This window comes from Hetaerina americana, unplaced genomic scaffold, assembly GCF_022747635.1.
Source record: "Hetaerina americana unplaced genomic scaffold, ioHetAmer1.1.p SCAF_415, whole genome shotgun sequence".
Taxonomy (NCBI): Eukaryota; Metazoa; Arthropoda; class Insecta; order Odonata; family Calopterygidae; genus Hetaerina; species Hetaerina americana.
In genome coordinates, this window is record NW_027287003.1 from 74,397 (window position 1) to 146,485 (window position 72,089).

The 72,089-nt window shown below is 44.1% G+C and overlaps 1 non-coding gene across 1 annotated transcript; it reads left to right on the plus strand.

Annotated features, from left to right (window-relative positions):
- The first annotated feature begins 36,071 nt into the window (after positions 1-36,071).
- LOC139692815 (U1 spliceosomal RNA) lies at positions 36,072-36,230 on the plus strand. Its single transcript, XR_011701798.1, has one exon. It is a non-coding gene; the product is annotated as a U1 spliceosomal RNA (small nuclear RNA).
- Positions 36,231-72,089: the final 35,859 nt, after the last annotated feature.

The following is a 72,089-nucleotide window of genomic DNA, read 5'->3' on the forward strand; positions in this document are numbered from 1 at the left end:
GCACAGGAAAGGGAAAAGAAAAAATTGACAAGAAAAAGTGATTATGAGGATAAAAATCGGTGACTGCTGATGCATATAAGCAGAACTATTCGATTTCACAAATAATCAATTTCTCTAAGAAACACAAATGAAGGGATAGAATCAACTTATCAACAAGATATACAGCAGATGATGGCGCACTCTCTCTGTTAGACGAAGCAGCAGTTGGTAGAAACAGCTATGTTCCTCGTCCGTATGCGAAAGAGCAATGAAGCATGTCCGCACAGGGCCATGTGATTCGAGTCACCCTGAAAAATCTGTGAATCCCGTTTTCCAGGAATACCCAAACCACCTACTGCCAGAAGCAATTTGTTTTACTCCTCTAAGGCCCGTTATTCTGCGGCTAACCCTTCCCTCCTCCCTCGACCCTTTTCTCTCCTGCAAGGGTGAAAGCGATGCATTTTCTCAAGCATAGTTAACGCTCAGCAAAAGCTTTTGCGGTATATTCGAATCGATTTCTCAAGACGTTAGCAAGGGTGCCAGAATTCCAAAAGGAACGCATAATATTAAGTTAAGTTCCGTTCATAACATATGTTCATTCTTAGTTTTCTGTACCAATGTATTTCCACGTAATGGGGATAATATGCTTTTCCAATGTCACCGTTAGTGAAGATAAATAAAAATAAGTAACCTGAGGATAGCCATTTTCCATTGCAAGTTACTACGAATTTCATGTTAACGCGCAAACAGGTTATTGACATGATATTCAGTAGCTCTATTTCCCAATATTGATGACAGAGTTTTCGTTATGGTTATCACATTTTGCAGGCTCCTCTCTCAAGTATTTCCTCATAACCCTTTCTTGGTTAAGTTAGATATGTCTTCGTCATTTGCCAGGGTTTTTGTGCTAGCGCATAGTTGTTTACCTTTTGAGGATAAAGCCACCCATTAATAGGGTAACAATTCCTTTCGGAAACTAGTGGCAAAGTGAGATATATTGTCATTTTAGAAAGAAGAGCAGACGTTGGCAAACCTAATTGGGTCTTTAGATTGACAATGCTTTTACTCATTTATAATAATGATAGGTTTCATTATACCCTGCAAGGCACCGCTAGGGTGTGGGTACCATAATGCTATACAATGCTGGTGCGACCCTTGGAAATTAAAATTAAACTTCAAAATATGCGTCATGATAAATTTTTAGAAAAATTCCAATTCCCACACGAACGACTACTGCATTGGAAACACCGACATGGGATGAGTAAATTGAATTAAATGCCTAGGCGTTACCCTGACTCACGACCTCTCGTGCACATACGGGAAATTTGTGGATAAGCTAACAAAAAGTTAGGATTTATCCGAAGAGTACTGGGTATATGTGATGAAAAGGTGAAAGAGAAATGTTATCTTTCGCTGGTTAGGCCTCGTTTAGAATATGCTGCTAGTATATGGAATCTACATCTACTTCTACATCTACATCTACTCAATACCCCGCAAGCCGCCGCAAGGGCGTGTGGCGGGGGGTGCTAGGACACCACCCATAATTTAGAAAAGAAAAATAATTAAAAAAAAAATCGCATGCAATAACGACAAAATCATGTATAAAAAAAAACATGGCATACATTCATGCATGAACACTTACACCCCACACACATGCAAACACTCAAACTACCAACTAACATACACATGCACCTGAAAGTATACCTAACATCTCTATAGTGTTTAATTTTGTTCCGACTTGTAAATTCAAAGTTTTTAATATTTCTAAAGTGACTTCGGTTTCTTGCTATTATGATTACTGATTGTTCGGGGAAAGAATGAGTATTTGTACCTATCTGTCTTGGAATCTATCTCCCTTAGTTTATCTTTGTGGTCTGATCTACCTAAGTAGTGTGGGGCCATTATAATTCCTTCAGTGTCATATTTAAACTCGTTTGTTCTGAACCTTTCTAAAAGTCTAAGCCTCGCTTGTTCTCTCCGCACTTCAAGTGGTTCCCAGCCTAAATCCCCTAAGAGACCTGTCACACTTGTGTTTTTATCATAACAATTTTTAACAAATCTAGCGGATTTTCTCTGGACTTTATCTAATTCTTTTTGCCAAATTTTCTCCCACGGATCCCAAATACTTGCGGCATATTCCAAATGAGGTCTAACTAGAGCAAAATAACACCTCTCTTTAACTTTTTCATTACATTTCCCCACCACCCGTTTTATGAAGCCAAGTTTCTTTAAAGCTGATCCGCATATTGTCCTGATATGTGCTCCCCATGAAAGGCGTGGTGTTAGAACAACCCCCAAATATTTAACTTGATTTGCCGTAGTCAATACTGAACCCTCTATTTTGTAGTTTATATCCTGTTCCTCGCTTCCTTTATTCCAAAATTTCAAAACTGCACATTTATCTATATTAAGTGTTAATCCCCATTTATTGCACCATCCCGAGATATTGTCTAAGTCTCTAGAGAGTAGCTCGCGATCTAGTTGGCTCCTTATTTCCCTGTATATCACCGTGTCGTCAGCAAATAACCTTAGATTGCTACTAACGTGTGTGCTTAAGTCATTTATGTATATTAAGAACAGAAGAGGCCCTATTACACTTCCCTGGGGGACGCCCGAAGTAACATCTCTCTCCGTTGAGCACAACCCATCTATGACTACTATTTGTTTGCGGTTTGACAAGAAGTCCCTAATCCAATTAATTATTTTCTCATTGATCCCATAGTATTTAAGTTTGTGTAACAATTTATTGTGTGGGACTTTGTCGAAGGCTTTTTTGAAATCCAGGAATACTGCATCGACTTGGGTGTTGTTTTCTCCCGATCTAAGTATATCGTGAATGAAGAGACCAAGTTGTGTTTCGCAAGATCTGCTTTTCCTAAATCCGTGCTGGTTGTGGATTAGTATTTTCCTACTATCAAGAAATTTCATAATGTTAGTGACAATAACGTGTTCCAATATTTTACAAGAGATCGATGTTAAAGAAATGGGTCGGTAATTGGTTGGTTTATCCCTATCGCCGCCTTTATAGATGGGAGTTATATGGGCTAGCTTCCAGTCGCGAGGCACTGAGCCTTCTTCTATCGATTTTAGAAAAACAATATGTAAAAAGGGGGCAGCAAGTTTTCAGCTAATTCCTTTAATATTCTAGCAGGTATTTCTTCCGGACCAGGTGCCTTGTGTGCTTTGATACTACGGAGCAGATGTACTATTCCCTGCTTGGTCAGTGTAAGATCGCTCATGTGTTCCCCGGGTGGGTGTGGAGGATCGTTTGGTGCGTTTGTGTTTTTGTTGTAGACGCTCTGGAAAAAATGGTTTAAAATATTTGCCTTTTTCACGCTATCTGTAATGATTTCTCCATTTTCCGTCTTCAAAGAGTGAACAGTGGGACGTTTACCCTGTATTTCCCTAACATAGGACCAGAATGACTTTGGATTTTCCTCAAGATATTCGCTTAGCATTTTAGATTTAAAAGAGTGTAGTGCTGTGCGCATAATACTTTTCGTCTTACTACGACATTCTTTTAGTAGCTGTTTGGTTGTATTCACAAAACTTATATCGTCACTTTTTAAACTCTTTTTGAAATTTGACTGTAGCTTTCTTTGCCTTCTTAATGCCGATCTGACTTCCCCGTTGTACCATCTAGGTTCCTTACTGTCGCATTTGAGTTTGGACGGGATGTACGTCTTTATTCCTTCGCGTAAAATATTTAAGAAATAATTCCAAGTGTTCTCTGTATTTGTTGTCAGTGTTTTTGTCTTGTATTCCGGTAATTTTATCTTTAAATATTCTCTTAGTCCGTTAAAATTTGCCTTGTTGTATAGGTATATTTTACGCTTTTCTTTGTTTATTTTGACGAACTTAGTTTTTAACTCCACAAGAATAGCCTTATGGTCACTGATTCCGTCTATTATTTCAATGTTAGTAATGATTTCGGGCATAGAAGGCTTAAGATTAGATGCCTTGGAACGGTTGGAAATTTCAAAGAATAGTCACCTTAAGGGTATTCTAGTTAATGACCTAACTTATTCCTCCCGTTCCCCCCTCCTGGACCTCCCTCTGTTCCTCAGCCCCTCTCCCCCCCTGAAGCAGTACCCAACCGTAATCTCCCACCCCGACGCCATACACAACCGTCTTCTCCCCCTCCCCCCAAACTTACACACCATTTCCCTTTCTCTTTCCCCTCCTCCCGCTTCTCAAACACCTCCCCTCTCCAGTTCTCTATCCACTATATAAAGCCCTGTGTCTTCTGTTCTTTACCTGATGATGACTTTGTAAGTCGAAACCTAGGTCGTGTTAATAAAATATATGTGGAACAACCAAGTATTTCTTTCTTTTCCGATATGAATCGCTTCCACAAAGTGACGCCTCAGACAATTTTATTCATCAAGATAAAAATAGATATGATCGCAAGCGCGTAGACAAATACCATTGGCTGTGCATATATTTCCCTGACTACCTGAATGTTTTTGTATTTAATAGACCCATCTTCATTAATATTCTCCCGCATGATTTTATTATACGTATCCTGTCATTGAATATTTATCCATGTAAGTCCCTTCTTTCGCGTGATGAACTTGTTCCAGTGCACGATAAAACAAATCTTTGTGTTCAGGTGTGACCATCGGGAATGTTCTTGTGCGGCTGATGACGTCACACCCGCCACCGTACGTCCTCGCGGTGGCTAGCGGGGAATGCTTTGCATGCGTACACTTGTGTTTAGATGATAACGAAGTTTTCAGGAAATCGGAAGATTGGTGTCATTAAAGGAACAACGTTGGCATGACGACTTCTGCAAAAGCTTTGTCTATTCCAATTAATTGAAGAATGGCACTGGAATCACCTCCGGGAAAACCGATACGCGATGGAAGAATTCGTGCCCGAATCCGTGCGAGTACGCACCAACCTTGAACCCAAAGGCATGCTCCCCGCTGAGACGGGGTTCGCCTCGAGAGCGATGGCTATTGTTGATGTCCTCGGTAGTATTTCCCCTTTCACTTGATTTTTGACGCAGTGGGACCTCTCCTATTTGGGTTTAACCAGGATTTACCGTTAACCGATGGTCGACCAACACCCTTCGCCTCCCAATTCGTTTTCGTCCGTCGTTCAAGCCAATAGGGATTGTCCACCCATGAATCCTCTCCACGAATAAAGAAACACGTGACATTTTTTGTCTAGGCGCGTCCGTCAACTTTCAAAGAGATGTGAACATTTTTCTTCAGTTACAACAATGATTCCCGTGGTAAGTGACCTGCACATTTCATCTTCTCACGTACTTTATGCAATCGTAAAAATGTGTCCCCGTTATACGAATTACATTTTTTTGTGTCATCAAATTTTCCACTTTCTACATTTAAGGTACTTTCTATGTTGTTTCCTTCGTTTCAGAATGAGAGACCAAAAGTGTTCGGGGCGGAGATGTTGGGTGACTCCTTCTTTGTTAGGGTCGCCTCAAACATTGGGTATAGGCTGCAAGATGGTGCGTTGGATTTTATGAGGATTACTCTTTCATACGGTAGTTTTGCTTATTTCTAATATCATTTACTTCGTGGTTTTATAGTTCATCCTGCCCGTATCGGAATGTGTGTCTCAGGACAGACAACCGAGGAGTTGAAGAGGAGGACCCAAATTGTTAACGCGATAAACGAAGAAGTCATTGTATTGATTGGTTGCAATGACTTCACTAAGGTATTATGTTCACCCATTTAAACTTGAGAGACGATAACATTAATTAATATGCCCACCATTACTGACTGATTTAATTACAGGGGACTAAGTTTCACTCATTAAGGGGTAGCTACTGCTCCTTAGTGAGAACTTTATGGAACAGGGGATGCAGAATAACACTGTTAACCGTGATACCAGCCCCAAGGTTTTGGCATTGTTCCAAATATAGGGCGCTTCTGGAGGCATTAAACAAAGCAATTTTGAATTGGCGAAAGAGTAAGTTCACAAAATGTCCTTACATATTTCTTTTTCGACGGTCGCGGTAGTCCTAGGGGTTGAGCGTTTCACTACAGAGTAGAAGGCCCGGGTTCCATTCTCGGGCAAGTCTATGGACACCAGCAGCTCCACCCAAGCTAGAGTAATTTTTCGGGTAGCAGGTCTTCCTGGGAAAACATAACCGGCCAGCACAAGGAAAGGAACTGGCCCCCCTACCCCAATGTGGGGATTTCACACGCCGTCAAGCTTAGTAATGGGTGAACTCTACCATCACCTACCAAACCGACCTTCGGGTTGATTACTGTGTTTATGTCTTTTTTATTCCTTTTTCACACAGATAAAAAATATATCTTCTGCTACTTTCATTATTAGGGGGGATAAGGGTGATTGACGCGGCAAGCTTATTCGTCAATGCCAACGGAACGATAAAAACACAATATTTTGAGAGGTAATCGATATTCTTAAATATTCTTCCGTAAAATTTCAATAAGAAGTTCAACACTCACAATATTTCTTTCAGGTGGATAGGGCACCCAAACAGGAAGCGGTTAGACGGAATTCATTTGAACATCAAAGGTATGAATATATTGTTGAAAAAAATTAAACAAAAGTTAATCCATTAAATCAGAGCGGGAGATGCTCCCTTTTTAATTAAGGGAAAGAGCGAGCGGTTTCTCATATGCCTCCCGGGGATCTCTTTTTCGCTCGTTTCTTCTCCAAGCACAAAGAGAAACGCATCTAGCGAGTAACCTCTTCGGGTGATGTGGAATAACTTGCAGATAAACTAAAACCGTGATGTATAAATGAACACTACTAATAATACAAAAAAAGGTTATCCATACATACCTTCTAAGACCTTTTCATTCAATCCCATCTTCGCAGCTCAAGACATCAGAGAAAGAAAATGGAGAGAAGTGAAGAATCAGGAGGAAGTGTGAAAGTGAGGAATCTGTGACCGGAATAAGGTGCTAAAAAGAAAAAGAACCTGTAAGTAATGAATTAGGAAACAGATTGCTGACTTGGTGTGTTTCCATTAAAACATTGGTCTACTATGTGACACTGAAAAGAAGAAAAAAACGGTCGTATTTCAGATAATATTGAGTGCATAAAAGAACAAACTATAAAAAAAAATATCTCCATGGGCCAAGTTCAGTGTCGTGTCGTAGTCACTTTTAATCGGCCCTGGCTACTAAACTAGGCCAGGAGCATGGGGTAAGCAAAAGACTGCTTGAAGTACATTTGTAGCTCAGGGTGTATGGTGAATATTAGAGAAAAAAATGTTCTAGTTTAGGAGATATTGTGAAGTACTTTGTGTTTTTTCGTGTGAGATGACGACTGAGGTGAGGTAATTGGGCCCCGGTTACTAAACTAGGCCAGGAGCATGGGGTAAGCGAAAGTCCGCTTAAAGTACATGTGTAGCTCAGGGTGTATGGTGAAAATTAGAGAAAAAAATGTTCCACTTAAGGAGATATTTTGAAATTCTTAGAAAATCAGCCGAGATAACCCTTTGCCGTGGGCCAAGTTCAGTGTCGTGTCGTAGTCACTTTTAATCGGCCCTGGCTACTAAACTAGGCCAGGAGCATGGGGTAAGCGAAAGACTGCTGAAAGTACATGTATAGCCTAGGGTGTATTGTGAAAATTAGAGAAAAAAATGTTCTAGTTAAGGAGATATTGTGATGTACTTTGTGTTTTTTCATGTGAGATGACGACCGAGGTGTTTTTATCGGGCCCTGGTTACTAAACTAGGCCAGGAGCATGGGGTAAGCGAAAGACTGCTTGAAGTACATGTTTAGCTTAGGGTGTATGGTGAAAATTAAAGAAAAAAATGTCCTAGTTAAGGAGATATTTTTAAATTCTTTGAAAATCAGCTGAGATAACCCTTTGCCGTGGGCCAAGTTCAGTGTCGTGTCGTAGTCACTTTTAATCGGCCCTGGCTACTAAACTAGGCCAGGAGCATGGGGTAAGCGAAAGACTGCTGAAAGTACATGTATAGCCTAGGGTGTATTGTGAAAATTAGAGAAAAAAATGTTCTAGTTTAGTAGATATTGTGAAGTACTTTGTGTTTTCACGTGTGAGATGACGACCGGGGTGTTTTTATCGGGCCGTGGTTACTAAACTAGGCCAGGAGCATGGGGTAAGCGAAAGACTGCTTGAATTACATGTGTAGCCTAATGTGTATTGTGAAATTTGGAGAAAAAAATGTTCTAGTTTAGGAGATATTGTGAAGTACTTTGTGTTTTTTCGTGTGAGATGACGACTGAGGTGAGGTTATTGGGCCCTGGTTACTAAACTAGGCCAGGAGCATGGGGTAAGCGAAAGACTGCTTGAAGTACATGTTTAGCTTAGGGTGTATGGTGAAAATTAGAGAAAAAAATGTTCTAGTTAAGGAGATATTTTTAAATTCTTAGAAAATCAGCTGAGATAACCCTTTGCCGTGGGCCAAGTTCAGTGTCGTGTCGTAGTCACTTTTAATCGGCCCTGGCTACTAAACTAGGCCAGGAGCATGGGGTAAGCGAAAGACTGCTGAAAGTACATGTATAGCCTAGGGTGTATTGTGAAAATTAGAGAAAAATATGTTCTAGTTTAGTAGATATTGTGAAGTACTTTGTGTTTTTTCGTGTGAGATGACGACCGATGTGAGGTTATTGGGCCCTGGTTACTAAACTAGGCCAGGAGCATGGGGTAAGCGAAAGACCGCTTGAAGTACATGTGTAGCTCAGGGTGTATGGTGAAAATTAGAGAAAAAAATGTTCCACTTAAGGAGATATTTTGAAATTCTTAGAAAATCAGCCGAGATAACCCTTTGCCGTGGGCCAAGTTCAGTGTCGTGTCGTAGTCACTTTTAATCGGCCCTGGCTACTAAACTAGGCCAGGAGCATGGGGTAAGCGAAAGACTGCTGAAAGTACATGTATAGCCTAGGGTGTATTGTGAAAATTAGAGAAAAAAATGTTCTAGTTAAGGAGATTTTGTGATGTACTTTGTGTTTTTTCGTGTGAGATGACGACGGAGGTGAGGTAATTGGGCCCTGGTTACTAAACTAGGCCAGGAGCATGGGGTAAGCGAAAGACTGCTTGAAGTACATGAGTAGCCTAATGTGTATTATGAAATTTGGAGAAAAAAATGTTCTAGTTTAGGAGATATTGTGAAGTACTTTGTGTTTTTTCGTGTGAGATGACGACTGAGGTGAGGTAATTGGGCCCTGGTTACTAAACTAGGCCAGGAGCATGGGGTAAGCGAAAGACCGCTTGAAGTACATGTGTAGCTCAGGGTGTATGGTGAAAATTAGAGAAAAAAATGTTCCACTTAAGGAGATATTTTGAAATTCTTAGAAAATCAGCCGAGATAACCCTTTGCCGTGGGCCAAGTTCAGTGTCGTGTCGTAGTCACTTTTAATCGGCCCTGGCTACTAAACTAGGCCAGGAGCATGGGGTAAGCGAAAGACTGCTGAAAGTACATGTATAGCCTAGGGTGTATTGTGAAAATTAGAGAAAAAAATGTTCTAGTTAAGGAGATATTGTGATGTACTTTGTGTTTTTTCGTGTGAGATGACGACCGAGGTGTTTTTATCGGGCCCTGGTTACTAAACTAGGCCAGGAGCATGGGGTAAGCGAAAGACTGCTTGAAGTACTTGTGTAGCCTAATATGTATTGTGAAAATTAGAGAAAAAAATGTTCTAGTTTAGTAGATATTGTGAAGTACTTTGTGTTTTCTCGTGTGAGATGACCACCGAGGTGAGGTTATTGGGCCCTGGTTACTAAACTTGGCCAGGAGCATGGGGTAAGCGAAAGAATGCTTGAAGTACATGTGTAGCCTAATATGTATTGTGAAAATTAGAGAAAAAAATGTTCTAGTTTAGTAGATATTGTGAAGTACTTTGTGTTTTTTCGTCTGAGATGACGACTGAGGTGAGGTTATTGGGCCCTGGTTACTAAACTAGGCCAGGAGCATGGGGTAAGCGAAAGACAGCTTGAAGTACATGTTTAGCTTAGGGTGTATGGTGAAAATTAGAGAAAAAAATGTTCTAGTTAAGGAGATATTTTTAAATTCTTAGAAAATCAGCTGAGATAACCCTTTGCCGTGGGCCAAGTTCAGTGTCGTGTCGTAGTCACTTTTAATCGGCCCTGGCTACTAAACTAGGCCAGGAGCATGGGGTAAGCGAAAGACTGCTGAAAGTACATGTGTAGCCTAATGTGTATTGTGAAAATTAGAGAAAAAAATGTTCTAGTTTAGGAGATATTGTGAAGTAGTTTGTGTTTTCTCGTGTGAGATGACGACCGATGTGAGGTTATTGGGCCCTGGTTACTAAACTAGGCCAGGAGCATGGGGTAAGCGAAAGACTGCTTGAAGTACATGTTTAGCTTAGGGTGTATGGTGAAAATTAGAGAAAAAAATGTTCTAGTTAAGGAGATATTTTTAAATTCTTAGAAAATCAGCTGAGATAACCCTTTGCCGTGGGCCAAGTTCAGTGTCGTGTCGTAGTCACTTTTAATCGGCCCTGGCTACTAAACTAGGCCAGGAGCATGGGGTAAGCGAAAGACTGCTGAAAGTACATGTATAGCCTAGGGTGTATTGTGAAAATTAGAGAAAAAAATGTTCTAGTTTAGGAGATATTCTGAATTACTTTGTGTTTTCACGTGTGAGATGACGACCGGGGTGAGGTAATTGGGCCCTGGTTACTAAAGTAGCCCAGGAGCATGGGGTAAGCGAAAGACTGCTGAAAGAACATGTGTAGCCTATGGTGTATAGTGAATATTAGAGAAAAAAATGTTCTAGTTTAGGAGATATTGTGAAGTACTTTTTGTTTTTTCGTGTGAGATTACGACCGAGGTGAGGTTATATGGCCCTGGTTACTAAACTAGGCCAGGAGCATGGGGTAAGCGAAAGACTGCTTAAAGTACATGTGTAGCCTATGGTGTCTTGTGAAAATTAGAGAAAAAAATGTTCTAGTTTAGGAGATATTCTGAAGTACTTTGTGTTTTCTCGTGTGAGATGACGACCGATGTGAGGTTATTGGGCCCTTGTTACTAAACTAGGCCAGGAGCATGGGGTAAGCGAAAGACTGCTTAAAGTACATGTGTTGCCTAGGGTGTATGGTGAAAATTAGAGAAAAAAATGTTCTAGTTTAGGAGATATTGTGATGTACTTTTTGTTTTTTCGTGTGAGATTACGACCGAGGTGAGGTTATATGGCCCTGGTTACTAAACTAGGCCTGGAGCATGGGGTAAGCGAAAGACTGCTGAAAGTAAATGTGTAGCCTATGGTGTATTGTGAAAATTAGGGAAAAAAATGTTCTAGTTTAGGAGATATTGTGAAGTACTTTGTGTTTTTTCGTGTGAGATGACGACCGAGGTGAGGTAATTGGGCCCTGGTCACTAAACTAGGCCAGGAGCATGGGGTAAGCGAAAGACTGCTTGAAGTACATGTGTAGCCTAATGTGTATTGTGAAATTTAGAGAAATAAATGTTCTAGTTTAGTAGATATTGTTAAGTAATTTCTTATTTTTGGTATGAAAGGGCGACCCTTTGGACTGCACTGGGCCCTGGATGCTACATTAGCCTATGGATGTGGGTTTTATGCCTATGCTGTGATAGAGCATGGATTGCCGAGTGTTTTTGGTGATTTTCAAGAAAAGTACTTCTTTAGTTCAGGAGATATTGTCGAAAACGTTTTCGTTAGGACCTCATAGTTTTTGATATGAAAGACGACTTCCCGCTTGGGCTAACTTCAGTGTAGAGATCTTTCTAGGGCCCTATATCGTTTACTACATATATCATCCCGGTCTTACAATTGCAAGTGGTTACAGGGAGTATCACTGATTTTAGTGTGTCCGTTGTAGTCGGATTATTGCAATGGTTTAGGGGATTTACTTAGTTATGTCTTGCAAAAATATTTACGTTGGTATGACTGAAAAATCCAGAGCTCCAACGGCCGGTGGATAGTCGTGGGCTAGCTCGTCGTGGGCCAAGTTCAGTTAAGTCACATTTCTATCACACGTTTGCCCTGAGAATTATCTTATTACGAAGTGCCTATATGTCAGTGTGTCCTAGTAACCCTTAGTTCGACAAGATCAACCAAGGCAGATTTCCGCCTATCATAGGTAATGTGTAACTATTTGTTGCTCATTCCTGAATGTTGTGATATCTAAGAAAGGTAGCCTAAAGGTGTGTTTAATATTTCTCCTATGGGTAACGTTGGTGTTAGTAAGCACATTCCGTCTGATTTAGAGACCAGGGATGTTATTTTCTGATTTTTATTGTTGTACTACATAGGAAAACAAAGATCTACAGCTTCGCAGTGCCCTCACGCTACTGTTAGGACGTGTGTGTTGAAGGAAGGAAAGGGGTCAGGGCACGAGCCAATCCACACCTAAAGAAGTTAGGACAAAATATTCTGACTGAATTCCTCACCCAGTAATTCTACGATTAAGTACATAGAAAAATTTCCTCTTACATGTTCCTACACTCTTAAATCCGTTTTGGGAATATTATTTACCCCAAGAACTTATTTTTATTTCATACCCTAATTCCCCTCTTGTTTCTCAACAAGTAAACCCGGACCTAGGCTACCTAATATTTGTCATATTGTCTTCCCTGGTAGTCAAATTATTTCATTGGTGGTCAAATTTCTTTACGATATGGTTTCCCTACGTACTCCCTTCGATCTCTCTTCAAAATTCCCTGGTTGAATTAATAATTTCCCTGACATATTTGATTTTGTGCATGGATTTTAACGTCTGCTTAACTGACAAGGATTTTACCTCTCTTGAGTGCGCACCAATTTCACCATTCCTTTGTAAATGTTTCATATCTTTCCACTGCGTGATCCATCATGACTCTTTTGCCCTATCAGTTTCCTGCATCATATCATTGTTCAAAATGATAGAGTACAAGGTTACAATGAGTTTCCTCTGCTTGGGGTACCATCTTAAGCTGATTTTGTTTATGATTGTGAATATAGCGAGGGAAAATGGGGAAATCTGCCTGCTCCATGGTCTCTCATAGGTGTAATTATCCCCCAGGAGGAAGTTGGGTCCTATTAATTCCCTCTTTGACTTCAGAAGTGAACTCGAGTATATTGGGCTGTCTAGTAGCTTAATTCTGGCATTCAACTTTTAGTTTTAGATGACACACATCCTACTTTTTTAAAGATCCCCTGACGTTCTTACTGTCATAAAGATTTTTCCGATGGGCCCCAAATTTTCCAATGGGAAAAATCTCTCCTGTATCATCCCACAGCATATTCCCACTATTCGCACAATGAGATTTGGAGTAATTAGGGGAGGCTTAACATTGATAAGGTAATTTTCGCTATTCCATTCCACTCATTCAGGACAGATAATCTAACTGGGGATTGACTCTAAATTATAATAAATGTTCAGTGGTAAATTTCTTTAAAAGATCAACGGGATTTGCTTACAAATTAGCTGGAGATGACCTAGCAGTAGTTGATACGGTAAAATACCTAGGTGTCACATTCACAAAAGAATTAACTTGGGGGACTCACATACGTAAAGTCTGCGGTCAAGCATATAAAAAATTGGGATTCATTAGACGCATTGTCGGCAAAAGTGACTCGAAGGTCAAGGAACGCTGTTACCACGCTCTTGTAAGGCCTCATTTAGAATACGCATGCAGCGTGTGGGATCCGAGTGAAAAAGGTCTCATTCGGGAAATTGAGAAGGTTCAACGCCGGGCAGCCCGTTTTGTAAAAAATTCCTACGATAAAACGCAAAGCGTCACCGAAATGCTCATGGATTTGGGGTGGGAATCATTGGCTGAGAGACGATTCAATGCAAGATTGAAATTATTAAATAAATTTAGATCCGCATGTTTCAGCACCTAGGTCTCGCAAATTATTCGTACTCCTACATACATTGGTCGCTTGGATCATGCATATAAAAATCGGGAAATAGATGCCAGAACTAGCCGCCTCAAGGACTCCTTCCCACGGACAATACGGGATAGCAACTGCAGGGTTATAGATAGCAAAAATTCCACTTGCCACCCTCAGCGTCTAAAAAATAATTGGTTGTATTTAAATGCATGCTCTTCCACTAACCTTATGTGTTTTGCTATAAAAACCCATTCTTTCCGAATGACCTCATTCATGTTCTGTTCATCTGTTTTTAAGTTTCCCTTTCAATCCCTCGTCCCTCTCCGCGGGGGCAAATTCCTGCTACCTGCAACGTTGGGTCGCATTCCCTGCCTTTTAGAGACTCTTTGGGGGTAGAGTGTTTCGTGGTGCATTTTCATGTGGTGTTTCAATTTCTTGCTTGTTGTGTCCTGGCTTCCGTGTTGTAGGATGGCTTTCGTGCTGCATCATGGGGTGCAGTTTTTTAGTTGTTTTGCGGTATATGTGTTTGCATGAGTATTGGATGAAGGGATTTTTGCATGAGTGTGTGCGCTGCTGTGGGTGTAATTTTCCGTGTTGTTTTTTTGCATGTGGTATTTTTCCTTTTTACGGTTGGTGAGGGGATCGAGATGGTGCGGGGGCTAACGTACTGGCTTCCCACCCTGAGGGCGCGGGTTCAAATCCCGGCGGTGTTGAATATTTTTCAGAGGTATCTCGATCCCTACTTGAGGTGTTTTGTGGAGGGCACTTTGAGGGAGTACGCCGTCCGTCGGATGGGACGTTAAACTGCGGACCCCTTGGCGCCTTTCGTAAAGAGTAGGCTAATGCCGACGCCGGGTTTCTCTCCACCCTTCATCCTTTCCTGTCCATCCCCTATGGCGCAAATGACCTTAGCTGTCGGTCGCCTCCCCTCAAAACTACTACTACTACGGTTGGTGACCTAACACCCCCCGCCACACGCCCTTGCGGTGGCTTGCGGGGTATTATGTAGATGTAGATTGAAATCAGGGCTACAAATTTATTTACATGGCATTCCACATTCCGGTCCATTCCGGGGCATGTCTGGGGGCGTTGTTGCACCAGCTATTACGTGATTTGTGGGGCAATGTATCGTGTCTATTTGCTAAGATTTGCCCATACCCACCCACTTATGTCTTAGTGTTTACCTTTGAGATGTCGTAGTGCATAATCATGGAATGAATATATATTTGGATCACTCCGTTCCGCAATCTTGATCTCTTATTTTTTGACAATTGTCTACCCCCTCTACGTAGAATCATATCTCATATGTCAAATGTAAAACTAGACCATTGGGGTATCATTTTAATTGGTATAATCTTACCCTGAGTCGACGTAAGTCGAAGGATTCTCAAACCTTATCTCGCAGTATATTTGTGATGCCTTCCTTCGTATGAATATTTATTACGAATCTGGGCGCCATTCACTTGTCGCCCCCAGATATCGCTCACCCGAATAGGTTTTCACCCATTGAGTCATCGGCTGAGGTGATGGAGACTCAGCCATCCGTACCAAAATCACCCAAAATCCCGGCCATAACCGTCCATAATGTGAAAGGGTGGGTTGAATTGGCTAAGGAGTTGACGGCGAATCTGCTCTCGCCGCCCAAATGTATCCTCAAGGGATCAAACACCGTGGCAATAACTTGTGCCAACACTGAGGATTATTTTAAAACTAAACACATTCTTAAAACTAGGGACCTAGAATATACGTCTTATCAGCTTCCAGCCGATAGGCTGAAAGAATATTGTGTAAAAAACCTGGTAGGCGACGTAAGTGCAAAGGACTTAGAGATAGAATTACACCGAATGGGGTATAAAGTAAAAAGCGTAGTACAACTGACCACCACTAAACCTACCTACGAGGACAGGATGAAAGGGAAAACCACTGGCATCAAGCGATTGGTGCCAGTTTATCACTTCATCTTAACAAATGACCCACAACCAGGGGACCTTCTCAAAACTGAATACTTGTTGACCATGCGGGTGAATATATCTAAATTCACCAAACCTAAGGGCGTTGTACAGTGCCACAAATGCCAGGGCTTCGGACGTACAAAAAATTATTGTAACATTCGGCCCCGTTGCGTTAAGTGTGCCGGTCTACACTTAACATCCGAATGTGAAAAGAAAGATCGCAGTACGCCCGCGCGATGCGTAAACTGCACAATGGAGCACCCCGCCAATTATCGCGGATGTCCCGTTTTTAAATGGGAAAATCAACGAAAATTGGCGAGAGAAAAGCGCGACACAATTTCCCGAGGACCAGCCCAAGGGAAAACATATATACCTGCCCCGGCTCCTGACAAGAATGCTTGGGCTCCTAGAGCTCAAGGTCCTTTGCAGGACCAATCATCTTTTACCGCCACCAACCCATTTCCCTCTCTACCCCCTCCTAGGATCCCTCCTCCCCATGTTATCAACCCACTTCTGCCCGGCGGCGCTATTTCACTTTCCTCTTCTTCTTCTTTAAATCACCTACCAAACCTTCCGGCTTCAAATTCCGCACACAATGAACAGTCACTGTTTGGATACTTTATGTCCATGCATCACCAGCTAAGTCTCTTAAAGACAAAAACGGAGAAGAAAATCTTTATGCTCCAACAATTATGCGAGTTGCACGAGCTTAATGACTAGTAAGCTCCGTAACATTTGCCTTCTCAGTTGGAATTGCAACGGCATACTCGGCCGCCAACGGGAATTCAAAAATTTTATAAGCTCTGGCAATTTCGATGTAGTCGCCCTTCAGGAGACGCATCTGACACCCAGTCACAGATTCCACTTGCCCAACTATACCACATATCGGCGAGACCGTCCCACCGCTCGCGGTGGTGGCGTGCTCATCGCAGTAAAATCCTCTATTAAACACAAAGCACTGAAAGGATACGCCCTTAGTACATTAGAATGCGTCGGAATACGACTCCCAACTCCCATAGGTGACCTTGACATCTATTCAGCTTACCAACCTAGTGGTAAAACTATTCTTCCTGACGAAATTCGTCCCTTATTCCCGACTGACAGTCGCGTCGTAGCCATCGGCGATTGGAATTCAAAACATACGGAATGGGGGTGCCGGTCCGCGAATACTAATGGCCGGCGTTTGCATAACATTGTTAATTCCATCATGGTAGACGTCGAAGTGCCACTAGCGGCAACGCACATTGACAGCCGTGGTGGTGAAGACATCCTGGATTTCTGCCTAACGAAAAATCTGCCTTACATAACGACTCCAACTGTACTTTCCGATCTCTCCAGTGATCATTACCCGATTAAAACCGACATTGCGACTGTCCCTTATGAGCAGCCTCCTTCCCTTCCTTCAAAGACGAACTGGAAACAGTTCGCCTCCATAGCAGAAGACGCCTTTTCCTCAATCACAATCCCACACTCCTCAGCCCGGCAGGACATTGACGCTCATGTCTTGGCCATAACCGAGGCAATGCGTGACGCGCATGCACTGGCATCGCTCCCGTACCCTCATCCCCCTCCTCCTTCAAACGCCCTACCCGACGACATCCTGCTACTCATAAAACAGCGCAACAAGGCCCGCAGACAATGGGCGCGAACCAGGGATGGCGCCTATAAACGGCGTTATAACTTTTTCGCGTCCTGCGTCAAACGCGAGATCAGAAATCGGTTTAATGACCAATGGAGAGACAAACTCGACAACCTTTCCTTCGACGACGGATCCCTTTGGAAGGTTGCTAAGCAACTGACCAAAAAAGGCCGTCCAGACCAGCCCATCAGGCATAACGACAACCTGTACTTCGACGCCAATGACAAGGCAGAAATCCTAGCCAACGCGTTCCAGGAAACCATGACTCTTAAAACCGACTGGCCAAGGACGCGGGAGGACGAAGAAGCCGAGGCTGCTGTAAGTAGCTTAGGTCTCCTTCCGACTCCTCCATTCCAGCCGGTCACTGAGACGGAGCTTAGAATGACAATAAAGTACTTAAACCCGAAAAAAGCCCCGGGTATTGATGACATCTCAAACAGGCATTTGAAGAACGCGCCACTGCCGGCCGTTCGTCACCTACTGGGCTTATTTAATAACTGTCTTTCCTCTTGCTACTTTCCAGATTCCTGGAAAATAGCAAAAGTGTGCCTGCTTCCCAAGCCAGGCAAAGACCCGACAATTCCTTTAAACCGTAGACCTATTTCCTTACTTTCATCTATCTCTAAGCTGTTTGAATCAATTTTAAAAGCCCGTCTAGACCTCTTCCTACGGACCAATGACGTAATACGACCGGAACAAATGGGATTCCGGGAAGGACATTCCACCTCCCTGCAGATACTCAGACTAGCAGAGTATATCAGCCACGGCATGCAGAACAACCAACACACTGCAGTGTTGTTCTTGGATGTGGCCAAGGCATTCGACCAAGTCTGGCATGATGGATTGATACTTAAATTATTTAAAATCGGGGTTCCATTACATCTCATCAAGATGTTCCATAGTTTTCTCGCTTCACGAGCTATACATGTCGCCGAAAACGGAGCTCTATCAACCGGGAAACAGATAAATTGTGGCGTCCCGCAGGGCGCCATATTATCTCCTACTCTCTTCAACTGCTATGTCAACGATCTTCCTTCTTCTCCACAAACTCAAACTTTCATGTTCGCCGACGATACTGCTATCGCGGCAAGATCTTGGAGCGGCACATGTGCCTTCCGAAAGATACAAAACCACCTCTCTTTACTTGAAAAGTGGACCGTCGACTCGAAAGTAACAATTAACGCTGAGAAAAGTGTTGTTGTCGACTTTCGTAGGAGACGAAGCTATTTCCCAAAAAAACCTCTAACCTTTCAATCCGTGCGTATTCCGACGAAATCTTCACACAAATTCTTAGGGATACACTTCGACTACAGACTGACATGGGCCACGCACGTACAGCATGCCTTACATATCGCTCAGGGCACAAGAGCACTTCTGTCTCCACTCTTGTGCTCCAAATCGCGCCTCACGCACCAAACCAAAATAAGACTGTACCTTTCATATATCCGTCCCAGGATGCTGTACGGCTGCGAAATTTTCGGGAACGCGACAAAAACAGACAGAATACGCTTAGAAACACTCCAGAATAGAATACTTCGCTACCTCACAAACCAGAGTAAACTCGTCCCAATACATGAGATCAGAAACGCACACAAAATACCTAAAATACACGACTTCATTCGAGCGCAAGCTGAACGACTCGAGAGGTCCCTTCCACAAAACACGCTTACAAAGAACATATGGGATTACTCCCTTCATAGAAAACGCCATCCGAGCTACAGACTGCCAAAAGAAATTCTATTTCGGTAACATTACCGAATTCTTTTCTATGACTTTCTTTTTCTATAGATGTGTCAAAAATTATAAATGTATTTCAGCTAGAGTTAAGGTTTTATGTTCAAGGCATTGTGTAACTGCCAATTTGTTTTCATTGTATGTAAAAAAAAGGACTTTGAAAAGAAAAGTTAAGAAATTTATAAAAAAAATTAGTATATTAAAAAAAAAAAAAGGACAAAAAGAAAATTATATATATATCCAATGAAAAAAAAATATATATATATATATATATATTAAAAAAAAAAACACAGAACAAAAGAGAAAAAAAAAATAAAATAAATATCTTATATAGACAATAATTAGACCAGAATCTAATGTTAATTTTAGTTTTTAGATTGATAAATGTTTTTCCGTCCTGTTGACGTGTTTTTGGGCAAAATGTCTCGGCCCTTAGAATTAAGCTAATTTTAGTCCTTCATTTAAGATAAGGCCAATTGCCAACCCACTAGAGGTCTTTCTTTCAATTTCTCCTTCACTAACACTGGAACAGTACACGTTCGTCATTTACACATTCGATCGCCATTTATTTCCCTGTGCAAACTGCACAAACACTACCGCTGAAGGGGTGGACGTTGTCACACCGAAGCAGCGCTTAAACTGAGGGCAAATGCCCAGTCATTAGGGGATCTGGTCTGGTCATTCACTTGTCGCGTGGACATAGTAGGGTTGGGTTCGTGGAATCAAAGAGTGGCTTTCGTTGCGATACATTTATTGGACTTACTACACAAGGAGCCCGGCCCGGAAGGAAAGAGGAAGCGTAGAGACAGCAGCAGGTTCGGCCTCCGCAAGAGAGTTCCACAACCTTCAGTGTCTCCAATTACTGCTCTGCTTTGCTTGGGGCGCTCGGGGTTCAGATATGAATTCCAGGGTACAAAGGCCGAGCGCCGAACTCCGTATCATTAGCGGAAGGGGAGAGAGCAGGTTAACCTCGCTAGCGGGTGACTGTGTCCAGCCACCGTTCGCCGAATTTGTTATCGCGGATTCGGCGAAAAGGACACTAGCTCGCATGAGTCCTTCTAGATGTCCAAGCATCATGTCCCCGCGACACACTGTGGCATGTCCAATTGTCAAAGCAGTATTTCTTCAGATGGATCCCATGTGCTTGCCGCATACTCTATGTTGGGTCTTACTTAAGTGAACTAGCACGTCACCTTCCTCGTCGCAATATTTTCCAACTTAATTTTTCACGCATGGGAAACGTGGAAGTGCGTTGGAATACTGATCAAAGGGCCCGAATTCAATTCCCTGGGATGACTCTGGGCACCCTCATATTCACCCAACCTGTGTTACCTTTCGTGTGCCGTATGTGTGAAGTTTGCACGTCATTGGGCTTAGTGCTAATTGAACTCCTCCCTTAAATATCTTACCGACTTTCGGTTTGAAACCTGTGGTTGGTTTCGGGTTTGACTAATTCACGCGTCGTTTGGTCCCTCTGCGAATATTGTGTCTGTGTTTTCCCCGTTTAGGATCCGATGCAAGCATGCCATTCAAGTATTTTACGTGGACGACAGCATTCAATCCAACACCACATGGAAAATCAGAAATGATCGTGTCCACTTGCTAACGAATATCCCCCAAAAAAGTAATTCATCTTTGAATAAATCAATTGTAACTCCCATGAGCCGTCCTCTCTTAACCCGTGCTGATCGTTACTTACGAGGGTGATGCAGTGCATTCAAAGTGCATTACGTTTCAAAGTTTCGCAAAAAAGTGACTCGAAGGAAGTAGGTGTTTAAATACAGGGATCCTCCCTGACACCGCTGGGAAAAAATTGGGGCCACATGTTTGGTTGCTTAAAGGCTCGTTAGGCGCCCGCGTAAGTTTTTTTAGTTTCAAATTTTGACAATGTTTGCATGCACGACAACTGATGTTTTTCATTTTCCGCGAATGTTCGATGTTGTAGATGAAAAGCCACTCTCGCAATGCCATATTATAAGTGATCCAATTCTTTTTGTCGCCAGAGAAGTCATGCCTAATATTTTTCATCTTTGCGTGACATAGCCTTTGATTTCGTAATGGCTTTCTAACACCCACTTTGTACCTTCTAGTTTCCGTACTATCTTTTACAAATTACTAAGAATAAACTTGTTGACTGCTGAGCGCGCGATCTCGGGGAGGGGGTTCCACGTATCCTCAGTATTTCGTTGATTACTATCTTTCTTAAAACTAGCAAATTGATTATGCTGCGCGCACTTCAGGCCCTTGCAGTCCCCTTCTTTATCCAAGTAAATTTTCTTGATAGGCTTCTTATTTCGGTTTCCATGAAGTGAAAACGTAGCATTTAATGCCTTATGGTCGCTAATTCCTTTTATAGTGGCTATGGTTAACACTTGTTCGGGAATATTCGTTGCTAACAAATCAAGAATAGTATCGCTCCTAGTTGGTGAAGTGACAAGTTGATTCCATGATTCGACGAAAAAGAATTCAATAGCGATTCGCAGATATCTTTTCTTTGCTACCCGTTTCAATACCCTATGTGCTCCCGTCAATAGATTCGACATTGAAAACTTCACTGACTATAACGTGGCGATAATTGTGTTGGAATAAAAAAAGCTTTGATTGGCTATGTGGTTAAAAGGAAATTTAACATTTCCACCATAAAGCTTTAAGGTGAAAATGTTAATTGAATAAATGAAAAACTACCATAGCTGTAACAGTTTACCTTTCTAAGCAGAGTAAAAATGTGGTTAGTTGGCTAACGCCACAAGTCAAGGATGAGGTAAAAGGTAACAAGGAACGGGATAAGTAAGGTATGCGTATTTCGGCCACAAAGTAGCCCTCATCAGTGTACTGAAGGTGAATCGTCACGACAAAACAAGTCGAAGTGAGAAAGGGTAAAGGCAATCCGAAGTATGTATAGTGTAAAATGTGGGGGAGGGGGTGTTGGGGTGGGTCAAAGGGACGGGAGCCAATAGACAGCTGATAGTTGAGGATTTTGAAAAGATAGGTTATGTAGTGAAGGGGAGGGGGAATTGCACGATGAAGAAAATCACCTTTGCAAGGCGGGGGAGGGGAGAAGTGAAGGGGAAGCCTAGCACAAACGTTGAGATCAACATCAACTTTTAAAGAACAATTCAGAAACTCCCCTGCGGTTTATTTACTACGACGACAATGGTGACGACATTTTCTCAATATTTGATACGACTGAGTAAGAATTAGAATACATTTAAAATACTGCCGAACGGAATGGTTTCCAAGAATCACTTATCGACAACATGTTAAAGAAACTCAAATTGAAAAAAATAATCTCGACTTCCACCGCACACAAAAAAGACGGAACAAAGAAATACATTAAATTACCCTTCTATCCTCAATTATCGGCAAAATGTTCAAGACTGTTGACCCAAAAGTCTCCTACACCAACAACAGCAAACTAAACAGCTCCTGGGAAACACCAAAGGCATGACAACCACAACTGAGAAGTCAAGTATTTACCAAATCAATTGTGGGAAGTTGCCAAGCTTCTTACTTAGGTCAAACACGCAGAAAAATTCTTACTAGAGATAAAGAACACTACTCCCACTACAAACACAATAAACCAAGTAAATCCAGTATGGCAGAGCATTTAATTGAAACAGGACACCACTTGACAAAAGACGATTAAAAATCTCCTAAAACAAACCACGAATAATTTACTTGGCGCTTATGAGAGCATTTTGATTTTTAAAGACTGAGGCAATCTCTTAAACAGTGACACAGGACCTATTGCATGTTCCTCGCTTTTCTCCCTGTTAAATTTGAAATAGCCCTTTGTTTATTTTGGACCTACTGTCTCTTGAACATTTGTGCTTCTCAATGTTTAGGGCCACACCTTTTCCAGTGTGCTCTAATCTTTTAGAATATTACTGAAATTGCATTTATTTACTGACAAGACTTTTTCCTGTCACCGCCGATGCATCAGATTCGTGTTACATCGTCACGCAAAAAAATGTTTTCAAACGATAAAATTGATACCGGTGAGTCGTTCCATCTTTTAGCTATCCAATTTTTTTTGTTTTGTTATGTATTTTCTTTTGAATTGTATCGTAATATTTTTTGAACAATCTACACTAACAAAAGTTACGAAATGATAAAAGCGTAACTTGCATAACTTAACTTGGTAAACGTTGACGTTTTGCAAAGCATATTTATTTTCGTAACAGTTTGTCGTGTACCAGTATTTTCCATGTCTAGCTTCAATGTTGACTCAAAATCGATTATAATGTTGTAGTTTTTAGTTACAGGTAATTTATATCTTCCCAACAAAGGAGAAGTTGTGTCATAAAGTGATGTCCCAAGTAAATTGCATCGACACCTATTTACCTGGCAGCTTTGCAACGCACATAAGATTTTCATTTATATTTAAATTCTGGGAACTGAAATTCACGCGCAAAATTATGTAATGAGATTAGCCACTACTGCATGTTTAGGAGATTTAGATATTTGGGGGTAGTCTTACACTACGCCTTTTATTTGGTGAACGCATCGGGAAAATGTGCGGATCTTTCTGCATTAATCTAGGCTTCATGAAACGAGTGGGGGGTTAAACATGTAATGGTAAAGTTTTAGAGAAGTGTTATATCGCTTTTAGTTGGGCCATATTTGGAATACGCCGCCAGTATTTGGGATCTTTGTGAGAAAGCGTTGATGAAAGAATTACATAAGATCCAGATAAAATACCTCAGATTCGTCAAACGTTTTTACCTTATTCCTTTACCTTTTTACCTTCATTCGTCAAACGCCGCCTTTTGCGAGAAGAGATCAAGGGAGGGTTTTATCAAGGTTCAATACACATGGATTTAACAATAACTCAAAGGGAATTACAATGACCCCACACTACTTGGGTAGGCTGGACCGCAATTATAAGATAAGGGAAACTGACTCCAGTGCAGATACGAGAAATGTAGATGTAAATGTTCGTTTTTTCCTCCCACAATCCGGAATCAAATTAGTAATAATAATAGTAATTCAATTTTTTGATAAGCGAAAATTATATTAAACGCTCAGTCGAACTCCAGTGCCTTCCTTAGCGCATATTATTGTGTATATTTGTAACTAGTAGATGTATTAAAATATGTAAGTTAAATAAGATTTTCGTGAATACGTACATCTGTGTGGATGTTTATTATCATGTTTTTTCATGTAGCATTCTATTTAATGGGTGTTGTCCTAACACCCTCGCCACAGGTCTTGCGGCGGTCACCGTGGTATCTTGTAGATGTAGTTATGAGAGAGAGTGTATAAGATCAGAGAGTTCAAGTTTAGAACTGAGACATTTCTGATGGCATTTTTCCTTTATCATTTTTCATCAATGCACTCCCCCGTAAGCCGTCGCAAAAATGTGTTATCAAATGTCTGCTCGCGTATGTAAAATAATGGCTTCAGAATTAGCTGCTTATTTGGAAATAATATTTATAAAATCCTCCAATTATGGCGCTGTACCTTAAGACTGGACATTAACCACTGTAACGCCCATATTTATAAAAAAAGGTGGTAGAGAAGATCCGAGTGATCAGTAGCCGATTTTCCTCACATCCATTTCATGTAAAATCTTAAGCGCACAGTTCAATCATGAAGTATCTTTATACCCAGAGTCAACCGATTAAATCCTACATCTACATAATACCCCGCAAGCCGCCGCAAGGGCGTGTGGCGGGGGTGTTAGGTCACCAACCGTGTTGTAGGATGGCTTTCGTGCTGCATCATGGGGTGCAGTTTTTTAGTTGTTTTGCGGTATATGTGTTTGCATGAGTATTGGATGAAGGGATTTTTGCATGAGTGTGTGCGCTGCTGTGGGTGTAATTTTCCGTGTTGTTTTTTTGCATGTGGTATTTTTCCTTTTTACGGTTGGTGACCTAACACCCCCCGCCACACGCCCTTGCGGCGGCTTGCGGGGTATTATGTAGATGTAGATGAATTGATAAAAACCCAGGAAGCGATTAGAAATCAATTTTACCATAGTTTGGATGTGTTTTTGTATGTTACAACAGTGTTAATAGCGATTAGATTAGTATATATATTGTTGATTTCTAATATAATTATCGATTGGAATATGCATTTGTCGAATTCCATTTAACGTACAGTGTAATTTAGTTGATGTAATGCGAGCCATTTTCGTGGCCATAGATATCGGGAATAGGACTTGGTGTCCTTCAACGGAAGCTCCAATCATGGAATTTCCAGAGGGTAATGTTAAGGGGAAGGCGACGTTCCTCTGTGAAGGTAGGGGTCTTCCATATCTCCACATCTTCTGTTCAACCGCCTTCCCTTCCCTCCCCAACATTTGCCCTTTCTTCGGTGGTCGCTCTTTCTGGACCCTCTCCCCCCCGCCGTGAGCTTTGCTCTACCCCCTCCTCTTTACCAATTAGAACGGTCCTTTCGTCTCTTCGCCCTGGCTCCCCGCCGAAGGTGACCACGAGTTAAATGACGCCGCCTTCCCGCCCTTGCAAGTGAAAGGGGGCAAGTCTCCTTCCCCACCGTCTTCCCTCTCCCCCCCACACTCTCGCTTCAACCCCCTCCCCTATCGTCTCTCGTCGTGGGACTAGCGTCTTCACACTTCGTTCTTTTCCATTCGGGAAGCAACAGGCGTATTATCCCGCAAGTGCCGGGAGTTCGGGGGTTAGATTTTCCGCTCCTAAGGGAACCAGTGGTGACCGTTTCTCGTTATAGGCCTCCAGACCATGATTTCTCGCCGCGATGTATATCCATTTGTGACACCTAATCCAGCGATTTCCGTTTATCTTAATTAGGTGTTCTATTGCGGACTTATCATCGACCCTAACTGCGAGTTACTTTATACATCCCATCTATATTTAATATATATATTCCGATTTAAATCAATTTCCCTTTGATGCTGGGAGTGGGTTGCCCTGGAAGTAACGTGTTCAGAAGTGGATGCAGTATCATTGGGGTCATAATTTTCGGTAGTTGTTGTCTTTTTGTTTCGGATGAACTAAAATTTGTTGGTGTGTGTTCCTGCTTAGAATGATGCCAGCTCATTTCAAATTTTTTTCGGTATGTGTTGAAATTTGTGTCCTCTGAGTGCTTGAAGATTGTGCTTTGAAGTGTTAGGAGCCGTTATGAGGATATCAGGCGTCTCATCCGGATGAAAGGGTAAGTGAATATTTTTACAGTTGCAATGTTGCCTCGTGTGTATGGAATATTTATGTTGTATAGATGAGTGTTCATAGAATAGGGGAATCCGTAATTTTTGCCTAGATTTTTTAATGAGGGTGGGAAACTGCCCGATTAACGGCTCTCTAGTGACTTTGTCATACTTAAAATATTAATAATTTAATCACGCATTGATCTCTCAGTTTTCAGTGTTCATTCGTCTTAATCATAAGAAAATGCATCTTCCCTTGACTAATTTATGTTAATTTTTCCCGAACAGGTGCTGTCTCTCAACAGCGTCCCTCAGTGGCCATGGTTAGGTGAGTACAGTATTTTTATACTTTTTAAAATAACATATTTTGTGCTCCCATCTAAAACATCGTGTCTTCTCGGCCACAACCTGCCATGTCAGGAAAGTGTACTTGTGTGTTTGTTGTTTTGATCCTCTGATTTTTTGGCTTTCGATGATTTTATCCTTTGATCTGTTGCCCGTTAACTTCGGGGTGCGCTTGCGAAAGTAATTAACATGTTTTTTTCATCGAGTGCTCACATATTATCCTCAATTCTGCCAACATTTTCGATAAATTTTGGATTCATTGCAAACTACGAAATTAGATTCCTGTTGATAAACAGGTTTTTTGGAGCTCCAACCGAAGGAAACCACAATTTTAATTAAATGAATGCTAGTTTACGGTCATGGGTTTTTCGTTTTCAATGTAAACAATAATTCATATCATATGAAGGCAAATTTTAAAGGTTCTTTTACTCTTCACATCTATACTTGGCTCTGGGATGGAATGTGTAATGTAATATGTTACTCTCGTCATGAGAATTAGGTGGGAAATATTTTTTCCAACGCAGCATGTTAGTTCCATTATTATTGAATCGTCTATTGATTTTTAGTTTCCTCAACTATCGTCATTAAGTTCGTGGTGTTATTTGTGTTAATTCTTCCTTATTGTCTGTAGAAAGGTATTTTTTGTGCCGGTTTTTATGCAGTGTGGCCCATTTTCCCCTCAACCAATTAAAACAAGCGTGGTTAACGATATGACAGATTGTGTTAAACTAATTTGTTACACTCTATAATTAGATATTTGGATATTGGCAATCGTGCCCTTGATATTTAATTGCTACTTGCAATCAGTAGTCTGAATGGTTAGCAAAAACAGTTTTTACGGTGTCTCTAACGTTGATGTTATCGTTGTTTACTGTTTTCTGAGGGTATTTAATATTTCTCGTGCTCTGTTGCATTATTAGAATTTATCATTTTAAAGTACTGGGCCACTCGAATTCCATTTGTTTCGCGGCGTTAAATCGTAATATTACCGAACAACACGATGTTCGGAAGGGGTCTTTTCTAATCAAAATCTCCATGGAACTCGGGATGATATCCGAAAGCCTAGCTTTACATCTACATTATAGCCCTCATGCCGCCGCAAGGGTGTGTGGCGGGGGGTGCTAGGTCACCAACCGTAAAAGAACAACACCATATGCATAACAACATGGAAAATTACACCCACAGCAGCACACCCACGCATGCCAAAATCCAATCTATCTAATTCTAGCTGATACTTTCTTAAGTCAGTGACCCGCTTATCTTACTCAATCTCACATTTTATTCCATCTTTTCTCCTATTTTCTAATACTGCTAATTTTTAGGATTTACTTTCTTCCCACGGTCGTAAATAATTCGGGTATTGAACGAGTGTCTATTCATTAGGAATGGCTATTTTATACAAATCTTACCGTCATGCCATTAATTAATCCAATAGAGTTGGCATATACGGTGATATGGACTTTTCAATAAAGTACTGCCTTTTTCTGGCGCCCAAAATACGAATCAATGTGTTTTAAATCCCTATTTTGTTTCTTAAACTTATCGAGATAGTTATTTGTCAAAATTACTCTAATGACTGAATTTCCTGGCAAGTTGTTACCCTCTTGTTCGGTGGATTGCGTGCTCTGATTGTCATGAATGTATCATTAAGAAAGACATCGGAACTTCCGTTAGGTCTTGAAAAGCTTACAAAACATGAATTCATTTTTCAACTCTAAGAACGGTGATATTTGAACAGCTATGGGTAAAAAACTATTAGAGTAGATATTTGATGAAGTTCAATTCGATTTCATGTCAAATTTCGCAAATTATGTACTTAGTGTTATTTCGCTGCTTGCCACCGTGGGTAATACGAATGGCATTGGCAGCATGCCTCCATGAATGGAGTTCAGAATACATCTACATACTACCCGCAAGCCGCCGCAAGGGCGTGGGGGGTGTTAGGTCACCAACCGTAAAAAGGAAAATACCACATGCAAAAAAACAACACGGAAAATTACACCCACAGCAGCGCACACACTCATGCAAATAATAAAGGCGTATGTGTCACTATTTTGATTGGCATTCATGATTAGAAGAAATGCTATGGGAACTTCACGGGGTTTTCTAAATTCCTTTTAAATTATAAAAAATTGGATAGAATGATAGATGAATCTTACGGAGAAAATAAAAAAAATGCAATGACGATGACAGATAGGATTCATTTCAAGCGTTCATCGAATGTCGGGTGCATTTAAACATTTTTTGGATATGTTTTCTGTTGCTTTCGTATCAAATTACTTGAAAAGTGTTTTTGTAATCGCTGCATTTAGGGATTTAGTTGACTAATATATGACTTCCTGGTGGAACAAACGCTACGACCATTTTTATTATCTTCCGCAATATTATACGCGATATTTCTGCTTGCTTCATGCGTTTAATAGGCAAATAATGGTTGTTGATGTTTTGTTTATTGCTTTGGCGTTATTACTGTTTTTTTAATTTTGATTTTTCCATCTTAGCGATGGCAAGGTGACTTCGTGTGCTTCGGTTAATTCATCGGGTAATGCCAGAAGATATTTCTTTAGAGTAACTTTTCAGTCAATCAGTGTGCTTCAGGGATTAGTTAATATTTGTTTTTCCTATTTCTGTGAATATTTAAAGACAATTTTCAATAAAAAGTGTGGCTCTACACATGTGAGCTTATATTAGACACGTTTGTGTTTATATTTAGCAACATGTTACAAGCCGCCGACTTTAATGTCCCAATGGTCTTAACTGCTCATCCTTATAGCTAAACAGTTTGCGTCATATCGAGGTAGTATTTTTGTAAGCCTGCGATATCGGCGACTTTTCTCTAGTTATTTTGTAATCGCGCCATTGAACGATTTGGGCGAAATCTAAGATTGTTGTCTTTCACAGAAACCGCGTTCGCGTTGCTTATTGCGATGTGCTATCATTTTATGAAATACATCGGAAAAGTAAGTACAGATGGACATCGCATCAATCCATTGTTTAAACTGTAGACTATGTAATCCATTTAAACAGTTGTAGTGAAGTGAGGATATATGTCAACTGAATCTAGTGTTATGGTTGTGATATGCACACTTATGACCATGCATCTGCCGGATTTTCCATAGAACGGGCCCATTTGAGAGTGCTTGGCTATGGTCACATTTACATTGGTCTCTCCAATGCTGCACAATTGAAGAGAGTGTATTGATTTGCTTGCTTTTGCGTTCACAATGCTGGTCGCTCCAATAATGCCTCGGCAAATGCCTCTTCTTTCCAGAGGCACTGTTTATTTCACTTTCAAAAGTAGCTACTTTAAAGCTTTCCGTTGTTTGCTATGAATAGTAGTTTTCTGTGCATAGTTATGGCTTCATTCTTTTAATTTGATAAGATTTTATTTTTAGTAGCTTACTGTTTCCTCACCTTATATTCTGTTTCTGCTCATTTTGAGAACGATGATGGTGAATCTAAAATTGCCTCTTGAATCATTTTACGCTTTCATCATTGGGCACTTGGCAGTCGTTTTTAGATTTCACGTTTGTTGAACGGAATGGTCCCACCCCATTTTGTGTGCCGTTCCAAGTGTGGTGTGCTTGCCTCCCGGCCGGCTGCTTTCAGGGTCGTCACTACTCTCGAAAATATGGGTATGCCACCCTGGCGTCTTGGAATAACAGAGAGAAATGTCATTCACAAAAACTTCAATCGCGTAGCTTTCTCGAAAGCCATTAACATTTGTCCTCGCAATGGTGTCTCGATATTGATAAACACGAGTGAGAACGTGGCAGAAAACCTGCTGTGGGATTAAATGTTGATTATTGAAATTTGATGTAGATATTTCTGTGGAATCAAAAGTTACTGTTTTTTTCATTTCCAATGTTGAGCATTCCTTTGCACCAATTGACTAGAGCATCTTTTTGAGCTGTTGTCAAATTTTGCGGGATCCAACGCGGGCAATTTTATTTCACAGCCAAATGTTCATACAATATCTTATTGATGCTCGTCATACTAATTCCCAAGGATGCTTCAAACTCATGATTAGTCACTTGAGCTACTCTCTAGAGACTTAGACAGTATCTCAGAATGGTGAAATACATGGGGATTAACACTTAATTTAGATAAATGCCTAGTTTTGAAATTTTTGAACAAAGGAGGCGACGAACAAGATATAAACTACAAAATAGAGGGTTCAGTTCTGACTATGGCCAATCAAGTTAAATATTTGGGGGTTGTTCTAACGCCTCGCCTTTCATGGGGAGCACATATCAGGACAGTATGCGGATCAGCTTTAAAGAAACTTGGCTTCATAAAACGGGTGGTGGGGAAATGTAATGAAAAAGTTAAAGAGAGGTGTTATTTTGCTCTAGTTAGACCTCATTTGGAATATGCCGCAAGTATTTGGGATCCTTGGGAGAAATTTAGGCAAAAAGAATTGCGGAGAAAACCCGCTATATTCGTTAAAAATTGTTATGATAAGAACGCAAGTGTGACGGGTCTCTTAGGGGATTTACGCTGGGAACCACTTGAAGTGCGGAGAGAACAAGCGAGCCCTAGACTTTTAGAAAGGTTCAGAACAAACGAGTTTAACTATGACACTGAAGGAATTATAATGGCTCCACACTACTTAGGTAGATCAGACCACAAAGATTAAATTTCAGACATCAAAGATTAAGGGAGATAGATTCCAGGACAGATAGGTACAAATACTCATTCTTTCCCCGAACAATTAGAAATCATAATAGTAAGAAACCGAAGTCACTTTAGAAATATTAAAAACGTTGAATTTACAAGTCGGAACAAATTAAACACTCTAAAGATGTTAGGTATACTTTCAGGTGCATGTGTATGTAAGGTGTAGATTGAGTGTTTGCATGTGTGTGGGGTGTAAGTGTTCATGCATGAATTTATGCCAAGTTTTTTTTTTGGACATATGATTTTGTGGTTATTGCATGCGGTTTTTTTTTCTCTTTCTTTTCTAAATTACGGGTGGTGTCCTAACACCCCCCGCCACACGCCCTTGCGGCGGCTTGCGGGCTATTAAGTAGATGTAGATGTATAGGTGAAAATATAAGTAGATACAGAAATATTTTCTGCAATATTGTATTCAATATTTCTGCATTACTTATTTCTGAGGTATCCAAGTCGTTGTTCATTTTCTTGACATCGCCTGGGCATTATTACTGGTTTGTTAATTTGTTTATTAAAATTGATTTTTTATCAAACCGATTGGCAAGGATGACTTTGATAAGGATTTCGGTTCATCTTTCTGGGACGGCAGGGAGATGTTTGCTAATTTATTTAATTTATTTACACAGTACCCTGCTGGCTGCCGCTAGGATATGTGACCAGTGTTTACACACCCTAGCGTTGGCTTGCAGGGTTTACATGAATAAATTAAAAAAATAAAATGTACGACATTTCATCCAAAATGTATTTTCCCTCCCAGAGCGGTCAGACAAAGCAATTCCGATCCCTTATCATTCTTTGGGAAAATACATATTTTATCTGTCTGATCGAAAATTCTTTAGAGTAACTTTTCACCCATTAAATCCTTCTTTAAGAATAAGGTGATATATAATCGATGGTTTCAGGCGTTATTTAATGGAATCGGTTCATTCTTAAGCGGATAAAATAATACTTTGTAATTCCACAGGTTTATTTCACAAACACACGACGTTGCACGTCGAAACCCGGGCCGTGTGTTTGTGAAATAAATCTGTGGAATTACAAAGTATTATTTTATCCGCTTAAGAAGGTGATATATGTTTTCATTATTTGTGCCAGTATTATTAACTTTTTCCATTACGTAGAGTTCTTTTTCGGGTGTTGCATGTCATTTAATGCGTCTTAGTGAACATGTAACGCAATGCTAACAATGGTAACACATTGATTTCAACCCCATATTCGACCAGTCATATCCATTATCACGTAATGCTGTCAATGACTTAAATGTGTAATTAAATCTGATGAAGACTACATATCGGTGGCTTATCTCCAGTGTTAGGAAAACTCGAGGTTACTGTCGTCTATCGCGATGTACCGCTAATTTTGTGTATTGCGTCGCAGTGGATGAGCACAGACTAGAATTGCAAATATCTACCACGAAGCATTAATTATTATAGCCCCACCCTGTTCGGGTAGGTTATACATCTAAGATAAAATGTAAATAGACTCAAGTAGAGATAATTATAAATATTCCTTCATTCCTCCTGCAATCGGGGTTCATTATAGTAAGCAATTGTATGTTGCATGTTGTGTTGTTTTGTGATGCAAGTAATCTTAAGAAAGACTAATTGGTCTTTAGAAATAACGAAGACTTTTAAATTACAAATTTAAATTTACAAATGAGGACAGAATTAAACGGTATGCATGGTAAAACGGTGCATTCGTGGTAATTTTATTTGTGGAAAACGACCGGTTAAGTTTATTTGTGCAAAACGACCGGTTAAGGTGGTTTTTGCCCTCCGAAACGGTGTGTGTAAGGGCCTTCAATGACTCGTACTTAGGTGCATGTGATAGTCTATGTTAGTCGCTAGTATATGTACTTGAATTAATGTTAGTTAAAATGGGTTAGCATGAATGTATACGTCTCTAATGGTGTGAATATGCATTTTACATAAAACATACATTTATTAGTTTTGCAATTGGTTTTATTGTTCGACGGGTTGTGTGCTAACGCCCCACGCCGCAATGAATTCTGTCGATGTCACAGCCACAAGGATTAGTTACCCCCTTCCCTGCATTGAGGTAACTGCGTTTCACTCAATTTTGTTGCACTTCGACTGTCTCACTATCTGGAAAGCAGCTAATGTCCCATGCCCTTGCATGGAATGGACGTAAGGGAAATAGGTATGTTTTTGCTCGGTACCTCCTCTTCTCCGTTTTTAAATATAGGGGTTACATTAGCCGTTTTCCAATCACTGGGAACCTCGCGAAAACCACGAGAGATGCAGCGATAGTTAAGCGTAGGCCTCGTGGAATGTGGCGGAGTGCTCATGACTAATACCTGTATGTACGGTATTTCGTCATAACATCTTGTTCTCTCAATCCAAAAAATATTCTGAACGTAGAAGCACACGTCGTTAGCTTAACTGGTTAAAGCCCTCGGCCGGATACTGGTAAATTCGAATGATTTTCACGCTTAAAATTTCTACATTTGAATTGTTTACGTTTTCATTCGTGTTAAACCATTCTTGATTTTTACGACTTTGATCTTAGAATGACGGTTGAATGGCATGTTGTTTTATTATGGACTAGAATTAAAACGTTATTATGGGCAATATCATACCCAGTTTATTTAGCCGCGTAAATAAAATTTCAGTCCCACGCAGTGGGATACTCCGGCCGGCCCGGCTCAAATTCGCAAATGGAGCAGAATGTTGCGGATTACCCTATATAAACCGACCACTCGATGGAAACTATTTATATGTTAGGATAAGAATACGGGTATTGCGAGGAGACTGCGATGACTGTTTGTCGGCTATATCTGAGAAAAATCAATTAGGATATTTGGTCTTTGTGCATTGATCTGGCACATAAATACAATCTCAGCTTATGAATTAGTAATCGTAGTGGAGATAACTGCAAAAAACGGTTGCAAAAGCATGTGTAATCAAACTTACATCTACAACGGCTGCGTCAGGATTTCCTATTTCCCGACCACTTGGAAGAGAGCGAGGATCATATGTCTCCCGAAGACGTCGAGGACGGAGGTGGGACCCGGAGACTTCCGGCCCATTTCTCTACTCGACGGATTCGGGAAGATGTACGAGAGACTTCTGCTGGAGCCGATAGTAGGTTTCGTCCGTGAGGCTGACATCCTCCCGGATGAGCAGTTCGGCTTCCGCGAGCGGCATTCCACGGTCCATCAGCTGGTGAGAGCCACGGACTTCATCACGGACGCCTTCAACAGGAAGATGTCGGTGGCAGGCGCATTTTTCGACGTCAGCAAGGCGTTTGACCGCGTCTGGCACCAGGCACTGCTGTTGAAGATGCGGAGACTCCACTTCCCGACGTGGATCATCGAGGTGATCCGCTCCTACCTAAGAGACAGGACCTTCGTCGTTTCCTGGTCTGACTCGTTCTCTGGGGTGCACCGGATCTCCGCTGGTGTCCCCCAGGGTTCGGTTCTCGGGCCAGTATTATTCAACATCTTCTCCCATGACATTCCCAGGAGTCATGGGAGGCACGAGGTCCTGTCACTATACGCGGACGACGCGGCGCTCCTGTGCAGCTCCCGGCGAATATCTTTCGCCGTGGAGAGGCTGCAGATCGTCGTCGACGAGCTACTTTCGTGGTATCGTCGCTGGCGGTTTGCAGTCAATGCCGGGAAAACGAAGGCAATCGTCTTCCATACCGGCAGAGGAGCGCCGACAGAAGAGGAGCTGTCGGTGAATGGAGTCACCCTTCCGTGGGAATCCGAGGTTCTCTACCTCGGAGTGCTGATGGACCGGAAACTCCTTTGGAACGCCCAAGCGCGACGTGTCCGAGGGAAGGCCTTCGCGGCGCTTAACCGGCTTCGGCCGATTATTCGTCCGGGGGTCCTGAGCTCGGAAACGAAGCGTCGACTGTACCGAGCGTGCGTGTTGCCTGTCATCACGTACGCAGCGCCGGTATGGTCAGGAGTGCCGAAGTCTACCCTCGCTCTCATCCAAGTGGTGCAGAACTCTGCGCTACGGTGCATCTTGGGATGCGGGCGCTACGCCCGCGTGGAAGAGATGCACCAGGACGGGAACATGGAACCTCTGAACGTCCTTCTTCCGGAGCTGTCTCGAAGATTCTTCGAGAGGGCTGCGGATTCAGACGTCGCCACCATCCGACGCCTCGGAGAGATCCAGGTTTCAACGTGGGACCGCTATAAGCGCCCCATTGCGAGCATGGATCGCCAAGATGCCCTCCCAGCGAAGAAGAGGCCCAGGCTTCAGTAGCAGGGATCGCCAGAACGCCGTGACAACGCAGAAGACGACGCCCTGCCTTAGAAGCCTAGGCGGCTTGAAAGGCAACACAGTGGAGCCCCGACCGGAGTAACGGGGGTCCGTCCACGAGAATTGAAACTTACCTGGCGTAGGGGCTACCGTGCCGCGAAGGGGACAATATCCATATCGTGGATGTTACGGTCCCCTTCGAAAACCGGATGGCGGCTTTCCGAGTGGCACGGGCGGTAAAACTGGAAAAATACCGTGGGCTGGCCGAGAGCATTCGCGTCGCCCACGAGTACAAAGTTACTGTCCGCCTGGGTGCCATCATCGTTGGGGCCCTCGGGTCCTGGGATAGAAAAAATGATGCGGTTTTATCCCGACTCGGCATCCAGAAGGGCAGGGCTCGTGGGCTGAGCAGGAAAATGTGTTCGGCAGCCATCGCGGTATCAACAGATACATACCGGAAGCACATGAAGTTGCAGGACCGGTAGCGTGTAGTGCTATAGTGTAGTGTTTAAGGGACATGTAGGTTTCCTTTTATGTATTCATGGACTTGTAGGGACACATCCATTGCCCTTGGGACGTGGATAACTCCACCTGGAGGATAAATTTTGTTTTATGTACATGTCACTAATTATGTGAATAAAAAGGCGGTTCCCCCAGGACGAGGCTTACCCATTGCACTCCGGGTAGGCTGACCCCTGCGATTGCCCCAAATGTGGGTAACTCGGGCGCGTAATTTTTGGTAGTAGGGACTGCGTTCGCGCCGTCCCTTAATAACTCTTCCACTGGTAATCGAAACTGATTTCATTGGGTGCAAGTGTGCCGTCGAAGAACGATACGCGGGTAAATTCCTCTCAAGGACTTCTCAGTAGATACACCCTCGTAAGTGATCATTCGCGCGCGCGTCCTCGAATCCTTAAGGTGGCTTATTAAAATTAGTTTTTTTGGTATGGCGCTGGGTGTGGTCACTCACTGTATAGTGAACCACCGTCAGCAGGGCCTTATCACTTATTATGTTGGATTTTTTGGGTATCAGATCTTTCTATCGAACACCCCTAAAGCCCTCATTCTCTCCTGTGCCGCGCATGCATTTCATACTGTCGGCTTATTTCGAGGTGATATCACTCATTCTTACCAGGGAAAGTGTCGCGTTTTTTATTTATTTAGGGATTACGTTGCAATTAGGCGGTTTTCCTGGTGGCAACCGTCTAGTTTGGTCTCTTACTGTGATCACACTCCTACAACGAAAAATACATACGTACACGCACTAGAAAAACTTAGGAGACAAAATATTCTTGCATACTACGAATCATTGCAGTTGGCCCCGAAAGAGGTGCCACACGTTTTATTTAAATACCAAAAATGAATTATGAATCCATATGGTCTATGAGGCTTAGAAAATAGAGATGGAAAAATTTCAATGGTATTTGAGAAATTTTATTGCTTTTCGTATTCTGGTGGTATTTAGGCGAACGACATTATTTTTGTGAAATTGAAATGGGCAAATATGGATGCATGAGTCCGTTTTCCCCCGGTCTTCGTATTTCTGACGGCCAATTTTATGAGAAAAACTTGATGTAAGTCATCAGCGTTTCTGATAGAACAATATAACTTCTTTCTTAGTCAAATCGCCTCTTCAATCTTTGCAATGCCTAACTACTCCCCTTGACTCGCGAGTTGATTTCTTAGTGGGTGAATACCGCCTTGATCTAGACAGCAGCAGTTAACAAATTTTACGATAGCGTTTCCAGTGCACGGAATGGCAGATGCTTGTAGAAATAGTGTTCGAATTCCCCGGTGGCGTCCTAGTGCAGGGAGTGGCTGATATTGGTCGCTGTTAACCAAGGTCGGACGGCGTTCATGGCGACCTCCCGCTAACGGCATTAAGTACATTTATCCGAGGCCGCCAATTTCGAAAGTTCATGTTCAAGTTCCCCTGTGTGGCTTATCAATGTTTGACGTCAAAGTTTGTACCTGTGATCCGACATGATGACTTATCTAGACTGCAATATAGTAAAATATTTTTCGTGATAACAATGTCAATGTGAGCTTTAATTTTAATAGTAAAACGTACGTTCTTTTGTCAGTACTTCAACACTTTCCTCTGTGGCGAAAGTTGGGCTCACACTAAAAGTATCGCGCTATCATAACCTATTGAAACACGTGTGGTTATGTTTAATAATTGATGTAACGGTATGAATAACTTCGTTGCGCAAAAAGGTTAGGTTTTGGGTGAGAGACAATTAGAAAAGTTGAATGTAAATCCGAATGCATGATGGCCAATGTTTAGGAGGAAGGCATCGACTAAAAATGTCGTCATGTATACATGTCCTGCAAGCCTCCGTAAGGGTTGATCATGTACTGGAAAAAATTAAATCACAAGATGAAAGGTTCTTAAATGCAGCAATATTCAAGGGCAGGGTAATTGTATTGAAATGGTGCGGTAGGAGTGCTTAAAGATGAGTGGTATAATAATTAGAAACATGCAGGATATTATTAACAAAAGGTGTACACTGCCAATGCTATTTATCTCCTTCGCGTCTGTGTTCATATCTATTTTGAACTCTATTGGTACGAGGAAAGGATGATTACTTATGCTTTAGTGCTATTTTATTGTTCTGTATTGTATTTAATTTTGTGTATTTGTCTTTGTTCTCTGTATTGTTTGGCTCGCCCCAATTGGGAATGCTATTTATCTCCTTTGCGCCTGTGGTGGTATCTATGTTGAACTCTATTGGTACGAAGAAAGGACGATTATACTCTTTAGTGCTGTTTTATTGTTCTGTATTATATTTAATTTTGTGTATTTGTCTTTGATCTCTGTATTGTTTGGCTCGCCCCAATTGGGACTCAACATTTTTTAATACAATGCTCTTTGCTGTTGGAATACTTTAAGTAACATCCATGTTCCCTCCTGTTTCTACTATTCAATGTACTAGGCATGTGTTGTTCTATTGCAGTCCGAGAAATGCACCCTACAAACTAGTAGAATGATAGTTTACTCTGGTGGGTGTTAGTACTAATTCGTTTAACGATTGTGATCGACGGCTCTGATAAATCATGGCAGAAGTCAATCATATAATTCGAAGGGCTACTCTTGACTATAATAAAAAGTGGGCGTGAGGTATTTTAAGTTACACGCATGGGGAAGCTAAAGCATGGAAGAAATCGGCGCCGGTGCTTGTACATACATGTATGTAAAAGTACAGGCGCTGATGCAGGCGCTAGGTTTTTTTACCATCATGCTTCCTGATTGCCCCTTCTTAAAGTAGAACGCGATATTAGGTTCGTCCGAGGCAACACGTGTGTAAACGACAAATATTCCCAGTTCATGTTGTTTGAAAACTTCAGAACGACAAATATAAATGTCCGATATTCTTTCTTTATTTGGTAATATCGTCTGGCAGTAAGAAAATCCCTTGCTGGCATAATTTTCTTTAAATTAAATTGTTTCTCCTTAATTTGAATTATTTTGTTTTTCGTCTCCATTCTTTGTTGGTCTCGTCGTAATATTTCATTCTCATGCCTTGTGATGATATTACATACATTTTCATTAATTTTTATATTTTTCCTGAATAGTTAAACAAATATCGCCAAATTGTCACCTATCAACGGTAAAATTTGGAGGATATTTATTCAATTGAGCCTTGTGATGTTACAAACATTTTGATTAATTTTTACATTTTTCCCGAATATTTTCATCGCCAAATTGCCACCCTATAGTTTCAACGTATGGTAAAATTTGGCGATTAACTCAATTGAATCTCCTGAATGGCGCAACGGTTTGATTTTGATTTATTTTTAAATTTTTCCTCAGTATTTTAACGAATACCACCAAATTATATATTATTTGTTTTTAGATAGCTTTTTGCTCTTCATTTTCAAGATATTTTTGAGTATTTTTTATCCTTTGATTTCATCTTGCTATGCCTGTTCTTCGTATTAAAGATTTTTTCAGTGTTTTTGTTTATAGTTTTATTTTAATTTTTGGTGCTTATGAATATTTGTTCTTATTTATGATTCTTTGATTCATTTTGCTGTTTCTTTTCTTCATTTTTAAGTAATATTTGAATATTTTCGATTCTTTGATATCATTTTGCTGTGTTTTTCATTTTTAAGATTTTTTCAGTATTTTTCTTAGTGGTTTAGATTATGGTTTTATTTTAGATGCTTTTGAATATGTTCTTCGGTAGTTTTTGGTGTCTGTTGGACACAATTTTAAAGATATTTTTGAGTGTGTTTCTGTTTTTAATTTTTAAGATTTGTTTTGATAGAGTTTTAGTAGGGTCTTTTGATTTTAATTATTTTTTTTTTATAATTTCGATTTTGAACTAATACATTTTGATCATTTCGATTTTGAACTGACTGCTTGGCGCATTCTATTTTCATTTCAGTTTTTATATCTTTTTTGAGTAAATATTAATATTTGTAATATTTGATATCTTTTCATGTCATATGTCACTTGCACTTTTCATTGAGGACTGTTTTTGTGTTTTATATTTTCTTATTCATTTTCATAATTTGTATGTCAAATTGCAATTTTTAAAATTTGCTTCTGTGATCCGGCTTTGCTTTGATTATCTTTAGAAAAATCAGTGGTCCTGAAAAGGGCCGTTAGCTCCATTCACAAAACCGTGGAGGGTTTGGCAAATGCGCATAAAAATTGAAAACACCGCTGCTGCAATGAGCCAGGACCGAAGCATCCAGTTTCCACCGCCACCATCGATCAGCTCCACCGACTGGCCAGCACATCCGGCCAGTCGTGGGAGGAGTTTGAGGTCATGGTGAAGGATCTGGTGGCCACCATCCAGGCGGAGAGGAAGAGGGAGGCCAAAGCTGTAGACGGAGGGGAAGCTGCTCGGCCACAGAACGTCGTGCACAGACAACCACCAAGACTCAGACAAGTAGTTGACTACGACGTGAAAAAGGCATCAGACCTACAGAAGCTCTTCAGGAGTCATCCCAGGAGGGCAGTGAAGAGCATCCTGTCCGATAAGTCACCCTATTGCGACATTCCCGTGGAGGAGGTGGAAAAGCATTTCCGCCTAGTCTACGGGAGTGTCGGGATGGGGGTCTTGGAGGACGAGGGTGACGACTCGGTCTACCGTCGCACGACGGAGACCGAGAAGAAGCTGCTCCTAGAAAGGATCACTCCTGAAGAAGTGACACGACGAATGTCTAGAACAAAGAACATTGCCCCAGGCCTTACCTACGGCGACCTGAGGGTGGTCGATAGACATGGACGAATTCTTTCCTTTATCTTTGACAGATGCCTGAAGGAGGCCAGAACACCGGCCGCGTGGAAGACCTCTTGGACTGTCCTCCTGCACAAAGGGGGGGACCGCCAGGACATCGGCAACTGGAGGCCCATAGCGCTTGGCAACACAATCGCCAAGCTGTATGCCGGGGTGCTTGCTGACCGCATACTATCTTGGGCGGTAAGCGGGAAGAAGATGCACCCGGCATAGAAGGGCTTCCGGGAGTTCGAGGGGTGCCACGAGCACAATTGTCGACGAAATGAGACACAGACGTTCCCGAATTGCACTGGCTTGGCTTGATCTATGGAACACGTTCAGGTCCATCCCGCCCCAACACCTCCAGAAGACCTTGCGGAGGAGATGAGGAGGACCATGGAGGAGTTGCAGAAGGGCTCCACGGTCGTGAAGACGGCCAGCAGCGACACTGGTGTCATTGACATCTGCGCCGGTGTCAAGCAGGGGTGCCCGTTATCACCGACCATTTTCAATCTGGGAATGGAGCTGGTGATATGGGCAGTCGCTGGCGAGGCAGGCAAGTGCGGCGTCGTCATCCAGGGGCAGAACATCGCCATCCTGGCCTACGTGGACGACTTGGTGCTGGTGGCCCGGGACCAGGAGCACCTGCAGTACCTGCTGAACATTGCAGGAGAAGTGGCGACCGCTGCAGGTCTACAGTTCAAGCCAAGCAAGTGCGCAATGCTGGACCTCAACTTTTCAACAAACCAGCCCGTTCAGCCGTCCCAACTCACCATCCAGGGGGTGGCCATTCCCAGCCTGAAGGACGGCAAAGCGCACCGGTACCTCGGGGTTCCTTTCGGGTTCCACGTGGACCAGACCCCCGAGGAGGACTCGGTGTGCTTGGGCGAGGACGTCAAGAAGATCAACGAGTCACTCCTCGCCCCGTGGCAGAAGATCGCCGCCACCAACATCTTCCTTCTGCCCAGGCTGGAATTCATCTTGCGGGCTGGTAATGTTAAAAAGAAAAACTTGATCGACATCGACAAGAGGCTGAAGGCCTGCGCCAAGGGCTGACTCCATTTACCCAAAAGGGTATTGCCTGAGATGGTCTTCATTGGCCATCAACATGGCGGCGCAGGTCTTCTCCCTCTTTCTGACTTGACTGACATATTGACCATCGTGCAGGGATATCGACTCCTCCATTCCCGTGACCCCAACGTGAGAGTGCTCCCCTATGGTCGCCTGAAGGAGGTAGTGCGGAGGAAGCTGAGGAGGCCGCCAACCACCGGTGATCTCACAGATTAACTTAGTGGTAGTCTGCGGGATGACTTTGGAAGGGAAAGCGGCGACTTCAGTTCCCTCTTCACGCAGGTTCGCTCCGCGTCACACCGTATCGCCGGGCACATAGGCTTGAGCTGGAGATGGTCGGACGAGCTAAGGGAGATGCAGATTTCGTTTAGCGACATGAATGACGGGGCTGAAGACCGCCCCCCCTTCATCAGGGTTCCTCCGAAGGCCGTAAGGCAACTGACGGGTGCCCTGAAGATCGCGGTGCGGCGCTACTACCTGAACAAGGTAAGCGCCATGCTCGATCAAGGGACAGTTATTCGTGCCTCGGCGAAATCTGAAGCCTCTAATCACTTCCTGGCAGGAGGGAGGTACACCAGGTTTTGTGATTGGAGGTTCATCTTTAGGGCTCGGCTTGATCTACTCCCGCTCAATGCCTGTCGCCGTTGGGAAACCAATGGGGACAAGCGGTGTTGACGATGCGGCCACGCAGAAGAGACCCTGCCCCATGTCATTAACCACTGTAAAATGCATTCAAGGACGTGGCAGCGTAGACATAACGCTGTCCAAGACCGACTACACAAGGCTCTGATTGGACGCCGGGGAAAAGGTGACGATGAAATCAGAGTCAACAGACAAGTACCTGGCACCGACTCGACTCTTAGACCAGACCTGGTTATAACTAACTAGGCCGACAAGACTGTGACATTGACAGACGTAGCAGTTCCATTCGAAAATACGGACGACGCACTGCTGGCAGCCAGGACCGCAAAGGAGGAGAAGTATGCCGCCCTGGCAGAGACCATCCGCCAGCAGGGAAGCCGAGCATCAGTCGCCGCCATCGTCGTGGGAAGCCTGGGGACTTGGGACCCGAAGAACGATTCTGTCCTGAAACCCTGGGTCTAACTCGATGATACTGCACCACCATGCGGCGGCTAATGGTGAGCGACGTTATCCGATGGTCGCGGGACTGCTACGTTGAGCACATCACGGGTCACCGACAATATGAGGATGGCTCCGGAGGCTGAAATAAAGACAAAAGTGAAGTCGTGTTAAATCATTTCCCCTCTTTCCTTTTTCCATACTTCTCTGTAAAACCTTTTTCTGTCCCCTTTCTTATGAGCCATGGTGTATAAATGGACAAAAGCCATAGTTTATAAACGGCCCCCCAAGTGTAAACCCCCGTCCCCCACTGTGAAAAACAATATAAACTTTACTTAAAGACAAAAATGCGAGAAGCATAAAATAAATATAAAAATTCTCCGAGAGAAGGGCAAAGACTTGTTTCCCAGCTCCCTCATTTGGAGGGAGCCGGACTTGTATTAAATCAACCACATATGTAAATTTGAAAACTAATGCTTAAACTGTATTTCTAAGAATTTAAATAAACAAATTTTATCTGTTCTTAACAGCTTAATCCCCTTCACTTCTTGTTTTTAGCCCTTTAAATTTCAAATGAACAGATCTACCGCATTTGGATTTTTTTGCCAGGAGAAGCTGTGGCTCGACCGACTGGCCAGCACATCCAGCCAGTCATGGGAGGAGTTTGAGGTCGTGGTGGAGGAACTGGTGGCCACCATCCAGGCAGAAAGGAAGAGGTAGGCCAAAGCAGCGGATGGAGGGGAAGCTCCTCGGCCACGAAACGTCATGCACAGACAACCTAGGCGATGCAGACAAGTAGCTGACTACAACGTGAAAAGGGCGTCGGACCTACAGAAACTCTTCAGGAGTCATCCCAGGAGGGCAGTGGAGATCATCCTGTCCGATAAGTCACCCTATTGTGACATTCCCATGGAGGAGATGGAAAAGCTTCTCCGCCAAGTCTACGGGAATGTCGGGATGGGGGGCTGCTCCTTGAAAGGATTACTCCTGAGGAAGTGACGCGACGAATGTCTAGAACCATGAACACCGCCCCAGGCCCCGATGGCCTCACCTACGGCGACCTGAGGGTGGTCGACAGACATGGACGAATTCTTTCTTTTATCTTCGACAGATGCCTGAAGGAGGCCAGAACACTGGCCGCGTGGAAGACCTCTCGGACTATCTTCCTGCAAAAAGGTGGGGGCTGCCTGGACATCGGCAACTAGAGGCCCATAGCGCTTGGCAACACCATCGCCAAGCTGTACGCCAGGGTGCTTGCTGACCGCATACTATCTTGGGCGGTCAGCGGGAAGAAGATGCACCCGGCACAGAAGGGCTTCCAGGAGTTCAAGGGGTGCCACGAGCACAACTTCACCCTTCAGGCAGCTGTCAACGAGATTAGACGCAGACGTTCCCACATCACATTGGCTTGGCTTGACCTTCGGAATGCATTCGGGTCCATCCCGCAGACACCTCCAGAAGACCTTGCGGAGGATGGACTTGCCTGAGGAGATGAGGAGGACCGTGGAGGGATTGCAGAAGGGCTCCACGGTCGTGAAGACGGCCAGCGGCGACACCGGCATCATTGACATCTGCGCCGGATTCAAGCAGGGGTGCCCGTTATACCGACCATTTTCAATCTGGGAATGGAGCAGGTGATATGGGCGGTCGCTGGCGAGGCAGGCAAGTTCGGCGTCATCGTCCAGGGAAAGAACATCGCCGTCCTGGCGTACGCGGACGACTTGGTGCTGGTGGCCCGGGACAAGGAGCACCTGCAGCGCCTGCTGAACATCGCAGGAGAAGAGGTTACCGCTGCAGGTCTACAGTTCAAGCCAAGCAAGTGTGCAATGCTGGACCTCAACTTTTCAACAAACCAGCCCGTTCAGCCGTCCTAACTCACCATCCAGGGAGTGGCCATTCCCAGCCTGAAGGACGGCGAAGCGCACCGGTACCTCGGGGTTCCTTTCGGGTTCCACGTGGACCAGACCCCCGAGGAGGACCTGGTGCACTTGGGCGAGGACGTCAATAAAACTGACGAGTCACTCCTCGCCCTGTGGCAGAAGATCGCCGCGACCAACATCTTCCTTCTGCTTAGGCTGGAATTCCTCTTGCGGGCTGGCAACGTTAAGAAGAAGCACCTGACCGACATAGACAAGAGGCTGAAGGCCTGCGCAAAGGGCTGACTCCATTTGCCCAAAAGGGCATCGCCTGAGATGGTCTTGAGATGGACAAATACAGTATGAAGACGGCTCCAGAGGCTGAAATGAAAAGACTAAAGTGAAGTTGTGTTAAAACATTCCCTTACTCTTTCCATATTTCTTCTTTGTAATTCCTTTTTCTGTCCCCTTTCTCTTTATGTTCCTATGAGCCATGGTGTATGAATGGCCAAGCCGTGGTGTATAAACGGCCTCCCCAAATTGTGTGATTCCCCCCAACAAAAAACAGAAAACTTTAATAACATTTATCAGTGGGGAGCGAATGGACCTATATTAATTCCCCGGAAAGGGGCAAAAAACTTGTGCTTTGGCTCCCTCCCTCGGAGGATGCCGGGTGATGTTTAAAATCAACAAAATGTTATATATTAGTTTTATTAAGGAGTGAAACTATCTGTAACATTTTAAATAAAACACTTTAATCTGTTCTTTTTAGCTTAATCACCTTCGCTTCTTGTTTTCCGCCCGCCAAATTTGAATTTTTAATTGAACAGTGCTACCATTTTTTGAACCATTCTTGCCTTCTCCCCGACCAACGTTAAGCCTTCCCAGGACACTCCCAGAGGGAAGGAGCAACAGGATACTAGGGGTCGGCTCTTCCCAGTAGCCCCTATTTGCCCCCCCCCGGTTGCCCCACAGCAAACTGCCTCTTCAAGGCGGACCTTGGGACCGCCCGCCCCCTCAGGGCCCCCCGGTCGCTCACGGACCGGGTCCCACGCCCACTCGGGGCGATAACCTCCCCACCCCCGGTGCACCGTCGAGTCCCCTCAGGACCGGTAGGCTGAGCACCGGACCTTCCCCGGTGCCTTTCCAGGTCCCCTCCGGACCGGTAGCTTGAGTACCGAGGCACCCTGGCCCCCGGGGGCAACCTCCGTCTATCCCGTACGATCGGCGCAGAGCGATTGATTCTAACAGGGCGCGGTTTCGTTTTCGGCCGCGCCGCCGGTCAACCGACGTAATGGCACGCTTCAGCTCCGGCCGGTATTTGTGGAAGACCTCGTCTTCCACATAACCGTTTATTCAAATCCCCCGATAATTTAAATGTCCCCCCGACCCACTTGTACGGGCCGAGAAGCGGGTTGAGCGCCTTCAGTGCCATCCCTAGGCGGCCACCTGGGTTTCATTCAGGTGCACGCCACGCGCAACATTTTAATTTTTAAACTATTCCGTTTCGCGGTCTTTCAGACCGCTGAAAAGCCCGCCGTCGCCCCCTTGGCCTTCAGCATTTATATCTTTTTGAATTTTTGGTGTCCTTAAAAGAACAATTTTTCAATACATATTCCACGGTCCTTCAGACCGCGGAATATCAGCCTCAAGGTCCCGTTGCACATTGTCAACGCCCTCCCATGCCCCCAAGTCCTCCCCATAAAAACGGGGGGCCGGGGCCGTGGGGGGGGGGAGAAAAGCACCCACGCGTGCTAGTTTCTCCACCCCCCACTCCTCCTCTCGTACTTTGCGGAGGAGGAAAGTCGAGGCGTCAGAGCCCGACTCTTCACCTCCCCATACACCAGTGGGCGACGCGTCCGAATGCGTATTAACGCGCCGCCCGAGGAAATTCATACACGATGGCCCCCGTTACTTCTTCTCCATCCGGCGTCCGAAAGCCGTCCCTTGAGACCTCCCCGCTTTCGGATGTTACCTATACCCCCCAATTCCCGTTCTTCTTCCCCTCTCTCCCTCGACGACTTCACGACGCCTCCGGATTCTTCTTCGTCCAGACGTCCGGCGCTGGATTTCCCCCCCCCCCGACTAACCCCGCCCCCCAAACGACTGATAGGATCTCGACGCCCCTCCTGACCGGCACTGCGATGTCGGCCAGGAGGGTCGAAAATCAACTTGTGGTTTACTTTCCCGTGGCGGAAATGACCTCCACCAAAGTGGGATGCAGCATGTCCTTCCGCGCTGCGGATAAGTCTCCTCCGGCACGTGATGAAGCAGCACGGCCACCGACTCACGTCGGTGAACGTCTGCTCCATCTGCGGCGGGACTCTCGGCCGCAAGCCGTCCACTCATCCCTGCCTCAAAGGAGGGATCCGTAAGGCGGTGGACGGAGGTTTGGCATTCTCGCATCGGTGCGGGACATGCGATTTCGCATGCACTGACCGTCGCGGGTTTGCGAACCACATGGTGACCTACAAAAGACCTCACCCTTGATTGCTCCCCTTCAGGAGGCAATCGAGGAGACAGATGCACGACGCCGCTCAACGTGACCGAGGCGGAACCTTCCGTTCCAGACGAAGCAGTAGACGCTCCGGCCGAACACCTCCTTCGGGGCAGCCTACCGAGGTCGGTGACACCAAGGATACTGGGTCACCGCCGCCCGAGGATGCAGCAACGTCGCCGCCACCAGCTCCCGACGCAGCAGAAGGAGCAGACGCTTTTGTTTCCATGTGGACCAGACTCCCGAGGAGGACCTGCTGCGCTTGGCCGAGGACATCAGGAAGATCGACGAGTCACTCCTCGCCCCGTTATAGAAGATCGCCACGACGAATAGCCTAGTCTTCGGGACCAGAATAATGCGCAACTGCGATGCGGGACCAGAATAAAGCGCCACCGCAATTAGGGACTAGAAGAAAGCACGTAGGACCACAATAAAGCCTGCGGGACCAGAATCAATCCCCACCGTAAAGCATTACAGAAGAACTAAAATCTGCTGCTGAGAGAAAATCAATGCTGAAGAGATTACGTTTTTCGAAAAAATGGGAAATAAAAACAATGAAAATAATCCGGTTCCCGTCGTTCGTTTCGGATAGTTACCGTCTTTCAGAATTTATATTATGCAATTGAAACCGCCACTACTAAGCGGGACCAGAATAAAGCATGTGGGACCAGAGTTAAGCATGCGGGACCAGAATAAAGCGCCACCACACAGCGGGACCAGAAACAATCCCACCGTAAAGCATTACAGAAGAAATAAAATCTGCTGCTGACAGAAAATCAATACTGAAGAGAAAACGTTTTTCGAAAAAATGGCAAATACAAACAATAAAAATAATCCGGTTCCCGTCGTTCGGTTCCGATGATTCCTGTCATTCACAATTTATCTTGTGCAATTGAAAGCGCCACCGAAAAGCGGGACCAGAAAACAGCATGTGAGACAAGAATAAAGCATGCGGGACCAGAATAAATCCCCACCGCAATGCATTGCTGAAGAATAATAATAATATAATAATTTGCTGCCGAGAGAACATCATTGCTGAAGAGAAAATTTTTATTATTAATTTAATAAAACTAATCATGTTACAGTCGTTTGATTCCGATAATTCCCGTCGTTCAACACTAATCTTGTGCAATTGAAAGCGCCACCAATGCGGGAACAGAATAAAGCATGTGGGACCAGAATAAAGCATGCGGGACCAGAATAAGGTGCCACCTCAATGCGGGACCAGAATAAGCATGTGGGACTAGAATACAGCATGCGGGACCAAAACATAGAGCCACCAATGCGGTCTAGTCCCGCGACGCGGGACCAGAAAAAAGCATATGGGTCCAGAATAGAGAATGCGGAACCAGAATAAACCCCGCTGCATTACTGGACCAGAAGAAACCATGGGGGCCCAGAATAAAGCGCCACCGCAATGCGGGACGTAAATCAATCCCCACCGCAATGCATTGCTGAAGAAATATAACCTGCTGCTGAGAGAAAATCATGGCTGAAGATGAAATGTTTTTCGAAAAAATGGGAAAAATCAACTAATAAGATAACCCAGTTCCCGTCGTTCGGTTCCGTTTATTCCCGTCATTCTTAATTTATATTATTGAATGTGCAACCAATGCGGGACCAGAATAAAGCATGTGGGACAGAATATAGTGTCATCGCAATGTGGGACCAGAATAAAGCTTGTGGGACCAAAATAAAGCATGTGATACCAGAATAAAGCATGTGGGACCAGAATAAAACATGTAGGACCAGAATAAAACATGCAGGACCAGAATAAAACATGCAGGACCAGAATTAAGCGCCACCGATAACTGGGACCAGAATAGAGCATGTGGGACCAGAATCTAGTGGCATCGCAATGCGGGACCAGAATAAAGCATGTACGATCAGAATAAAGCATTAGGCACCAGAATAAAGCATATAAGAACAGTATAAAGCATGTGGGACCAGAATAAAGCACATGAGACAAGAATAAATCGCCACGGCAAACTGGGACCAGAATAAAGCATGCGAAACCAGAATAAAGCATGTGGGACCAGAATAAAGCATGTGGGACAAGAATAACGCATGTGGGACCAGAATCTTGTGGAATCGCAATGCGGGACCAAAATAAAAATGTGGGACCAGAATAAAGCATGCTGAACCAGAATAAAGCTTATGGGACCAGAATCTAGTGGCATCGCAATGCGGGACCAGAATAAAATTGTGGGACCAGAATAAAGCATGTGGGACCAGAATAAAGCATGCTAAACCAGAAAAAAGCATGTACGATGTGAATTAAGCATGTGGTACCAGAATAAAGAATATAAAACCAGTATAAAGCATGTGGGACAAGAATAAAGCATGCGGGACCAGAATTAAGCGCCACGGCAAACTGGGACCAGAATAGAGCCTGCGGGATCAGAATAAAGCATATGGGACCAGAATCTAGTGGCATCGCAATGCGGGACCTGAATAAAAATGTGGGACCAGAATAAAGCATGTGGGACCAGAATAAAGCATGTGGGACCAGATTCTAGTGGCATCGCAATGCGGGACCTGAATAAAAATGTGGGACCAGAATACAGCATGTGGGACCAGAATAAAGCATATACGATCTGAATAAAGCATGTGGCACCAGAATAAAAGATATAAGACCAGTATAAGGCATGTGGGACCAGAATAAAGCATGTTGGACCAGAATAAAGCGCCACGACCAACTGGGACCAGAATAAAGCATGCGGGACCAGAATAAAGCATGTGGGACCAGAATAAAGCATGTTGGACCAGAATAAAGCATGTGGGACCAGAATCTAGTGGCAACGCAATGCGGGACCAGAATAAAAATGTGGGACCAGAATAAAGCATGTGGGACCAGAATAAAGCACGCTGGACCAGAATAAAGCATGTACGATCTGAATAAAGCATGTGGCACTAGAATAAAGCATATAAGACCAGTATAAAGCATGTGGGACCAGAATGAAGCGCCACGGCAAACTGGGACCAGAATAGAGCATGTGTGACCAGAATAAAGCATGTAGGACCAGAATAAAGCATGTGGGACCAGAATCTAGTGGCATCGCAATGCGGGACCAGAATAAAAATGTGGGGCCAGAATAAAGCATGTAGGACCAGAATAAAGCATGCTGGACCAGAATAAAGCATATGGGACCAGTATAAAGCATGCGGGACCTGAATAAAGCGCCTGGGCAAACTGGGACCAGAATAGAGCATGCGGGACCAGTATAAAGCATGTGGGACCAGAACAAAACATGTGGGACCAGAATGAAGCATGTGGGACCAGAATAAATCATCCTGGACCAGAATAATAACTCATATGGGACCAGAATAAAGCATGTGGGACCAGAATAGAGCATGCGGGACCACTATAAAGCATGTGGGACCAGAATAAAGCATGTGGGACCAGAATAAAGCATGTGGGACCAGAATCTCGTGGCATCGCAATGCGGGACCAGAATAAAAATGTGGGACCAGAATAAAGCATGTGGGACATGAATAAAGCATGCTGGAAAAGAATAAAGCATGTACGATCTGAATAAAGCATGTGGCACCAGAATAAAGCATATATGACCTGTCTAAAGAATGTGGGACCAGAATAAAGCATGTGGGACCCGAATAAAGCATGCGGGACCTGAATAAAGCGCCACGGCAAACTGGGACCATAATAGAGCATGCGGGACCAGTATAAAGCATGTTGGACCAGAAAAAAGCATGTGGGACCAGACTAAAGCATGTGGGACCAGTATAAAGCATGCGGGACCTGAATAAAGCGCCACGGCAAACTGGGACAAGAATAGAGCATACGGGACCAGTTTAAAGCATGTGGGACCAGAATAAAGCATGTGGGACCAGAATCTCGTGGCATCGCAATGCGGGACCAGGATAAAAATGTGGGACCAGAATAAAGCATGTGAGACCAGAATAAAGCATGCTGGACCAGAATAAAGCATGTACGACCTGAATAAAGCATGTGGCACCAGAATAAAGTATATAAGACCAGTATAAAGCATGTGGGACCAGAATACAGCATGTGGGACCAGAATAAAGCATGTGGGACCAAAATAAAGCATGCAGGACCAGAATTAAGCGCCACCGAAAACTGGGATTAGGATAGAGCATGTGGGGCCAGAATAAAGCATGTGGGACAAGAATGAAGCATGTGGGACCAGAATAAAGCATGTACGATCAGAATAAAGCATATTGCACCAGAATAAAGCATATAAGACCAGTATAAAGCATGTGGGACAAATATAAAGCATGCTGGTCCAGAATAAAGCCCTTAACACGAGAATCTAGTGGCATCGCAATGCCGGACCAGAATAAAAATGTGGGACCAGAATAAAGCGCAACGGTAAACTGGGACCAGAATAAAGCATGCGGGACCAGAGTAAAGCATGTGGGACCAGAATAAAGCATGCTGGACCAGAATAAAGCCCTAGGGACGAGAATCTAGTGGCATCGCAATGCCGGACCAGAATAAAAATGTGGGACCAGAATAAAGCATGTGGGACCAGAAAAAAGTATAATGGACCAGAGTAAAGCATGTACGATCTGAATAAAGCATGTGGTACCAGAATAAAGCATATAAGACCAGTATAAAGAATTTTGGGACCAGAATAAAATGTGGGACCAGAATAAAGCATGTGGGACCAGAATAAAGCATGCTGGACCAGAATTAAGCATAGGGAACCAGAATCTAGTGGCATCGCAATGCGGGACCAGGATAAAAATGTGGGACTAGAATAAAGCATGTGGGACCAGAATAAAGCATGCTGGACCAGAATAAAGCATGTGCGATCTGAATAAAGCATGTGGAACCAGAATAAAGCGTGTGGGACCAGAATCTAGTGGCATCGCAATGTGAGACCAGAATAAAAATGTGGGACCAGAATAAAGCATGTGGGACCAGAATAAAACATGTACGATCTGAATCGCCCCCTGCGGGTAGGGGGGTAGAGAATACTCCCGCAGTATCCCTGCTTGTCGTAAGAGGCGGCTAAAAGGGCGGGGAGAAAACCCCGAAAACAAACCCCAAGCCAGCAAGGGATGCGTCCGGACAGTGCTGTGGATCCACTGTCTGTGAGCGGCCATACCATCTGGCCTGCGATCCGCCCAGGTGTTTGCCGTGCCTGGAGACCCGTAAGGGAGAAAAGGGGATCCTGGAGGGTGAGCTTTCTGGTTCCCAGCAGGGTGTCGGATGCCCTGTATGGACCGGGGAGTGATACCCCTCTTCGGCCCCGGATTTCGTGTAAACGGGAGGCCGGGAGCTAGCCACTCCCGGTCAATCGGCTTCCGTCGCGTTTTCGCTCCGGTGGCGAGTGCCAAGGTTGTGGGGGTCTGCGTAGGGAGGTCGGAGATGTAAGGGTTTTGGTGGGCCCTTGCACCGAAGATCCACCCCGAAACAGACAACCACTCCAGAAGCGCTATATCCCTCGAGTTAGCCCTGGCGACCACTCCGGTTTGGCGGAGTGGCGTCCCAAATGTGTGGCTCCGTGGCGGGTGGGGAGGCCGAGGGACGAATCATTTCTTATTATGGAGGAAAAACCCTTTCCACCACTAAAAAGATCCCGTCCGGACACCGGCGGGGGAGAAAAGTGTATCGGCGCATGTAAGCGCTATTTAATTATGTCTTGTGCAAAGGAAGGTGAGACCTTGAAAAAGGTTTCTCCCTTCTTAATTCGCAGAGTGTTATCACAGATTGTGCCTGGGGACCCAAAGAGACATCGAAGAAATCAAGAGAGAAATGTTCTCTCAGGGAGTGACTGATTGTCGTCGACTCACCACAAGGCGCAACGGAGAAAACGTAAACAGCACCTCCGTGATCTTGACGTTTGCGCGTGATAGACTACCCGACAAGGTGTTTGTGGGCTATGAATCGGTACCAGTGAGGCCATTCATCCCAAATCCCGTGCGTTGTTTCAAATGCCAACGGTTCGGCCATGTCGCGTCGCGCTGCGAGGGCAAGGCCACCTGCCCGCGCTGTGGCAAAGACGCGCACGAGGATAAAGAGTGCTCTTCGGAACCTCTTTGTGTCAATTGCGAGGGTACACACCCAGTGTACTCTCGTGATTGCCCGAAGATGAAAGAAGAGAGGAAAGTCATGGAGATAAAAACACTGGAAAAATCCCATATGCGGAAGCGAGGAGAAAATACAGGGCGCTAATCGCTCCAACTTTCTCCCGGTCCTTTGCTTCCGTTGCAACCACGCAATGTGTAAAGTGTACCATCGCCACGCAGACAGAGATCCCGAAAGAATCCCCAATAGAAATCACGCAAGTGCCTAAACCAAAAAGGGTGAAGGATGGAAAGAGTAAGGTGGACAAGGAGCCACCTACTCCTGTGGGCCCTTCAAAGAAGAGCCCACTAAAAACCACCAAGGGGAACACGCCAAAAGGGCGTGAGAATACACCTTCCCCGCCGCCTCCAGTCAAGCCAAAGAAGCCGGAGGTAATTGAAGAGGACCAGAGTATCTCTGATACTGAGGTCTTCGCAAACGAGTGGAAGAGGAAACATCGCTTCAAGCGATAACCTCAATAAGGTTGGTCATCTCCCTTTTTAGTCAACTTATTTATTTATATATTTATTTATTTATTTATTTTAATTTAACATTTTAAATGTGTTCCATTCTGCAGTGGAACTGCAATAGTTTTTATCGGCACAAGGAGGAGCTGGCCATTTTAATCCAAGATTTTAAACCCTCTTGTATTTGTCTCCAAGAGACCCATTTTAAGGCTGAAGATAAGGGTATTTTGAAGGGGTTCACTGTTTTTAGAACGGATGACCTAAGTGGCCAACGAGCCCAAGGGGGAGTAGCAGTTGCGGCCCGTGAGGCCCTTTACACCTCGCGAGTCCAACTGAACTCTCCATTCCAGGCCGTCGCTGTCACGGTGCACACCCCTGAGAGGATGACGTTATGCAACGTGTATCTGCCAGAGGGTGCACCGGTGACCCGCCTGAACCTTGAAGCCCTTGTCCACCAGCTTCCTCAGCCGTTCATTTTGATGGGAGATTTTAATGCCCATGATCCTCTCTGGGGAGGTCCAGAAACCCAAAGCAATAGGAGAGGTCGAATTTTATCCAACTTTATTGAGGATTTTAACCTGTTTTTATTAAATAGCGGCGAAAAAACCCGGTTTAACAGCTTCAATGGGGAATTCTCAGCAATAGATCTTTGTCTATGCTCGAGAAGTCTAGCCCCAAAGCTGAAAATGTCCACCCAGAACGATCTCTGTGGGAGTGACCATTTTCCTCTTCTACTCGTTAAAGAAGACTCTTCGCCCACCATTTCAAAACCTCCGGAAAAGTGGCGTATTAACCGTGCGGACTGGCCACTTTTCAAGCGTACGTTTACATATAAACACGACGCAAGTTTCGACGCGTTGCACAACGTCGATAAACTAAGTTCAACGCTGTTGGCGGCAGCTACCAAAAGTATCCCTCGTACGTCCGGGAACATTAATCGAGCTCCTGTCCCTTGGTGGAACGGGGAATGCGACCGGGCGATTCGGGCGAGGAAAAAAGCATTGAATATTTTTAGAAAATATCCCACGGCAACTAATCTGGCATCGTACCGCCGCCTGAGAGCGCGAGCTCGAAGGGCCGTGAAGGAGGCCAAGAGGGCTTCCTGGATAGAATACGTCTCTACCATCAACCATCGCACGCCACTTGGTCAGGTATGGGACAAAGTGAAGAAAATCTCCGGGTCCAAGGGCTCATTTGTCATCTCGCCATTGCTTGTTGCTGGCCGGGTGGTTAATTCACCTGCCGAAATAAGCAACATATTTGCCAGTCAGTTCGCGGCCAAGAGCAGTGACGAGGGCTATGCCGCGGACTTTGCGAACCTGAAGAGGCGATGCGAGAGAGTCCCTCTCAATTTCGGTGCAGGTCCTACAAGCGAATATTACAATGAGCCTTTCACGTCCTGGGAGCTTAAATCCGCCATCGAAGTCTCCCATTACACCTCGCCAGGGGCGGACGAAATCCACAACGCATTTCTCCGGAACATTCCGGAAACTGCGATTGGGGAGGTCCTAAATACCCTCAACCAACTTTGGAACGAGGGCAGTTTTCCAAATGCCTGGCGAGAGTCCATCGTGATACCAATCCCAAAACAGGGCAAGGACAAAAATGACCCGAACAACTACCGTCCCATATCTCTCACCAGCTGCCTGTGCAAGGTGATGGAACGGATGGTAAACCGACGTCTCATGTGGTGCTTGGAGAGTCGACATCTGCTCTCCGACGCTCAGTGCGGCTTTCGGCGTGGCAGGTCCACGACAGACCATCTGGTTCGCACTGAGAACTTCATCCAGGAAGCCTTTCTCCACCGTCAACACGTCATAGCAGTCTTTTTCGACCTGGAGAAGGCCTATGATAGTGTGTGGCGATGGAGAATCCTTAACACGTTGCACAAGTGGGGATTTAGAGGCAACATGGCCCTATTTATCAGAAATTTTTTAACTAACCGCCTTTTTAAAGTAAGGACTGGGAAGCACTTATCCCGATCTTTTACACAGGAGAACGGGGTACCCCAGGGTTCAGTACTGAGCGTGACGTTATTTGCCATCGCCATCAACGACGTGGTGGAATGCATCAATGCCCCGGTGATGGCATCGCTCTATGTGGACGACTTAGCCATATTTTGCCGGTCGACACGACTGCCAAACGCTTCCAGGCAAGCCCAGGTGACTCTAAACAAACTGGGAGAGTGGTCGCTAAAGAACGGATTTCGTTTCTCCATGGAGAAAACGAAATGCGTGCACTTTCACCGTCTTCGCGGTTACCACGTTACCCCGACCCTAACCCTGTTGGGTAGGATTCTTTCATTTGTGGAGTCCGTCCGCTTTCTCGGCATGATCCTGGACCAAAAGCTGAACTGGCGGGAGCATATCCGCGTGTTACGCGAGAGGTGTCGCCAAACCCTCAACGTTTTAAAGTTTTTAACTCACTCCACTTTGGGAGCAGACCGCACCACCGTGCTTTTATTGTACAGAGGCTTGGTGCGATCCAAACTGGACTATGGTTCCATAGTGTATTCCTCAGCACGAGAGTCTTACTTGAGACCACTCACATGTGTCCACAATGCTGGGATACGGTTGGCCACCGGGGCATTTAGAACAAGCCCAGTCCCAAGCTTACTTGCAGACGCAGGGGAGCCTCCGTTGGAAACCCGCAGGATGATTTTAATGGGCAACTATGCCTGTAAAATTTTGTCAGAGACAATCCACCCTTGTTTTAACATAGTTTTTAACCAACGGTTTTTAGACTTATTTAACAGGCGGAGAAGGGCAACTAGGCCCTTTGCCGTTCGTTTTAATGATTTTATTAATGAGGTAAATTTTACATTTCCTCAAATATGCCCCGTCTCCTATGCTAAGTATCCGCCTTGGTTAACACCAATGCCGGATATTAAACTCATTGCCAGTGCACGCCGCAAAGCCAAGACGACCGATTCCGAATACCAGCAGCTCTTTAGTGCCGTCCTCAGCTCAATTTCTGACTTCGTCCCAGTCTACACCGACGGGTCAAAGTCAGAATCTGCATGTACCTATGCGGTCGTGTCCCACTACCATGGAGTCGTGAGGAAAAAACTGCACACTTCTTGCAGCATTTTCACAGCCGAGCTGTCAGCCATAAGGACGGCCCTAGGAGAAATAAAAGAAAGCAATGGCTCTTTCCTCATCTGCACCGACTCGTTGAGCGCCCTAAAATCTTTATCGGTCTTTGCACCTGTGCACCCGATAGTCCAGGAGATCCATTATACCCTGTTGTCCCTTCAGAGAAAGGGGAACAGGGTCTCCTTTATATGGACTCCTGGTCACGTCGGCATAAGAGGCAACGAAAAAGCTGACCAGGCAGCGAAGGATGCCCTTCGACAACCCGAGACCGACTCCACCTTGGTTCCAATGGAGGATGTGAAGGCCGCCTTAGGGAACTTGGTCCTGCATCAGTGGAAGGAGACTTGGCAGTCTCTGCAAAATAATAAACTCAGGGCAATAAAACCGGTCGTTTCCCCATGGTCCTCTTCCATCCGGAGCATTCGGAGGGAAGAGGTCATGATTACGCGCATGAGAATAGGACACTCTGCACTCACTCATTCGTACCTCTTTGCGCAGGTAAAAGAACAGCCCCGCTGCAATGAGTGCCTCCAACCCCTGACGATAAAACATATCCTGACGGAATGTTAAACATACGAAAGGGCCAGAGACATGTTGAAGATAAGGGGAGACTTAAGAAATATTTTAGGGGATGACTCTGGGTCTATAAACCGAGTCTTAAGTTTTTTAAGGTCAACCGGTTTAATGGGGCAGCTTTAGCTTTGGAGCTCATAATTTTAATGCTTTTGATTTTAGCATTTTCCTTTTTTTTTTTTTTTGTTTAATTTATTTATTTATATATTTATTCGTATTTATTTGTTTACTTATTCCTAGTTTAAAAGGAACATAAGTTTTACGTAATGACAGTGGTGCAAAACGACCATAGCTGTCGACGCACCCTACAAACCCCTAAAACTACTACTACTATGCATGCTGGACCAGAATAAAGCCCTTGGGACGAGAATCTAGTGGCATCGCAATGCCGGACCAGAATAAAAATGTGGGACCAGAATAAAGCAATTGGGACCAGAAAAAAGTATGCTGGACCAGAGTAAAGCATGTACGATCTGAATAAAGCATGTGGTACCAGAATAAAGCATATAAGACCAGTATAAAGAATTTTGGGACCAGAATAAAATGTGGGACCAGAATAAAGCATGCGGGACCAGAATAAAGCATGCTTGACCAGAATAAAGCATAGGGGACCAGAATCTAGTGGCATCGCAATGCGGGACCAGAATAAAAATGTGGGACTAGAATAAAGCATGTGGGACCAGAATAAAGCATGCTGGACCAGAATAAAGCATGTGCGATCTGATAAAGCATGTGGGACCAGAATAAAGCGTGAGGGACCAGAATCTAGTGGCATCGAATGTGAGACCAGAATAAAAATGTGGGACCAGAATAAAACATGTACGATCTGAATAAAGCATGTGGCACCAGAATAAAGCATATAAGACCAGTATAAAGCATGTGGGACAAGAATAAAGCATGTGGGACCAGAATAAAGCGCCACGACCAACTGGGACCAGAATAAAGCATGCGGGACCTGAATAAAGCATGTGGGACCAGAATAAAGCATGTGGGACCAGAATAAAGCATGTGGGACCAGAATCTAGTGGCATCGCAATGCGGGACCAGAATAAAAATGTGGGACCAGAATAAAGCATGTGGGACCAGAATAAAGCACGCTGGACCAGAATAAAGCATGTACGATCTGAATAAAGCATGTGGCACAAGAATAAAGCATATAAGACCAGTATAAAGCATATGGGACCAGAATAAAGCATGCGGGACCAGAATTAAGCGCCATGGAAAACTGGGACCAGAATAGAGCATGCGGGACCAGAATAAAGCATGTGGGGCCAGAATAAAGCATGTGGGACCAGAATAAAGCATGCTGGACCAGAATAAAGCATGTACGATCTGAATAAAGCATGTGGCACCAGAATAAAGCATGTGCGACCAGAATAAATCATGCTGGACCAGAATAATGCATATGGGACCAGTTTAAAGCTTGTGGGACCAGAATAAAGCATGCAGGACCTGAATAAAGCCCAAGGGCAAACTGGAACCAGAATAGAGCATGCGGGACCAGTATAAAGCATGTTGGACCAGAATAAAGCATGTGGGACACGAATAAAGCATGTGGGACCAGAATCTCGTGGCATTGCAATGCGGGACCAGAATAAAAATGTGGGACCAGAAGAAAGCATGTGGGACCAGAATAAAGAATGCTGGACCAGAATAAAGCATCTACGATCTGAATAAAGCATGTGGCGCCAGAATAAAGCATGTAAGACCAGTATAAAGAATGTGGGACCAGAATAAAGCATGTGGGATCAGAATAAAGCATGTGTGACCAGAATAAGGCATGTGGGACCAGAATAAAGCATGCTGGACCAGAATAAACCATATGGGACCAATATAAAGCATGTGGGACCCGAATGAAGCATGCGGGACCTGAATAAAGCATGTGGGACAAGAATGAAGCATGTGGGACCAGAATAAAGCATATAAGACCAGTATAAAGCATGTGGGACAAAAATAAAGCATGCTGGACCAGAATAAAGCCCTTAACACGAGAATCTAGTGGCATCGCAATGCCGGACCAGAATAAAAATGTGGGACCAGAATAAAGCGCAACGGTAAACTGGGACCAGAATAAAGCATGCGGGACCAGAATAAAGCATGTGGGACCAGAATAAAGCATGCTGGACCAGAAAAAAGCCCTTGGGACGAGAATCTAGTGGCATCGCAATGCCGGACCAGAATAAAAATGTGGGACCAGAATAAAGCATGTGGGACCAGAAAAAAGTACGCTGGACCAGAGTAAAGCATGTACGATCTGAATAAAGCATGTGGTACCAGAATAAAGCATATAAGACCAGTATAAAGAATTTTGGGACCAGAATAAAATGTGGGACCAGAATAAAGCATGCGGGACCAGAATAAAGCATGCTTGACCAGAATAAAGCAAAGGGGACCAGAATCTAGTGGCATCGCAATGCGGGACCAGAATAAAAATGTGGGACTAGAATAAAGCATGTGGGACCAGAATAAATCATGCTGGACCAGAATAAAGTATGTGCGATCTGATAAAGCATGTAGGACCAGAATAAAGCGTGAGGGACCAGAATCTAGTGGCATCGAATGTGAGACCAGAATAAAAATGTGGGACCAGAATAAAACATGTACGATCTGAATAAAGCATGTGGCACCAGAATAAAGCATATAAGACCAGTATAAAGCATGTGGGACCAGAATAAAGCATGTGGGACCAGAATAAAGCGCCACGACCAACTGGGACCAGAATAGACCATACGGGACCAGTTTAAAGCATGTGGGACCAGAATAAAGCATGTGGGACCAGAATCTCGTGGCATCGCAATGCGGGACCAGGATAAAAATGTGGGACCAGAATAAAGCATGTGGGACCAGAATAAAGCATGCTGGACCAGAATAAAGCATGTACGATCTGAATAAAGCATGTGGCACCAGAATAAAGCATATAAGACCAGTATAAAGCATGTGGGACCAGAATACAGCATGTGGGACCAGAATAAAGCATGTGGGACCAAAATAAAGCATGCAGGACCAGAATTAAGCGCCACCGAAAACTGGGATTAGGATAGAGCATGTGGGACCAGAATAAAGCATGTGGGACAAGAATGAAGCATGTGGGACCAGAATAAAGCATATAAGACCAGTATAAAGCATGTGGGACAAAAATAAAGCATGCTGGACCAGAATAAAGCCCTTAACACGAGAATCTAGTGGCATCGCAATGCCGGACCAGAATAAAAATGTGGGACCAGAATAAAGCGCAACCATAAACTGGGACCAGAATAAAGCATGCGGGACCAGAATAAAGCATGTCGGACCAGAATAAAGCATGCTGGACCAGAATAAAGCCCTTGGGACGAGAATCTAGTGGCATCGCAATGCCGGACCAGAATAAAAATGTGGAACCAGAATAAAGCATGTGGGACCAGAAAAAAGTATGCTGGACCAGAGTAAAGCATGTACGATCTGAATAAAGCATGTGGTACCAGAATAAAGCATATAAGACCAGTATAAAGAATTTTGGGACCAGAATAAAATGTGGGACCAGAATAAAGCATGCGGGACCAGAAAAAAGCATGCTTGACCAGAATAAAGCATAGGGGACCAGAATCTAGTGGCATGGCAATGCGGGACCAGAATAAAAATGTGGGACTAGAATAAAGCATGTGGGACCAGAATAAAGCATGCTGGACCAGAATAAAGCATGTGCGATCTGATAAAGCATGTGGGACCAGAATAAAGCGTGAGGGACCAGAATCTAGTGGCATCGAATGTGAGACCAGAATAAAAATGTGGGACCAGAATAAAACATGTACGATCTGAATAAAGCATGTGGCACCAGAATAAAGCATATAAGACCAGTATAAAGCATGTGGGACCAGAATAAAGCATGTGGGACCAGAATAAAGCGCCACGACCAACTGGGACCAGAATAAAGCATGCGGGACCTGAATAAAGCATGTGGGACCAGAATAAAGTATGTGGGACCAGAATAAAGCATGTGGGACCAGAATCTAGTGGCATCGCAATGCGGGACCAGAATAAAAATGTGGGACCAGAATAAAGCATGTGGGACCAGAATAAAGCACGCTGGACCAGAATAAAGCATGTACGATCTGAATAAAGCATGTGGCACCAGAATAAAGCATATAAGACCAGTATAAAGCATATGGGACCAGAATAAAGCATGCGGGACCAGAATTAAGCGCCATGGAAAACTGGGACCAGAATAGAGCATGCGGGACCAGAATAAAGCATGTGGGGCCAGAATAAAGCATGTGGGACCAGAATAAAGCATGCTGGCCCAGAATAAAGCATGTACGATCTGAATAAAGCATGTGGCACCAGAATAAAGCATGTGCGACCAGAATAAATCATGCTGGACCAGAATAATGCATATGGGACCAGTTTAAAGCTTGTGGGACCAGAATAAAGCATGCAGGACCTGAATAAAGCGCAAGGGCAAACTGGAACCAGAATAGAGCATGCGGGACCAGTATAAAGCATGTTGGACCAGAATAAAGCATGTGGGACACGAATAAAGCATGTGGGACCAGAATCTCGTGGCATTGCAATGCGGGACCAGAATAAAAATGTGGGACCAGAATAAAGCATGTGGGACCAGAATAAAGAATGCTGGACCAGAATAAAGCATCTACGATCTGAATAAAGCATGTGGCACCAGAATAAAGCATGTAAGACCAGTATAAAGAATGTGGGACCAGAATAAAGCATGTGGGATCAGAATAAAGCATGTGTGACCAGAATAAAGCATGTGGGACCAGAATAAAGCATGCTGGACCAGAATAAAGCATATGGGACCAGTATAAAGCATGTGGGACCCGAATGAAGCATGCGGGACCTGAATAAAGCATGTGGGACAAGAATGAAGCATGTGGGACCAGAATAAAGCATATAAGACCAGTATAAAGCATGTGGGACAAAAATAAAGCATGCTGGACCAGAATAAAGCCCTTAACACGAGAATCTAGTGGCATCGCAATGCCGGACCAGAATAAAAATGTGGGACCAGAATAAAGCGCAACGGTAAACTGGGACCAGAATAAAGCATGCGGGACCAGAATAAAGCATGTGGGACCAGAATAAAGCATGCTGGACCAGAAAAAAGCCCTTGGGACGAGTATCTAGTGGCATCGCAATGCCGGACCAGAATAAAAATGTGGGACCAGAATAAAGCATGTGGGACTAGAAAAAAGTACGCTGGACCAGAGTAAAGCATGTACGATCTGAATAAAGCATGTGGTACCAGAATAAAGCATATAAGACCAGTATAAAGAATTTTGGGACCAGATAAAAATGTGGGACCAGAATAAAGCATGCGGGACCAGAATAAAGCATGCTTGACCAGAATAAAGCATAGGGGACCAGAATCTAGTGGCATCGCAATGCGGGACCAGAATAAAAATGTGGGACTAGAATAAAGCATGTGGGACCAGAATAAATCATGCTGGACCAGAATAAAGCATGTGCGATCTTATAAAGCATGTGGGACCAGAATAAAGCGTGAGGGACCAGAATCTAGTGGCATCGAATGTGAGACCAGAATAAAAATGTGGGACCAGAATAAAACATGTACGATCTGAATAAAGCATGTGGCACCAGAATAAAGCATATAAGACCAGTACAAAGCATGTGGGACCAGAATAAAGCATGTGGGACCAGAATAAACGCCACGACCAACTGGGACCAGAATAAAGCATGCGGGACCTGAATAAAGCATGTGGGACCAGAATAAAGCATGTGGGACCAGAATAAAGCATGTGGGACCAGAATCTAGTGGCATCGCAATGCGAGACCAGAATAAAAATGTGGGACCAGAATTAAGCATGTGGGACCAGAATAAAGCACGCTGGACCAGAATAAAGCATGTACGATCTGAATAAAGCATGTAGCACCAGAATAAAGCATATAAGACCAGTATAAAGCATATGGGACCAGAATAAAGCATGCGGGACCAGAATTAAGCGCCATGGAAAACTGGGACCAGAATAGAGCATGCGGGACCAGAATAAGGCATGTGGGGCCAGAATAAAGCATGTGGGACCAGAATAAAGCATGCTGGACCAGAATAAAGCATGTACGATCTGAATAAAGCATGTGGCACCAGAATAAAGCATGTGCGACCAGAATAAATCATGCTGGACCAGAATAATGCATATGGGACCAGGTTAAAGCTTGTGGGACCAGAATAAAGCATGCAGGACCTGAATAAAGCGCAAGGGCATACTGGAACCAGAATAAAGCATGCGGGACCAGTATAAAGCATGTTGGACCAGAATAAAGCATGTGGGACACGAATAAAGCATGTGGGACCAGAATCTCGTGGCATTGCAATGCGGGACCAGAATAAAGATGTGGGACCAGAATAAAGCATGTGGGACCAGAATAAAGAATGCTGGACCAGAATAAAGCATCTACGATCTGAACAAAGCATGTGGCACCAGAATAAAGCATGTAAGACCAGTATAAAGAATTTGGGACCAGAATAAAGCATGTGGGATCAGAATAAAGCATGTGTGACCAGAATAAAGCATGTGGGACCAGAATAAAGCATGCTGGACCAGAATAAAGCATATGGGACCAGTATAAAGCATGTTGGACCCGAATGAAGCATGCGGGACCTGAATAAAGCATGTGGGACAAGAATGAAGCATCTACGATCTGAATAAAACAAGTGGCTCCAGAATAAAGCATGTAAGACCAGTATAAAGAATGCGGGACCTGAATAAAGCATGTGGGACCAGAATAAAACATTGGGAACCAGAATAAAGCATGTGGGACCAGAATAAAGCATGTGGGACCAGAATAAATCATGCTGGACCAGAATAAAGCATGTGGGACCAGAATAAAGCATGCGGGACCTGAATAAAGCGCCACGGGAAACTGGGACCAGAATAGACCATGCGGGACCAGTATAAACATGTGGGACCAGAATAAAGCATGTGGGACCAGAATCTCGTGGCATCGCAATGCGGGACCAGGATAAAAATGTGGGACCAGAATAAAGCACGTGGGACCAGAATAAAGCATGCTGGACAAGAATAAAGCATGTATGATCTGAATAAAGCATGTGGCACCAGAATAAAGCATATAACACAAGTATAAAGCATGTGGGACCAGAATAAAGCATGTGGGACCAAAATAAAGCATGCAGGGCCAGAATTAAGCGCCACCGAAAACTATGATTAGAATAAAGCATGTGGGACCAGAATAAAGCACGCGGGAGCAGAATTAAGCGCCACGGCAAACTGGGACCAGAATAGAGCCTGCGAGACCAGAATAAAGCATATGGGACCAGAATCTAGTGGCATCGCAATGCGGGACCTGAATAAAGCATGTGATACCAGAATAAAGCATATAAGACAAGTATAAAGAATTTTGGGACCAGAATAAAATGTGGGACCAGAATAAAGCATGCGGGACCAGAATAAAGCATGCTTGACCAGAATAAAGCATAGGGGACCAGAATCTAGTGTCATCGCAATGCGGGACCAGAATAAAAATGTGGGACTAGAATAAAGCATGTGGGACCAGAATAAAGCATGCTGGACCAGAATAAAGCATGTGCGATCTGAATAAAGCATGTGGCACCAGAATAAAGCATGTGATACCAGAATAAATCATGCTGGACCAGAATAAAGCATGTGGGACCAGAATAAAGCATGCGGGACCTGAATAAAGCGCCACGGCAAACTGGGACCAGAATAGAGCATGCGGGACCAGTATAAAGCATGTGGGACCAGAATAAAGCATGTGGGACCAGAATCTCGTGGAATCGCAATGCGGGACCAGGATAAAAATGTGGGACCAGAATAAAGCATGTGGGACCAGAATAAAGCATGCTGGACCAGAATAAAGCCTGTACGATCTGAATAAAGCATGCGGCACCAGAATAAAGCATATAACACCAGTATAAGGCATGTGGGACCAGAATAAAGCATGTGGGACCAGAATAAAGCATGTGGGACCAGAATAAAGCATGCAGGGCCAGAATTAAGCGCCACCGAAAACTATGGTTAGAATAAAGCATGTGGGACCAAAATAACGCATGCGGGACCAGAATTAAGCGCCACGGCAAACTGGGACCAGAATAGAGCCTTCGGGACCAGAATAAAGCATATGGGACCAGAATCTAGTGGCATCGCAATGCGGGACCTGAATAAAAATGTGGGACCAGAATAAAGCATGTGGGACCAGAATAAAGCATGTGGGACCAGAATAAAGCATGTGGAACCAGAATCTAGTGGCATCGCAATGCGGGACCAGAATAAAAATGTGGGAACAGAATAAAGCATGTGGGACCAGAATAAAGCACGCTGGACCAGAATAAAGCATGTACGATCTGAATAAAGCATGTGGCACTAGAATAAAGCATATAAGACCAGTATAAAGCATGTGGGACCAGAATTAAACGCCACGGCAAACTGGGACCAGAATAGAGCATGCGGGACCAGAATAGGGCATGTGGGACCAGAATAAAGCATGTGGGACCAGAATAAAGCATGTGGGACCAGAATCTAGTGGCATCGCAATGCGGGACCTAAATAAAAACGTGGGGCCAGAATAAAGCATGTAGGACCAGAATAAGGCATGCTGGACCAGAATAAAGCATATGGGACCAGTATAAGGCATGCGGGACCTGAATAAAGAGCAACGGCAAACTGGGACCAGAATAGAGCATGCGGGACCAGAATAAAGCATGTGGGACCAGAATAAAGCATGTGGACCAGAATAAAGCATGTGGGACCAGAATAAAGCATGTGGGACCAGAATAAATCATCCTGGACCAAAATAATGCATATGAGACAAGTATAAAGAAACTGGGACCAGAATAAAGCATGTGGGACCAGAATAAAGCATGTGGGACCAGAATAGAGCATGCAGGACTAGTATAAAGCATGTGTGACCAGAATAAAGTATGTGGGACCAGAATAAAGCATGTGGGACCAGAATAAAGCATGTGGGACCAGAATCTCGTGGCATCGCAATGCGGGACCAGAATAAAAATGTGGGACCAGAATAAAGCATGTGGGACCAAAATAAAGCATGCTGGACCAGAATAAAGCATGTACGATCTGAATAAAGCATATATCACCAGAATAAAGCGTGTGGGACCAGAATCTAGTGGCATCGCAATGTGATACCAGAATAAAAATGTGGGACCAGAATAAAGCATGTGGGACCAGAATAAAACATGTACGATCTGAATAAAGCATGTGGCAACAGAATAAAGCAAAAAAGACCAGTATAAAGAATGTGGGACCAGAATCAAGCATGTGGGACCAGAATAAAGCATGTGGGACCAGAATAAAGCATGCTGGACCAGAAAAAACATATGGAACCAGTATAAAGCATGTGAGACCCGAATAAAGCATGCGGGACCTGAATAAAGCGCCACGGGAAAGTTGGACCAGAATAGAGCATGCGGGACCAGTATAAAGCATGTGGGATCAGAATAAAGCATGTGGGACCAGACTAAAGCATGTGGGACCAGAATAAAGCATGCGGGACCTGAATAAAGCGCCACGGCAAACTGGGACCAGAATAGAGCATGCGGGACCAGTATAAAGCCTGTGGGACCAGAATAAAGCATGTGGGACCAGAATATCGTGGCATCGCAATGCGGGACCAGGATAAAAATGTGGGACCAGAATAAAGCATGAAGGACCAGAATAAAGCATGTACGATCTGAATTAAGCATGTGGCACCAGAATAAAGCATATAAGACTAGTATAAAGAATTTTGGGGCCAGAATAAAAATGCGGGACCAGAAAAAAAATGTGGGACTAGAATAAAGCATGCTGGACCAGAATAAAGCATGTGCGATCAGAATTAAGCATGTGGGACCAGAATCTAGTGGCATCGCAATGTGAGACCAGAATAAAAATGTGGGACCAGAATAAAGCATGTGGGAACAGAATAAAGCATGCTGGACCAGAAAAAAGCATGTACGATCTGAATAAAGCATGTGGCACCAGAATAAAGCAAATAAGACCAGTAAAAAGAATGTGGGACCAGAATCAAGCATGTGGGACCAGAATAAAGCATGTGGGACCATAAAAAAGCATGCTGGACCAGAATAAAGCATATGGGACCAGTATAAAGCATGTGGGACCCGAATAAAGCATGCGTGACCTGAATAAAGCGCCACGGGAAACTGGGACCAGAATAGAGCATGAGGGACAAGTATAAAGCATGTGGGATCAGAATAAAGCATGTGGGACCAGACTAAAGCATGTGGGACCAGAATAAAGCATGCGGGACCTGAATAAAGCGCCACTGCAAACTGGGACCAGAATAGAGCCTGCGAGACCAGAATAAAGCATATGGGACCAGAATCTAGTGGCATCGCAATGCGGGACCTGAATAAAGCATGTGATACCAGAATAAAGCATATAAGACAAGTATAAAGAATTTTGGGACCAGAATAAAATGTGGGACCAGAATAAAGCATGCGGGACCAGAATAAAGCATGCTTGACCAGAATAAAGCATAGGGGACCAGAATCTAGTGTCATCGCAATGCGGGACCAGAATAAAAATGTGGGACTAGAATAAAGCATGTGGGACCAGAATAAAGCATGCTGGACCAGAATAAAGCATGTGCGATCTGAATAAAGCATGTGGCACCAGAATAAAGCATGTGATACCAGAATAAATCATGCTGGACCAGAATAAAGCATGTGGGACCAGAATAAAGCATGCGGGACCTGAATAAAGCGCCACGGCAAACTGGGACCAGAATAGAGCATGCGGGACCAGTATAAAGCATGTGGGACCAGAATAAAGCATGTGGGACCAGAATCTCGTGGAATCGCAATGCGGGACCAGGATAAAAATGTGGGACCAGAATAAAGCATGTGGGACCAGAATAAAGCATGCTGGACCAGAATAAAGCCTGTACGATCTGAATAAAGCATGCGGCACCAGAATAAAGCATATAACACCAGTATAAGGCATGTGGGACCAGAATAAAGCATGTGGGACCAGAATAAAGCATGTGGGACCAGAATAAAGCATGCAGGGCCAGAATTAAGCGCCACCGAAAACTATGGTTAGAATAAAGCATGTGGGACCAAAATAACGCATGCGGGACCAGAATTAAGCGCCACGGCAAACTGGGACCAGAATAGAGCCTTCGGGACCAGAATAAAGCATATGGGACCAGAATCTAGTGGCATCGCAATGCGGGACCTGAATAAAAATGTGGGACCAGAATAAAGCATGTGGGACCAGAATAAAGCATGTGGGACCAGAATAAAGCATGTGGAACCAGAATCTAGTGGCATCGCAATGCGGGACCAGAATAAAAATGTGGGAACAGAATAAAGCATGTGGGACCAGAATAAAGCACGCTGGACCAGAATAAAGCATGTACGATCTGAATAAAGCATGTGGCACTAGAATAAAGCATATAAGACCAGTATAAAGCATGTGGGACCAGAATTAAACGCCACGGCAAACTGGGACCAGAATAGAGCATGCGGGACCAGAATAGGGCATGTGGGACCAGAATAAAGCATGTGGGACCAGAATAAAGCATGTGGGACCAGAATCTAGTGGCATCGCAATGCGGGACCTAAATAAAAACGTGGGGCCAGAATAAAGCATGTAGGACCAGAATAAGGCATGCTGGACCAGAATAAAGCATATGGGACCAGTATAAGGCATGCGGGACCTGAATAAAGAGCAACGGCAAACTGGGACCAGAATAGAGCATGCGGGACCAGAATAAAGCATGTGGGACCAGAATAAAGCATGTGGACCAGAATAAAGCATGTGGGACCAGAATAAAGCATGTGGGACCAGAATAAATCATCCTGGACCAAAATAATGCATATGAGACAAGTATAAAGAAACTGGGACCAGAATAAAGCATGTGGGACCAGAATAAAGCATGTGGGACCAGAATAGAGCATGCAGGACTAGTATAAAGCATGTGTGACCAGAATAAAGTATGTGGGACCAGAATAAAGCATGTGGGACCAGAATAAAGCATGTGGGACCAGAATCTCGTGGCATCGCAATGCGGGACCAGAATAAAAATGTGGGACCAGAATAAAGCATGTGGGACCAAAATAAAGCATGCTGGACCAGAATAAAGCATGTACGATCTGAATAAAGCATATATCACCAGAATAAAGCGTGTGGGACCAGAATCTAGTGGCATCGCAATGTGATACCAGAATAAAAATGTGGGACCAGAATAAAGCATGTGGGACCAGAATAAAACATGTACGATCTGAATAAAGCATGTGGCAACAGAATAAAGCAAAAAAGACCAGTATAAAGAATGTGGGACCAGAATCAAGCATGTGGGACCAGAATAAAGCATGTGGGACCAGAATAAAGCATGCTGGACCAGAAAAAACATATGGAACCAGTATAAAGCATGTGAGACCCGAATAAAGCATGCGGGACCTGAATAAAGCGCCACGGGAAAGTTGGACCAGAATAGAGCATGCGGGACCAGTATAAAGCATGTGGGATCAGAATAAAGCATGTGGGACCAGACTAAAGCATGTGGGACCAGAATAAAGCATGCGGGACCTGAATAAAGCGCCACGGCAAACTGGGACCAGAATAGAGCATGCGGGACCAGTATAAAGCCTGTGGGACCAGAATAAAGCATGTGGGACCAGAATATCGTGGCATCGCAATGCGGGACCAGGATAAAAATGTGGGACCAGAATAAAGCATGAAGGACCAGAATAAAGCATGTACGATCTGAATTAAGCATGTGGCACCAGAATAAAGCATATAAGACTAGTATAAAGAATTTTGGGGCCAGAATAAAAATGCGGGACCAGAAAAAAAATGTGGGACTAGAATAAAGCATGCTGGACCAGAATAAAGCATGTGCGATCAGAATTAAGCATGTGGGACCAGAATCTAGTGGCATCGCAATGTGAGACCAGAATAAAAATGTGGGACCAGAATAAAGCATGTGGGAACAGAATAAAGCATGCTGGACCAGAAAAAAGCATGTACGATCTGAATAAAGCATGTGGCACCAGAATAAAGCAAATAAGACCAGTAAAAAGAATGTGGGACCAGAATCAAGCATGTGGGACCAGAATAAAGCATGTGGGACCATAAAAAAGCATGCTGGACCAGAATAAAGCATATGGGACCAGTATAAAGCATGTGGGACCCGAATAAAGCATGCGTGACCTGAATAAAGCGCCACGGGAAACTGGGACCAGAATAGAGCATGAGGGACAAGTATAAAGCATGTGGGATCAGAATAAAGCATGTGGGACCAGACTAAAGCATGTGGGACCAGAATAAAGCATGCGGGACCTGAATAAAGCGCCACTGCAAACTGGGACCAGAATAGAGCATGCGGGACCAGTATAAAGCATGTGGGACCAAAATAAAGCATGTGGGACCAGAATCTCGTGGCATCACAATGCGGGACCAGAATAAAAATGTGGGACCAGAATAAAGCATGTGGGACCAGAATAAAGCACGCTTGACCAGAATAAAGCATGTACGGTCTGAATAAAGCATGTGGACCAGAATAAAGCATGCTGGCCCAGAATAAAGCTTATGGGACCAGTATAAATTATGCGGGACCTGAATAAAGCGCCACGGAAACTGGGACCAGAATAGAGCATGTGGGACCAGAATCTCGTGGCATCGCAATGCGGGACCATGATCTGAATAAGCATGTGGCACCAGAATAAATCATATAAGACCATTATAAAGCATGTGGGACCAAAATAAAGCATGTGGGACCAGAATAAAGCGCCACGACCAACTGGGACCAGAATAAAGCATGCGGGACCAGAATTAAGCATGTGGGACCAGAATAAAGCATGTGGGACCAGAATCTAGTGGCATCGCAATGCAGGACCAGAATAAAAATGTGGGACCAGAATAAAGCATGTGGGACCAGAATAAAGCACGCTTGACAAGAATAAAGCATGTATGGTCTGAATAAAGCATGTGGACCAGAATAAAGCATGCTGGCCCAGAATAAAGCTTATGGGACCAGTATAAATTATGCGGGACCTGAATAAAGCGCCACGGAAACTGGGACCAGAATAGAGCATGCGGGACCAGTATAAAGCATGTGGGACCAGAACAAAACATGTGGGACCAGAATGAAGCATGTGGGACCAGAATAAAGCAATAGGGACCAGAATAAAGCATGTGGGACCAGATAAAATCATGCTGGTCCAGAATAATGCATATGGGACCAGTATAAAGCATGTGGGACCAGAATAAAACATGCGGGACCTGAATAAAGCGCCACGGCAAACTGGGACCAGAATAGAGCATGTGGGACCAGAATCTCGTGGCATCGCAATGCGGGACCAGAATAAAAATGTGGGACCAGAATAAAGCATGCTGGACCAAAATAAAGCATGTACGATCTGAATAAAGCATGTGGCACCAGAATAAAGCATATAAGACCAGTATAAAGAATGTGGGACCAGAATAAAGCATGGGGGACCAGAATATTGCATATGGGACCAGAATAAAGCATTCTGGACCAGAATAAAGCATATGGGAACAGTATAAAGCATGTGGGACCCGAATAAGGCATGTGGGACCAGAATAAACCATTTGGGACCAGAATAAAGCATGTGGGACCAGATTAAAGCATGTGGGATCAGAATCTAGTGGCATCGCAATGCGGGACCAGAATAAAAATAAGAGGCCAGAATGAAGCATGTAGGACCAGAATAAAGCATGCTGGACC